This window comes from Furipterus horrens, unplaced genomic scaffold, assembly GCF_987537825.1.
Source record: "Furipterus horrens unplaced genomic scaffold, mFurHor1.1.pri manual_scaffold_13, whole genome shotgun sequence".
Lineage (NCBI taxonomy): Eukaryota > Metazoa > Chordata > Mammalia > Chiroptera > Furipteridae > Furipterus > Furipterus horrens.
This window is the reverse complement of record NW_028327183.1, coordinates 25,160,566-25,232,654: the sequence shown is the minus strand read 5'-3', so window position 1 is coordinate 25,232,654 and position 72,089 is coordinate 25,160,566. Positions and strand designations below refer to the sequence as shown.

At 41.2% G+C, this 72,089-nt stretch overlaps 1 protein-coding gene across 2 annotated transcripts; it reads right to left on the bottom strand.

The window, feature by feature from the left end:
• Positions 1-15,465: 15,465 nt before the first annotated feature.
• Positions 15,466-60,967, bottom strand: GAN (gigaxonin). 2 transcript variants are annotated; one of them, XM_090259337.1, is made up of 11 exons: positions 60,633-60,967; positions 37,499-37,613; positions 34,793-35,143; positions 32,654-32,871; positions 32,320-32,441; positions 29,204-29,316; positions 28,097-28,246; positions 27,050-27,186; positions 26,661-26,789; positions 17,738-17,847; positions 15,466-17,650 (listed from the first exon to the last, which is right to left on the bottom strand). In XM_090259337.1, the coding sequence occupies exons 1-11, from the start codon at positions 60,797-60,799 to the stop codon at positions 17,469-17,471; spliced, it is 1,794 nt and encodes a 597-aa protein (XP_090115463.1). In that variant the 5' UTR covers positions 60,800-60,967; the 3' UTR covers positions 15,466-17,468. The 2 variants fall into 2 exon arrangements, with proteins under 2 accessions (XP_090115463.1, XP_090115464.1); XM_090259338.1 differs by lacking the exons at positions 15,466-17,650; positions 17,738-17,847 and adding an exon at positions 25,004-25,616.
• Between the last annotated feature and the right edge of the window lie 11,122 nt (positions 60,968-72,089).

The following is a 72,089-nucleotide window of genomic DNA, read 5'->3' as shown; positions in this document are numbered from 1 at the left end:
CATCAGCCTGTTCCCATTTACCGACAGCTGTGGCCTGGAGCAGGTAAGGGCTCCAGAAGCCACGCCCAAACGCCCAGGTGTGAAGCCAGACCTCTTCTGCTCTGTTTGCAATGGGGTGTGGCTGGCATGCCGCCAGGGGTCTAAGGCACCTCCCTATCTATTTACAGTAACATGATTGAAGGTGAGCCACAGGTCTAGGAAGCAGAGTTCCCTTCAACACTCATTGACTCCTTTTTTCAAAAAATATTTACTGAGCACCCACTGGGTATTGCGCGAGGCACTGGGAACCCAACAGGGAACAAGACAGACTCGGTCTGTGGGCTCATGGAGCCGGCATTCCAGGGAGTGTGTGGGGAGTGAAGTGAGCAGGGAAGAGAGACAAAAAGTAAACAAACCAACAATGATGAGAAATGACAATAAGGGCTATGCATCAGTCGTCCACTGCTGCATAACAAACACCCCAAGCGTACAGCTTGAAAGGACCACCGTTTATTTCTTCACAGTTCTGCAAATTGGGCTGGGCTTAACGGGGTGGTTTTTCTGGTCTTGCCTGAGGTCATTTATAGCCTCAACTGTCACCAGGTGGCTTGACCAGGGCTGGAGGGTTTAAGAGGCCAAACAGCAAAGGCCATGCGAGGCCCGGCTTTGGTACTAGTACAATGTCACTTCTGTGCATTCTACTGGAAAAGGGCTCACAAGACCGACCTGGATGCAGGAGATGGGAAAACAAACTCCCCAATGGCCATGTTTTTGAAGCTACCCCAGGCTACGAAAGACATCCACAGGGCGATGATGGGGACAGAAGTCGGGAATCAGGCCCACATACACATTTGCTTGGCCTGAACAGTAATATTTTCCAAAAAATCAAATTAACGTAAATAAATGCAGGAAGCACAGCAGTTCATGTAAAACTCAAGATTTTTCAGCTTTTTGGGAAAAATCAGAGGGTCTGGCAACCCGATGCCCACATTTACACATGACAGCTGAGTATTTGCTGAGCGGTGCTGCTTCTGCTGGGCGGGTGTCCCTGCCCAGTCTGTCACCGTTCTCTTCTCTCCTTATTAATTCCTAACCCTGAGGCTGAGTTGGTCCACTGCTGTTTACCACTCTTCAGCTGTTGCTGTTCTGACAGCAGTTCCCAGAGGGAAGGGAGACATCTCTCCTATCTGAGCCCCCATGGGAAGTGGAAAAGTGAGACAACTGAGAAGAGCCCGTGTTTGGTTATTTCCACTGTTTGTATATGTTATTTGTATTTGTAGCAATTCAGCAGTCCCTTAGGGACTGCTTTTCAGCATTTCCAACCCTTCCGAGACAAAGTGGGGGGAGAGGAGCAGAGAAGTCCCCTATAGCGAGGTGCTCTGAAGCATGAGAAGCTGGTGGCCAGCATGAGTGTTAGGTGAAGAGGCACAGTACATGCCAATGTCCCGTGGTCACAGGGGGGCCCTGTGGCTGGAAGGTGAAGTGTCAAGTGGCACAAAAATGAAGGTGGAGCGGTGGGTAAAAAAACACTTTGCAAAGGCTCAGGGGTTGCAGCACAAAGGTTGGGCTTCACTTAAGGCAGTGGGACAGCAACAAAGGGCTTCTACACTGGGGAGGGACATGGTGGGATTTCCAAACACGGAGAAAGCAGACTGTGAAGGGAGGGGCCTAGGGTTGGGATGATGGGTTTTTAGAGAACTTGAGAGGAATTGGCAGAGATCACTGGTGAAGACAGGAGGTTCTGTCTGTCGAGATGCCTTGTCCTGGCCACTTTCTAAAGGAAGGCTGGGTGAAAAGAGGCCTCCTGGAACTCAGGTGGGCCCAGGGACTTGCAATGTAGCCTCTGTAGGGTAGAATGCTGGAGTGGCTCACATCTAGAGAAAAGCAGCCCCAGTGAATTCTGGCTTATGAAAGCCTTGGCAACGTCCTGCCAACCCTGGAAGCAAGATGTCTGACATACGGACGGGTCTCAGCTCTGGTGGCACATTAGTCACCTGGGTCCTATTCCTGGGCCGTTCCAGACAAATCAAATTCAAACTTCTGCAGGGTAGGGGTAAGTTTCCTATGGCTGCTGTAACAAATCACCATAAACTGAGTTGCTTAAAACAACACACATTTACTATCTGACAGTCTGGAGGTCAGAAGCGTGACATGGCTCACACTGGGCTAAACTCAAGGTGTTACTGGGGCTGCTTTCCTCCTGGAAGCTCTGGGGGAGAATCTGTTTCCTTGCCTTTACTAACTTCTGGAGGCGCCTGCATTCCTTGGCCTCTGGACCTGCCTCACTCCAGCCCCTGCCTCTTCTGTCACATCTTGTGATGACATGGGCCCACCTGGCTAACCCAGGATCATCTCCCCATTTCAAGGTCCTTAACTTAATTGCATCTGCTTATTCCCTTTTGCCAGATTCACTTGTTCTGGGATTAGGACACGGGTGTATTGTGGGTAGAGGGGGGCACCATTCCATCTACGAAGGGGTTAAAGCATCTCACGTTTTCTTCCTGAAGAGTGAATAGCTGAAAGGGAGTTCCCCTGCACAGCTGGATCTTCCGCCCATGTCTCCAGGGCCTGGTGCTGCGGAGACCCTCAAAACAGAGGAAACTTTGTTAGTCCTACCGTATTGTGCCTAATGACACAAAGAGACGGTATAAAGGTGAAAGGACAGTTGCAGAAACAACCCAGGCCCGGGCATCACTCAGACCTGAGTCCAGTTCCCAGCTCTGCCTTACAAGCCATGTGACTTGGAACAAGTGACTTAATGGCTTGAGTTTTTCTCATCTGTTAAGGGAGGGACATAATGATCTAGTAGGAATGTTGTGAGGATGATAATTAGCAGCAAAGGACCCACGACAGGGCCTAGGATGTTAAGTGTTAGGTTGGGAGGAAAGACAGCTGAGGAGAGCTGACACCCCAGGCAGATGATACCCCCCATTCCTCCTCCCTCCCTGCCTTACAGCTGCGTTGGGGAAACAGCAGCTACAGTGGCTGGAGAATCTGGCCAGCCTGGAATTGTTAGTCAGTTTCCCCTTTCCTGGCTGCAGCTGATAAGTGTATCTTGCTGGATAAAAATACATCCACCTTTACGGTAAGATTCCCAGGCTGGGAATTCTCTCGGCACCGCCTCCTGCTCAGGCTGTGGTTCCTGGGCAGCTTCAGCAGGCCAGGGACTGCGCCGCCCTGCCATGCTCCGGGACGGATAGGAGGCTGTGACTGCCACTGGGGAAGCAGCAGCCTGGGCTAGGCGGTGGGGATGGTGTGCAAAGCGTGGCTCCTGTCAGCCCTGTCTAGACCAGCAGCCCTGATGGAGCTAAGAAACAAAAGCCTAATAACCAGCCAAATCTTAATGTGTGCCGGCCATGGCTCTTGGTAGTATGGCAGCTCATTTATTTCTCACCATAACCCTGTGGCCTGAGGTCCCGGCAGGGGGGATAAAGACTAGCCAAAGACCAAGTTGGTGGTGGAGCCTGGATTTGAACTCAGCAGTCTGGCATTGAACCGGTGGGTTGAGTCCTCTTAAATCTAATTTAGAAAACTAATTCAAAAGGGTCCTTTCAATTTCCTGATGGTGTGAAGGACACCTGCAGGTCCCCCTAAACAATGACTGACACACACACAGGTGCTTGATGTTGAGAGCTATCTCCCAGCACACAACAGACCAGTGGCCCCACAGCCTGAATCTCGTCACCCCAGGGACGTCTACACGATACATCACGAGGGAAATGAAAGTGGATTTCCTATTTCCTCAGTTGTCCCAAACACACAGCATTCGGTGTTGATCTTTTAAAAAAAAAATTTGCTTCCTATGTTCTACCCCTCCTTTTATTACGCAGATAAATGTTACAAACCATTTCTAGGTGTACAATTCGGTGGCATTTGGCACATGCGCAATGTTGCGCAAACATCGTTTCCCTCTGTGCCCATCAGCAGCCACTACCCACTGCTTCCTGCCCTCGGGCCCATGCAACCGCTCACCTACCCAACTCTCCGGATTTGCTTGTTCTGGACACTTCATATAAACGGGCCCCTACACTACATGGCCCTTTGTGACCAGCTTCTTTCACTCAGCATCAATTTTTCAAAGCTCAAAGTGTGGCAGTGTCTCGTTCTTTTTAATGAATTGAACAGTCCATTGCATGGATGGACTACATTTTGTGTATCCATTCATCCACTGAAGGATTATTTATAAGGCAAATGTTTCTTCCTTTCAGCTACTGTGAATAGAGCTGCTATGAACGTTGGCATACTGGTATTGAGCCTGTTTTCATTTCTCTTGGGTTTATACACCTAGAATGGGGATTTCCGGGTCACATGGTAACTGTTTAACTTGTTGAGGACCCACCTATCGGTTTTCCACAGTGGCTGCATCATCTTACATTCCCACCAGCAACGTACAGGGCTCCAATTTCTCCACATCCTTGGCAACACTTATTTTCTGTTGCTGTTGTATTATTATTGTTCTGTTATCAGAGTCATCCTAGTGTGTGACATATTTATCCTTCACTTTGAAAGCACTGGTTTTATATAATGAGGAATCACTGCCTTCACCCTCCAGACAAGGAAATCTAGGGATTCAGCCTCATTTTAGAGACAAGAAAGGAGTGCAGAGGTGTCGTGGCGGGTGAGGGGGCACAGCCAGGGCTCCTCGGTGCTGCTGGGGGGGGGGGGGGGCTGGGCATCTTAGGGCAGAGCTTCAGGCTCGTCAGTAACTCCAACCACGCCCTTTCGCATCCAGCCATCTAGGGTGCTGATTTCTGGCTAAGGCTTTGCTTAAAAGAAAGTGTCCCACAGCAGCCCTCCCACTCCCCGATGACAGAAAGGTCTGCAGACCTTACAGCCTTGCTATGGAAGGTAGGAACGAAGTAAAACCAACTTCCAAAACAACACTATGCCCTGCTGTACAACTGGAGCTGAATATCCCATTTCTTCTTTTCATGTGACTTCAGGAGTGATTCCAGGGAACTTTACAGGTGTGCTCCTTGCCTTCAGTGGAGATGTGCTTCTGACACTTCTCTTTTTTGGTACCATTGGTCTTTGTAGGTTTACCGTCTCTGGCATGGTAGCAAGAAGAAATGATAGAGAATTCTATTTTCCACAGATGGAGTTTTCCAATATATAACTACACCCCTGACATCAAGGTTCTCTATTGCTCTGAAGTCTAATTTCTTTTTCTTCCGAGGAAAGGAAACGTGAAACTGCTCTGTGGGGTGCAGTGTGGAGACTCAACTCCGCTAGGGCTGGAGGACACCAAGGCAAGGACCGCAGAGCGCGGCTGCCGAGGATCCAGACGGCTGACATCCAACTATTTAAGCTGTGGCGTAAAAAAGGCAATATTCCAAATTCATAAACCACTGTAAAAATCAGAATCAATTACAGTGTCTTCCCCATCAAATTGTTTTATTAGGTTAATTAAACAGCTTAAAGATGATTCGTTTTGTTCGGTACCCTTCTAGAAAATATTTCAAGTTTTAAATGAACTTTCAATACATAAAACAAAACTACTTTACCATACACAAATTTCAGATCAAAATACAACACTCTGTATCTGTTTTCTTACAGTTATAAAATCCAGTCAATACAAACTACATAAAAAAAAGATAAAACACTTTCACTGATCCTTGGTACAGAGAACAGCACAGTGGCAGTATGTTCCCAAAGCACGAGGCCTGTGCTCGTGAGAAGGGACCGACCCCACAGCTACCCCACAGTAAACAGAAGCATGTGGACGAAGTACATGCTGCGCGATGGAAGAGAGTTAACATACCCTTTTTGCATCAGTTATGACTTGTAAACCATAAAGCAACTTTGTAAGAAAGTTTACTAATTCAAAGTTACTTCAACTTTGCTAAATTTCATACAAGCAAAGAAATAGAAAATTACTCCACAGAACAAATACATGTGAACCATAGGATGTCTGAGACATGACATTTCACTGCAATCACATGAGCACAACTTCTCTACTACTAAACTACTGAAGGCGGGGAGAAGAGTACAAGTTGCAACTTCCCAGTATCTTGAAGTCTCTGTATAGCACTTTCATTTAGCTTATTTATTTTTCATTGCAAATCCCTGTTTAGTAGTAGTTGTTTCTTTAAAGATCAGGATACTTTATCACACACAATACAACCTACCCTGAATACATTCCTTAGCAGACTTCTCAACTTGGAATCTTATTAGATAATATTAAATATTAATATTAAATTAAAAACTATTCTGTATGTACCATGTATGAAGAGACAGATATGTTCATTAAACAAAGATCTGTGTTTAACAGAGTGAATTTTGATTTGGTATTTTGGGAACTTGGTATTTATAAAAATTTCCTTATGGTATCGAATGCAACAAAATGACTAATCAAGAGATGCTAAAAACAAGTTCTTGACAAGTGTGACTGTCACATCTTTGGCACCTGGTACCACAGAGGCACCTGCCAATAGGAGCGACGCTGGCCATTTGCTGGAGCAGGGCCCACTATGGAGATCAGCCCCGAGTCTGGGAGTCAGGCTGAATTTACATCCTGATTTAAGGAATCCCCTTGACAGTTTTTTCTTTCATAGCAGAAGACTGACATCAGGGCTAGAAAACAAATGGATGTGCATGTTTGTGAGCTACGGACGGATGTCATTCACAGATATAACGCGATACAATGACGTCTGCCAGAGCCTGCTTGAGGTGCTTCTGCAATAGTTTCTGGTGAGGATGGGAGAAAATGGGGGGAGAAGGGAGGTGCTTTGTAAAGTCTGCTGATCACTCCCAGTACTATGAGTACAAACTGCAGAATGGCTGCAATGGTTGCTCAAAATCTCTGCTGAAGCTGTGATTATTTTTTGATGACTGTCACAGTTCCCAAATGGTACGATTCAAAACAAAATGAGTCTGACTATGTCACTGGTGACTTGAAAGGGGTACAGGGGTGAGGAACCACACAAAAGCTGCATTACAGATGAGTCAACAGGAAAAGATCCCGTTGGCAGAAAAAGCCACTGATGAGTTATTAAGCAAGTTTCCTAGCTAGCCTATGTTTTTCTCAACTAAAGGCCACCTGACACATTTCCCACCATAAAATTATCTTCCCCACGGATTTGGGGTGATCTGTTTTCATGCAGAACGTGAATTCTGAGGTGCCACATAGGAGGATGATGCTATAAACCCACACAAATTGAAGGCTTGTTTTTAAGCTGATGATACCCCTTTGCTCCATGTACTACAGCCTGCATAATTTTTCCACAGGCCTAAGAGTTGAATTCAATGAGCATATGCTAGATTAATAATAATAAATTTATATTCTGGAGTTTCTTCTGAAGCAAAAGTTCCTTTTGGAAAATAATAAGAAAGGTCTCTCTTCTTGTAAATAAGCAATTCTAATTTCTGGCTATACACAATTTGGAGTGCTGTGTGTTTTTCAGCCACAGCTAAAGAAGAGAAAAGAAAACAAGGGCCTCACTCTGCTCTCACGATACCGGCTAGATTGGTGCAGAACAGGGCCCACGTGAGACATCCCGCACGGGTCTGCGGACACCGTGGTCAAGCTTGTTTACGCCAGTTTCCGAGAGCTACCCAGCTCTGACCACAACTACCTGGACGACCTGGGCCCACACAGTGCCTCCCGGCTGGTGCTGAGGTAGTACGTGTGGCATCTGGAGCCCCTTCTCCTGGCTCAGAGAGGAGCCTTGAGGGCCTTCTAGGCAGACAAGGGAGGTGGGACTGACCTGGGCCCGGGGAGGCTGTCCTCGTCTACAGTTGCTCAGGGAGCCACAGACATGTGGTTGGTGATGCCTCAGGTGGGGAGGCTCTGGGCGCCCCGGGTCCTCAGCTGGCAGGCACAGAGCGCGGCAGACTCTGGGAAGCCGCTGGGGCCTGGGCCACAGGCCTGGCTCTCTTGCAACCAGGACATGCAGGCTGTGGCAAAAGCCAGTCACAAAGCCCAGGTCACGGACTCCCAGAAGAATGTCTTTTTAAGAAACATTATTAGGCTAAGAATCTGGGAAACTAGAAGAGCCCCCTTTGAATATGTAATTCAAGCAGCTAAAAAATTAAGCTAAGAGAGGCATGGGCTGAGGAAGAGGGCAAGGTGGGAATGCGATCACCAAGAAAAGTGTGTAAAATGAGTCCTCTTAGACATGACCAGTGTCCTCTTCCACCTTGACACCAGTCCCTAAACTGGCGCAGAAAGAAGTACCGACTATTGCAAGTCTCCTCAGAGATTCCCCCAGCAGTACCTGTGGATAGGACACAGGAAAAGCAACACTGGTTCAAACTGAAGGTTTTTATTAAGTGAAGACAACTTAGGAGACGGGGAGAAAACACACAAGAGAAACAGACGCTGCCCCCCAAGGCCTGGGGTCCATGTCTCAGTTCATGCCGGTTTCCTGTTTCAGGGCAGAGCTTTCCTAAGGCAGCGGGGTCAGGAAGAGGCACACGTGGGGTGCCCCCTCTCCCCCCTTAGCTGAGAGCAGATGGCACTGTGCCTTCACAGAAGAGGGGCAGACAAACTACAAAAGGAACCAGGTCCTGTGGAAATTGTTCTCAAAGGACAGATGACAATGTTTACTTATCAGCTTTCTGAAATCTGCAGAGGTACTAAGAGATTTAACACAAAAAAGTACAGAAGAAGCAAGAATCGCTATTCTTGTTGGACAACATGGTTTTAGGGAGATCTCTAGAAGAGTACTTGTGGAAGTTCTGCTGAAGACAGCAGTGGCTGTCGGCTAATGGCCTCAGTCCAAGCAGTGAGCTGATGGGTAGAGTGGAACAGAGGGAGGAAGGAACGGGGAGAGTGCAGGTTAAGAGCCAAGACTCTTCCTCAAAGACAATGTGAAAGTTAAAGTACAAACATTATTTTTTGTTTTTACTAAACTGTCTGCAGAACCTCTTGTTTGCAAGGAGCTTCAGAGACAGTAAGCAAATTCCTGCCACACACACAGGGGTTCTCTCACTGAGCTACTCATAGCTACGGGGAGGCACCCCTGGGGGTCCTTTCAGAGATGAGCGTCCAGGACCCCAGAAAACATCATTGTTATCATGAGGCGATTCTACTCAGAAGTTCTAAAACTGACAACAAAATTCTGTCTCTATGGTCTCTGCCTGCTGGCCTGAGCCAGGCACTCGGCAGCAAGCCCATGGGTCCTTCAGAAGGTTCCCTACAGGCCACAGCATCGGGCTTTCAAAGGTTCTTGTCATGGCTTCCGAGCACCCACCACCCCAGCTGTCATCCTTGGGGCGGCCTCCAGACTTGCTCAGGACCCCCAGACTGTGGTGCCTGGAACCGACTAAATGCCGTGATCTAGGGGCCTAGCAACACAGCCCACGGTGGATGAAAGCGGCAGAGTGGACCTCCTTTTCTAGTTACCAGCCCGACACAAACACATGCTGTTATTTTTTTTAAACAGTTGGCTTATGTTCAAAAAATTAATGATCAGCCCCCCCCCAATCCCACCATTCTTTTTTTCCATTTAGGAACTATCTTCTCTGAAGACAGAAGACTTTATATTTTGCTATTTTCTTAGACTGTAAAGAGCACTGTAGACCCTAACACCCAACACTTAATCCCTCCCAGCATTTTTTCTGCCTTTTCCTTTTTTTATGCAAGTAACTAATAAAAATGTTAAAATCGGACACTGTTAGGGGACCTCAGTCCATTGACAAAGATCTATTCTTATTAGCACCCTCTGGGTGTTAGCTTGTTTTTAAGTTTTGCATTGCATCCAAGTTAAGAGACCATAGTTTAGGTCTACTAATCTCAAATAGAGATCTGGAAAATATTCAGTTTATTTGACCAATATAGTCTACTACCTTTGATATATTAGTGAAAAAGAAAAATTCAACTTTGGTAAAGAGTTCTAAACATTATTACAGGGCTTCATTAGGCAAATTCTGAATAAAGTGTTATAACAACTCTAAATATTCTAATCACATATTTTGGGATGTTTCCACTATCCAGAATCATCTTACATTTAAATATTAGAGAAGCAGAAGGTGTCCAGAAAGTAAATAATCTTAGTGACACAGATACACATTCACCTGTGCAGCATGCAGCAGCAGACATGAGCATGAAGAACGCACCAAGGCCACGGGTGGATGTTCGGCAGGAGGCAGCCCCTGCCCTTCAGGAGCTGAGGTAATCAATGACCAGAGGCTGCGATGAGTGTCGACAGCAGCCACCATCATAACCACTGCGACCCTTTGTGTGCTAGGCACCAATTAGCCCAAGTTCTCACCGTCACCTCACCTACTCCTCACAGCAGCCCAAAGAGGTAAACACCCATGACCCGCACCGGCAGGTGGGAAACCGACCTTTAGGGTTTGAGGGCTTCCGAAGGTCACGAAGCCGCCGGTGGTGGAAATCTCTACACCCATGTGCACCTGGACCACAAGCCCACACCTGCCCGTAACCACTAGGTCCCTTCAGGAAAGTATATCAACTGTTTACAGATGTTCTCCTCACAAAAATAAGGACAATGAAGTTTGGGGTCTTAAAGGGGTAAGCCTTGGTTCTCTTGAAAACCGCCTACGGAAACGTCCCATGGCCTGCTGCCAGATCCACATGGTGCTGACCTGCTGCCATCTGAGAAGAAAGTGCATTCTGCTGTCAGGAGCAAGCCCTGTAAAAGCCTCTAAGAAGCACAAGCGTAAAAATGAAATCTTATTAATGCATAAGGTGAGTCAAGTTTTAAAATTTTACCTCCTACGTAAAGTTATTCCTAGTATGCTAGGTTTTCAGGAATGGGCATCACGCTTCTGGGCTCTAGGGACAGTGGTAATTCCCATAAGAATGCGCTCCTGAAAGGGAAGGTCTGTCTATAAGAACTGATGGGCCTCACAGCTTCCCTCACTCACCACCGAGGTGAACTGACAGGGCCTGACCTGTGCCACGTGGAGAAGGCACACACAGGAGGGACATTTCACCAACACACGGAACAAATCCCCTCACTCACAACTTTTAAGTGTAATGCAATTCTGTGTTGTTCAGTCAACCTCAACCCTGCACCTGGACAACACTTTCAGAGGTGTATTTTAAAACTCCAGGTTATCAAAACTAAGAGAAGAATCATTTAGTAATGGGACTATATTTTCATCAACATTAAAGATTCTTGGGAAACAAATTCATGAAAATACATTTAATAGGTCCTTAAACTGCTCATGATAGCACCTTACAGAAAATGAAAAGTAGGAGCCCCAGGCATCTAAATCCCAAACAATGGGTCAAATTACAGATAGACAAATTTCCTGTCTGATCCTAACAAGGATTGAAATTAAGCTCTCTATTTTACACAGCAGTGGTGTTTAAATATACTACTTTTCTACGTTATGAAAACATAGTCTTTTAAAGACTCTTTAAAGTTCAAGTTGAGTTTCAAGTAATCACTTTGCAGCAGCTCTAGGAGAATTACTGTTCCTCCTGATTAAAAGTGCCTATTAAAAAAAAAAAGCAGTAAAATGGAAAATACGCCTTAAGAGAATTGTATTCCTCAAGGCCGCTTACTGCTTGCTTCCAGGCTTTTGTCAAAGGACAGAATGTGTTGAATTCTTCTAAACTGGCAGGGGATCAAGCACAACACCACATAATGAGGTAGCCGAGAACAGTTTTTCCTATAAACACCAAGAACAAGGGAATAAATGCATGTAATTCTCATCTAACCAAACAGGAAACATGATAAAGCAAGCTTTGTACAGTCATATTTAACCCAAGTTCACTGGTTTAACTTTAAAAAGTATGACCCAAGGATCTTAGATACACCCCCTGTAAATTTTAATTGATGAATAAGAACAATAAAAATAAGGTACTTAAAACTTAAAATTTGTACTGAAATGCTAAAAGTAAAATTCTAATAAATATAATTCACCGACCAGAAAGTAAGATGAACCTCATCAGTGTGGGATCCGAATGACTTGAAGGGGCCTTTTATTCACCAGGGTCCTATCAGCCATTCGTCCCTTCCCCCTCCCCTAGCAATGCGTCCCCAGAGGCTGGGCCGTCATTTCTACCGTCTCTAGTTCACATCACAGCAAATGAAGAATTTACAACTTTGTTGGGCTATGAGGACATTAACATCGAAAATTGTAATGAGCCCAAATTTCAGTTGAGTAGCAATTAAAAAACATTACTTTTTATTTCAAAATAAAAGAGAAGGCAACAGATATTTTCCACTAGATAATTATGCAACACTGTTTTAGATATTTGATGATCTATAACTTTGTTATCAGGTATTTGAAAGAGATGAAATTTAAAAATCCAATCACTTAGAGAACTTCAATGATAGAATTAAGAAAAAACAAACTTTCCTAAACTGTAGGCATTAGACCACAGAATATAGTAATAACTGAGCTCCTCAGATGTCACATAAATGGAACTTTTGCAATGAGACAAAGTTGGTATTCTGTATGTTTAAAACTAAAATAACAGATTTCCTTCTGAAAAATAGAAAAAAAAAAAAAAATAAGAGTTATCAGCTGGCTTGCCAAAAAAACATCCATAGTTAAGTACTATTGAGACTTCACTGCCAGCAGGCAGAACAAGCTCTCAACCTGAGTTCATGTTCTTCTCAAACATGGACAAGTGGATTATTCCTCACCTTTATACCACACATTTCTATAATTTCTGAACTGGCTATAATGAATATTCAGGAATTACTAAACGGCTAGCAAAATAGTTACCTCAACATTCAAAGACACAATTTCCTTTCCCTTACTGATTATATGTGGCAAGAAAGGGAAGTATATATGAAGCTTCAGCTCTTTAAAGTAAAAGCAGCTTCTCTTTCAAACACACTTACTACTTTTGTTCTTATAAACTTAGTAAATTCTGAAATTTCCTATAGCTAACTGACAAAGAAAGCCAAAGATCTTTCATCTTATATCTGTGCAATTTCAAAAAAAAAAAAATACATATGAGTCTTTAATGATTATTAGATGATTATAAAAATCCTTGTATGCCTAGAAAATTAAGTGAGTCTTAACAGGTTGAACGAAGGCCTGGATTCTGCTTTTGGCGTCCGCTCACGTCCGCCCGGGAACAAGGCCGCTGCTGCCTGTCCAGTGGAGAGCACTGCGCCTCTGCACAGAGGCAAGCATCAAAGCAGCACGTTCCAGGAAAGATTCTGAGCCACATATAAAAAACAATAAATAAAATCCAACAGTAAATGTGAAAAACTGTTATCAGGCGTGCTGAGCAGAGGATCTCAAAAATCCTACAGAACATACGGAGACCACAGAGTGGTGTGTCACATGTCAGGCGCTTTGTGTTTTTTATTCTGTGCTAGGCTCCCACCTTATGAGGCCAGCCCATCTGTGCACAGACTTTCTCATTTAAAATCCAGAAAAATTCTAAGTCACCCTCGGAGGGCACTTTTCAGGCCCGTGAAGAACCTCACTTTGATCACAACATACCACTCACTGGTCACACATTCACGGACTGCCTGCCGTGTGCTGAGCACTAGGATTAGCAGATGACTGTGGTAGGGTCCCTGCCTGCAGGAGTTCACAATCCACAGGGAGGGCAGTGTCACATCTACCCCACTGTTAAGCTCCCCCAAAATCCAAGGAGAACCCTTAGTAGGCACTCAGTAAACATTTGATGATTAAACCCAGGGCAGGCTTTTCCGCATCAATCAGTCTCCACTCTCACTGGCTCCCCAAGGTTCACAGGCTCAAGGGACAGCCACCGAACAAGAGCAGCCTCGTCCTTCCCTTCCACCAGGTGCTTTCTAAGGGGGTCCCAGCACTTTTTAAATTGATGTAATGTGCAGTGTAAGTGCACCTTATTCTTTCCCCAGAGGATCAAATGTCTTCACCTGACCACAGGAGGCTCACCTTGAACCAAGAAAGCCAACATTCTGGAAGGTAATACTGCAGTGTTTTTAGTGGTCCCTGAAAAACATTCTGGGATCCTGGTTTGGTTCGCTGAAGTAGGAATATATCAAATGGAACCCCACTGGACCAAGGCAGCTAACATATGTCTCTAAAAGCCTAACTTACTGCCATGAGTAACTGAGGTGCCATGGCAAAGACAGCCCCATCTTGACCATGTCAACATAAAGAATGTGTTTCCTGTGCATTTCCTAGGGAACCCCACACTTACAAATGACTTAAAAAGGCACTTCTAAAGCACCACTGAAGAAAGTGCCATCATTAAAGTGGTAGTGCAATCGAATAGGACACTTTAGTACAGACAACATACCATCCAACACCCCCTAAAGTTTTTTTTGGTTGTTAACAGTTTGAAAAAAGCCCACTGTCAGCTAGTATCTCCTCACAGCAATGAGATAATAAATTAATGAAACGCACAATGAATTGAGAAATTTCTTAGGCCAAATCTTTATAGCATACCAAATACTAGTTGGCAAACATTGTTGTTAATCCCACTAAAGAAAAGAAATGCAAACACCAAGTAAAACTATAAACTACAAATATATCAATATTTACACTCAACATGAGTTTAACACAGTAGTATAAACTGAAGGGCCACAGGCTCAAGAATTTATCTGAAGCACCAGAAGACAGTAATATATGTAGTTTGGAACTACAATTCAAAAGTAAACATATACAAACAGACTTACCAAGTCACATCACTCTCTCTCTCTCTCTCTCTCTCTCTCTCTCTCTCTCTCTCTCTTCCTCTCACAGGATATAAGAACTATCACCCTCCCCCCTCCCAAAAAAAACTTCGTTTTAAATTAAACACTTAAAATCTTTGAAAAATCTACATTTGGATGTGTTAAACAAAGAAACAAACAAACCTAATTAAGACTACAGCACAGGAGAGATCCCTTAAATATATTCACTTAGACTAACCTGAGACAACTTTCCTTCTGTTGGTGGGATAATGAAAATAAATTGCACTTCCCCCAAAGATATTATATTTAAAAATTTAAGATCTAGCCTTAGCCGCCAATTCCAACATATACCTGGAAAAAGTGCCTTATGGAAAAAGAAGTATCAAAAATTTATCAATAAAAGATGTTTCAAGTCATAAGTGGAATGTTAAAACACAAACCTGCATGAAATGAGTTAAAATTTATTTCACAATACTGAAATAATTGTAATTTACAAAAAAGGCCATGATTAATTTTGGAACATAATAAAATTAAATATATCCCTACACTTCAACAAAATATTTTCATATTTATATATAGTAAAAATCAGTTTGGCACTTAGCAGCTTTTGTTGGTTGTTGCATCCCATATTATATGGCAAATTTATTTTATAAAACATTCCCTAATTTCTGCAGCTATCATATCGATAAACTGAATTTTTTAAAAAACATAACTTTACAAAATGAAGTGCAGGGCACTGACAATGCTGCAATAGGGGCCCACTCGCTCTTAAACAATGAATTCTCTCCTTGGAAAGGCCTGGCATAGACTGGGAAGAATTTTAAACTTCAGAAATTTAAAAAAAGAGAGAATTGCTGATTGTCATGGCTTTAATAAGATTATCAATTACTACTTTAATGTGTCTCCACTGCAGCTTCGGAATGCCAAAGTATCTATATGATACTTTACGAAAGAAAATTCACTTTTCAGCAATTGTTTTCTCTAAAACTAGTATCTAATTGTAAAAAGAAAGTTTTCTTTCTTTGCAATGGCCATGGAGCTTGCTTTGCTGAAAGATATCCAAAGTATCATCAAGAAAGTGCGCAGACAATAGCTGACCGATACACAACACAAAGAGAAGGCTGGCTTTGATTTAGATTGAATTTGACCGTGTTACATAAACGTGTGACAGACCTGGCCTTGTGCCTTTGACAGAGAAGATAAAAGCCTCATTCCTTCTCTTACCAAACTCTTCTGCCAGAACGAACAGTAAATGTGCCACACGTAACATTCTTCAGAGCCCCCACGGGCAAGGCTCCTCTCAGCAACTGTGAGAGCACTGTGTTGGCTTCTAGCGGGTATCAAAAAAAACAAAAACAAAAACAAAAAAAAACCTCTCACCCTTTTTTCTATTCATGGTGGGAAAACACAAGTGACATTTCACATGCATGTTAATAGCATACAAACATTCCACATAGGAAGCTTCCTAAAGAAAGTCCTGTTCTCAAATTTACAACCACAGGATACATTTACACATTAGTCTTTAAGACAAAATGCTGCTTCTTAGAGTCATATTCTAAGAAAGGGGAAAAACAGCTGTAGAAAACAATTACAAATGAAGAATCCTATAATATTAAATTGATTAAAAATCTGATATTGCATAAAATTCAAATGATGAAGTAATCAAGCACTTTCAAGTCCCTGATTTCACACTAACCTGGCATAATTTGAATGGAACACAAAATATCTTACAAGATAAATGCTATTAATGACAGACTTCCCCCCAGTGGGAAGTGGGGTAGAGTGGCATGGGAGTGAGAGATCAGAAAGGAGGAATTTGCTCTACTATGAACAGAATGAAAATAAGTTGAGGTAGTTTTTTCTACCAGCCAAACTTTATCGTAATTTGTCTAAAACCCTTACTGGTGAATGGCATTGAGAATATTCTACTACAAAGACTAGATTCTGAACACATGTTCGCATTCCAAGACAAGTTTTCAAATCCTAAACAGTAGTAAACAAGACTTTGTGTGCTTTCAGACAGATTGTTTTTAAAAGTTTTGATCCCATTATATTTTGTCTGGACAGCTTTTTTTTTTTTTTTTTTTTGTGGTCTTTCTGCTATAAAATCCTCTCCTCTCTAATCTACTCACATTCATAAACTGGTTTTGATGAACCAAAAGGAAGACTGGCACTGCCTGAGATCCTTCACAACTCCAAGAATACTACCCCAGAAACTATGGCGTGACGTACCTTAATCTAAATTAACACAGAAGTTAGCAACTTCCTTTAAATTCACACGAGGGCTGCAACCTGACTCATTACTTTATTGAGTCTTTATGTTACTAAGATAGAATGTCATCAAAGAGATATTTTATCTTAGTTCAGTTTATCATAATATAGTTTTAAAAAGATTCTTAGCACAGAATACTAGTAGTAAATGGAGACTAGCTGGCGTACCATCCAATCTAACATTTTAGGCACAATCCTTAATTTGTTGGGCAGGGTTAGGCATAATATTTCCTTCCAAGTGCAGTAGAAAAGCAGTCTTGGTATGTTTGGATATGTTGATTTGCATATACGGATTTTTGTTTGTTTGTTTACCGAAGCCAGGTACACAGCAGTGTACCTTCAGGAAAAATGCACCTTAGAAATTTTAACTTCAATATTTTACATAATACCAATTCCTACTTTCCTCTTCCTTTTGACACTGACTAGCCTCCATTTGTCTATAGACACACCTAACTGGAGGAACTGATTCCTCCCAGGTAGTTTTTCAATAGTTACACGTTCTCCCAAACAAGAGCTGAAGCTCAAGCGTCTAAGCATTACGAAACCACCAGAGTTACCATACAAAGCCTGGCACGCAGAGCAAGTTTAGGCTGCCGTCTCGGTCCCCTTCACGTAAAGCCATGGTACGGCGCACTTGGTCAGAGGCTCTGCTTCCGCTCTGCTTCCTCTTCAAGGTGAATGGACACGGATACGGAATAAGCCTTGCTGAAGCTGCAGGCGGAAAAGCTTGCAATTTGCAATACGTAAGGCTGCACATCCAGTGCGGCGGAGGTCAGATGGAAGGAGTGGTTTCGTGTGGTGCCAGGTTCCTGTGCTCCTTTTAAACTCACGCACGTAGTCGTAATTGGTACCTAAACCACAAAATCAGCAGTGGTGAAACAACATGCCTCAGAATCACCAGGACACAGTTCCGGCAAAAATCACCCAAATGTTCTTACCTGTGTCAAGATCTCCGATAACATAAATACTGGCTCCTATGGGTACAGCTCCATAAACAAAAGAGGAACTGGCAGGGATGCATAAATTCTGGTCATTAAGGTAGATCCACCTGAAAACATACAGAAGGACAGAATTAAGGAAGACTACCAGTGACAACAGAACTTGGTGAGCCTCCAACAGTACTAGGCACTATGCCAGTAAAACGCAACCCTGCACTTCACTTCTGGGTAATCACTGATTTGCTTCCTGTCACTATAGGTATTAGTTTTGCCTGTTCTAGAATGTCATATATATTGAATCATAAAGAATATGCACTTTTCAATCTGTTCCTTTTTTTCAGCATGTTTCTGAGATTCATCCATGTTGTTGCTTGAAGCATCAATAACTTGTTTCTTTTTATTTCCAAGTAATATTCCATTATATCAGCAGTTCTCAACCTGTGGGTCACGACCCCTTTGGGGTAGAATGACCCTTTCACAGGGGTCGCCTAAGACCATCGGGAAACACATATATAATTTCATATTGTTTTTGTGATTAATCACTATGCTTTAACTATGTTCAATTTGTAACAATGAAAATACATCCTGCATATCAGATATTTACATTACGGTTCATAACAGTAGCAAAATTACAGTTATGAAGTAGCAATGAAAATAATTTTATGGTTGGGGGTCACCACAACATGAGGAACTGTATTAAAGGGTCGCAGCATTAGGAAGGTTGAGAACCACTGCATTATATGGACGTACCAGAATGTGTTTACTCATTCACGTGCTCATGCTTATTTGGGTAGCGTCTGATTTTGGTTATTGTTATAGTTGTTTTGGACATCAGAGTGCAAATCTTTTTTTGTGAACTTATGTTATGGACTTGCTTGGTTATATAATTAAAGATATATTTCACTTGATAAAAATATGCTTCACTTTTTTAAAGTGTTGTGCCATTTTGCATTCTGATTAGCAATGCATGAGAATTTCAGCTGCTTGGTATTAGTGCCAGCTCTTGGTACTGTCGATCTTTTTCATTTTATCTATATTAATGGAATGCTCTGCTCAGAAGACTAATGATGTTTAACATTTCTGCATGTGCTTATTGGCCATTTTATTTATCTTCTTTTGTGAAATGTCTGTTCAAAGATTTTCTCATTTTTAAAATTGGGTATTCTGTCTCCTTATTGAACTGTAACATTCTTGGTATTTGTGGATCTTTTTCTCAGCACGTAGATTGCCTTTTCATTTTCTTAATGGATACTTTTGAAGAACAGAAGTTTTCCATTTTGTAAAATTCCAATTCAATTCATCTTTGTTTTTTCTTTTCTAGCTCATGTTTTCTGCGTCCTTCTAGGAAGTCATTGTTTACTCCAAGGTTGCAAAGATTTTCCTCCTATGCTCTTTTCTGGAAATTTCATGGTTTCAGCTTTTACATTTAGGTCTTATGATACATTTCAAGTCAATTTTTGTGTTAATTTTTGTGTATGGTAGGAGGTAAGAGTCAAAGTTCTTTCTTTTGGTACATATATCTAGTTGCTCCAGCATCACTTGCTGAAAACATGTTTCTTTCCCCACTAAATGGCCTTGGCACTTGTGTTGAAAATCAATTTAATTACCACTAAAAGGATCTGGGGTTCCATGAAGAAGTGGCTGATTCCACAGCTGAGACAGAAAACAAAAGATGAGCCTGGAGCATCTTGTGCTGCCAGAGAGGAAGTGCTAAAAAAGGATGGGGTGTGACAAACGGACACAGGAACTGGTATGAAATAGCTCCCAATGGCCAAAGCTGGGACAAATTGAGCAACAAAATAATGATAGTATTAGATTTATAACTCAGAATAAAAGAAACATCCATGAGTCCATTCCAATATAAATAATTGACTATATTATAAAATAGGGAGAAGGGATAGGTCTTGTTTACAGAATTCCAGTTAATAGAACGAAAGAAATAAAATCACTGTGAGGCAAACGCCACAGGAATAACTACTGCAGACTGGTCCACCAATGGGTGCTAAATTAGTAGTGAGAGCGTGAGGAAAAACAGTATGTGTGCATATTCTTAAATTCTCTCTTCCAAGATATTTATTTATTAATTACAAATGGAAAAATAGTAACTTTACAGTGGGGAAACCCAACAGACAGTACTTTAACCAGGTAATCAAGGTTAGCATCACCAGTAATGAGACAATATACTGACATCACGTTCTACCCGACATGGTGCACCGGAAGGCACAGCACCACTACTGTGGTGTTCCTGCCCCAAATGCGCACCCACAGCCAAATCACAAGAAATCATTAGACAAACCCAGATTAAGAGACACCCTATAAAAAAAACTGACCAGTAACCTTCAAGGGTATCATGAAAGACCAGGAAAACTAGGGAGCTATCAAACATGAAAGGAGACTTAAGAAACACAACCAAGTGTTATGTTGGACCCTGGACTGGATACTGGAGCAGAAGGGAAAAAGATAGCAGTAGACGAGCTGGTGAAATTCAAATAAAGTCTGGAGTTTACTTAATAATATTGTACCAACATTAATATCCTGGTTTTCATATCTGTACTATTGTTATGTAAGATGTTAACATTAGGAGAAGATGAGTGAGTGGCTCACGAGAACTCTACTCTTGCAAGTTTTCTGTAAGAATAAAAATACTTCAAAATGAGTTTTTTGTTTTTTTCCTTAATGGTGTTTATTTAAGGTAATCTGACCAATTTCCCTTAATAGCTAAAGGCACAATCAGGTCATAGTAGGCCTCAGCCAGACCTTGGGAATGTATCTAAACCACTGAGAACTACCCAAGCCCAGGTCAACACTCATTATTGGAGCATACAGGTGGAAGGGTGTTGATCTCCTACTCTATGCGATGAAGTGTCCAATAAGCCAGAGGTGTAGGTCCCAAGCATCTCGATGCTATATATAAATGCAAAATTATCTAAGAACAGCACTTTTATTTCAATGAATGCTCTTCTCAGATTGTTATAAAGGAGTAGCTTCCACATTTTGAATTTCAAGGCACATGGAAGCAAAATGATTTGTCCAAGATCCTCTAACAAGTCAGAAGCAAAGCTAATATAAGCTGTCATTTTTCTAAATACCTTCATCTACCATTGATTCATCCAACAGCTGAACGTTGACTGGTGTCCAGCAGTTAGCTGAGACTGAGAATACAGTTTGGCCTCTGCTGCCGAAATGCCTCAAACTAATAGGAAAAGTGAAAAATCTAAGAGTTTTCACTAAAAAAGTGAAAACAGAGACTTCAACAGGCCTTTGAAAGAAAAGGTTTGGAAATGTCAAACTACAATAACTAACTGGCTTATTCACATTTTATGTTCTCAGGGCTAAACATAAATATCTAAACCCCGACATTTAATTATTTCCTAGACTATGAATCAAACAAGCTGAAGAGAATCCCTATGCATTGTCTGCAGCTGAAACATACCCGCAGGCCAGCCCCAATGGAGACACACACACAACTCTTCTAAGCAAACCCATTAAAGGCCATGCGTGCACTTAGCTGGTTAACAGTCACTTCTAAATTAAAACATGTATGACTACACTATTTACTGAAAAAGCACATCAGGATACAAGGATATTTTGGAATGATTTGGTAGAGTTGAGAATTTAACAAAATCCCTCCCTGGAATCATTAAAGCTGGTCTATGTAAATGATATACCAAATTTGGTCCAAAACAGATCAATAATTCAGACTTCCTGGGTTTCAGAAAAATGATCCTAGTTGATTTATTTTATATAATGCTGAGGCTTCAAATTAAATAAACCATGAAAATTTAATTGGCGCATATATTTGCTGTTGCTTATAAAACAGGTATAAAAGACATACAGTTTTCCATTTCTTTTTTTACCACGTGTCACCTTGTTGACCTTGGGCAATGTTGCTAACCCAGTCTCTGTTTTGTCATCTGTAAAGTAGGGATACCAGACACCATCACCAACCTCAAGTGACTGTTGTGAGGATGAAATGAAATTGCCACCGTAAAGCCCTTTCCCTAGTGTCTGGTACACAGCAGTCATCATTATGTGGTAGTAGTTTTTGTAGTGGACAAGGAAATATTATGCCTTTGGTTACAAGATTTTTAAACACAGGCTTATCGGGACTTGGAGGCTATAACGATGACTCTGCTGTTAACTGGGAATTCAGAATGCTCCCTGAGAATGACACTTTAAAATACAGCAGGGCCCAACAGCAGCCAGCTGCAGAGGAAGGAAAGCAGGCCGGATAAGAGGTGAGGTGAGAGGGGGTGGTGGGAGAGGAGAGAGAAGACAAGAGGGTGCTTCAGTGAGGTTTCTGCTTTTAGGGAGGAAGGATCTCTTTACAAGCTGATCCTCCTGCAAGGAACAGCTACAGGCTCTGGACAAGACACAACAAACAACTGCCTGAGGGCTCAGGAGTGGAGCAAAAGCAGGCAGATTTGGGGACGAAGCTGAAAGCTGAACAAGCATCCCACACAGAGTGCTTCCATTCTTTGGTTGTTTTATCCGACGTGGCTCGGGGCAGCTGAAACCCCAAGAAAACACTACCATCTTTCTCGCCACTGGAATCAGGGGAGACAGAGCATCGTGGAGCAACCAAAATCACCGAAGTGTGGTGTGGGGGTCTCAGAAAGAGGAGAGGTAGGGAAGAGCCCCTAAATGAATTTGCATTCACTTATCTCAAGTCTGACTGACGCTGGGACCAAGAATGCTTGGAACCAAGGCTTGACCGACCGAACAGTGAGTTGCCACCCGCTGTGGAAGTGACAGCCTGCAGTCTGCATCTAAGCAGGCCCACTGCCTACAAAAGCCCTCGGAGCAGCCCTCTGAAGCAATACTACAGACCCCAGGGCCTCAACAATGTTCTGTTCACAACATCCAGGATGCAATCCAAAATTATTCAACAAAAGAAGAGCCAGAAAAATAAGAACTCATTCTCAAGGGAATAAACAATCAGCTGATGCCAACTCTGTAATGACTCAGATGCTGGGATTATCTACCTACCAGGCAGGGACTTGAACGCAGCTACCGTAATTAAGCCCAGTAAGGGAAAGGAGAATGTGCTTATGATGAAAACACAGGAGGCTTCAGCAGAGAAATTTTTAAAAAGAAAGAAAAGAAAAACTCTACCTGAAGAAGCTGGGAAAGGAGGAGCAAAATAAACCTTAAGTAAAAGGAAAGAAAGAACAGATCCAAGAGCAGACGCCAATGAAACAGAAAATACACAATGGAGAAAATGAAAGTCAACAGCTGGTTCCTTGGCAAGATAAACGCAGTGGTAGGCTTTGTCAACAGAGGGTGCTGGAGGGACCGCAGGGCCTGTCCTGCTAAATAGGATTAGCTTTATTTGGTAAGCAATGAGGAAATAGGAAGAATCTTCGGCAGGAGAATGAAAGGTCTAAGTGCTATTAATCTTTCAAAAGCACAAGTAGGTGAGATGTATCAGAGAAGACTAGTTAGAAGGCTAATGGCACTGCTCGGAGGAAGAATGCGTTGGGGCAGGAGCAGAGAAATAAAGGTGGTGAATATGGAAAATATTAGCGTTTCAAAAGGAAGGTAAGACTTGACAGCCGATGAGATGAGAGGCACAAGAAAGAATCAAAGGTGACCTTTTCTGAATATGGACAACTGGGAGGTCGTCGTCGTCGGCAGCCGTCCGTCTCGAGAGACGATGGTGTAGCTTCTTAAGAGTCTATCTGCACCGCCGAGAATGGCTGTGCAGTCCGACTCGGGAGTGACACGGTATCTGTCTCCTCCCGTATTGAATCGACATTTTGCGATGACGCTGGAGTGTCCTCTCCAGTGAAGCTGAAGCTACAGAGCCTGGGCAGGGTAATATGTAGGGTCTGCTGTTGCCCATGCAGCAGACCCCCCCTCTCTTCGCAGCTGAAGGGTCCAAGGGAAAGACGGAGTCAATACAGCTTGGCTTCAGGTGCGCCGCAGGAGTTGCCGGTGTTGACTACAACGTCAAACCGCCTTAGGGACTCCGGCTCCGGATTTTCTGTCGGGGTTTACTCCCTTAGCCTTTCCCCTGAAGAGGTATGCCGCAAGGCAGCGGAGGACAACTGGGAGGTATAGCATTAGTAAAAGAAGAGGAGCACAAGGAACAGAAATAGACACTGTCATTCTGATATAGTAACTTGTTCCTATGACTTGGTTTAACTTTTCTTTCCTTCAAGCAGTTTGTTTTTAGTCAGAAACACAGAAAATAATAAGATATGGCATTTTTCCAGGAAAGTTTTAACCTAAAAATAGGGAACAAAGGCAGGAAAGACAAGAGATTACTTAAAAACAATAAATGGTCTCCGATCTAATACAGATTGTTCATCTGGCAACAGTTTCCAAAGAATGCAAACATAACATACTTGGAAACATCTGATCTTTAAAGAAATAAAGATGTTATTTTCTTTCCACAGATATTTATGGGAAAGCCTATATTTTTAAGGCAATAGAGTATGGTAGCTGAGAAGGCTGACTCTGGGGCCAGAATGTCTGAGTTCAAATATAAGCTCTGCCACTGCCTTTGGATAAATACTTAACCTCTCTGTGTTTTGGTTTCCTCGTAAGTAAAACAGGAATAAAAAAGCATCTGTATTGCAGAGGGTGTTGTGAAGATTAAATGAGTTAATACACAGTACTCATGGTACAAATGTGTTTACTGTTATCTAAATAAGTAAGAATCCTACATAATTAAACCTTGAACTTTGGGGCACTGACCCCACCTCCACGCAGTTGAAAATCTGCATATAATTGTGACTCCCCCAAAACTTAACTAATAGGTTACTGTAGGCTGGAAGCCTTACTGATAACATAAACAGCCAATTAACACATATTTTGTATGTTATATGTACTATATGCTGTATTCTAACAATAAAGTAAACTAGAGAAAAGAAAATGTTATTAAGAAAATCATAAAGAAGAAAAAATACATTTACAGTATTCTCATGTATTTGTTGGAAAAAAAAATCTGTGTTTAAGTGGATCTGCACAGTTCAAACCTGCATTGTTCAAGGGTGAACTGCATACGATATTGACAAGAGAACTTAGCTTTCTTCATTCTATTTATGAACTAACACTGAAGAGCTTAGAAATAAGAAAACTAAAGATACATGAATTTTATTTGGAAGTGCTTTTAAATAGGAAGGAAGGAGCAATTCTTTTATGTTTAACAATTATGAACTGAAAGCAATACACTTGCATTCAAAACTTATCAAGTATAAATATGCAATAACCTGATAGAAATATAAAGGTTCTAACAATTTATAACATATCAAGGGCAGACTGAAAGATTTTACAGCCGGATTTAAGTCCTATACAATCAAAACAGGAACCGAAAAAGGTAAAACCATAAGCAGCCTTTAGTATTCCAGTGAGTTAGAGCTCTCTAGTTTGTACTGTCTACACAGTAATTCAGTCATTATGAAAAAGGCTTCTATCAATACTTTATCAGAAACCAAACACACTGACCACTGCTTGTTAATGAAGTTGGGCAGACTGTCTCAAGATTCATTCGGGCAGGAAATTAATATGCTACAGTCACACCTCAGTACTCCTCAGCTTCAGGACTCGACAAACCCTGTCCTCATCGCATTCTGACAAGAAAAAAAGTGTTTCATCGCTCGTCACTTGCTCGCCACTCTCTCACCACAGATCATGGCAGTCCGACACTCGTTGGTTTTGGCACTCATCCTGAGTCCCAGAACGAATTAACAACAAGTACCAAGGTACCGCTGTGCTTCATATCTTGGACCGTCAGCCCTCACAGGAATATGTTAAGGAAGAGAAACGTAGAAACGTGTTTGAAGTTTTGTGTTCCAGCTCCACCACAGCAAACATCCTCTAAATTGCTCTTATACTTCGTCTAATAAGTTTTCCTAAGAGTTTACCCTGGTAACTGAAAGGGAAAAAAGGCTATGAAAATATCCTAAATTAAAAATACATTAAAATTAGGTAACATTCATACATCTTCCTAAAAGCTTGGTAACTGTTCATTGTTTGTCCTAATCTAAAATAACATGAAATTAAACATTATATTCTGGCACCCCCTTCTGGTAATATGACTGAAACACTCTCACAAGATTAATTTTAGCATGGCAGTTTCCCTGTAGGATTGGAACATATTACTGCAATAAGAATACTGTTTAGTGGTCATAACAATAAACTGCGTGAGAGGAGGGAGGAGGGGCAGGTTGGGAAGAATGTTAGCTACTCCACAAGACATACATGGACATCTGGTAGCCTGTCAGACAGTCTCTGACACCACACCTCACCCATTTAATCAGCATTTTAGTGAGTGTCTACTACAGGCCAGTTACAATGCTGACGGCCGGATTTAAAATGGGCTGAGTTGGACCTTGCCCTGATGGAGCTTATGGTTGACGATTACACCAAGAGCGAGACCTGTACTGAGCGTTGTTATGGGATCACAGATTGAGGAACCCAAATCAGACCTCTAGGGAGTGATAATTAAGGAGAGTTGTGAAGAGGCCAAATTAACTGGATTAATGTGGGACAGGAAATCTTAGGCAAAAGGAACAGTATAAAAGCACAGGACATGTTTGGGGGGGAAATGACAGTGTGACTCAAGTGAAGCATCTGGGCTGAACAGTAGCAGAAAGAATGTATCACAAAAGGTCAAACATGCTAAGTGAAGGGGTTTAAACTTTTTCCTAAAAGCTACAGGGAGCCAACGAATGATTTTAAGTGATGTAGTGTCACAGTCTGATCTACATTTTTGAAGCACTTTTCTATGATTTTCCTTTAAGTCACCAATACCTCTGAAGTCACTGAATCCTAGTTATTATGCATTAGACATATTGCCTAAATAGACAAGACAGTTCAGTGAAGGAACTCGAAAACAAAACTAAACAAAGCTAAACATGGCTTTTCAAGGAAAAAGAAAAAGCTGTAGAAGCTACATGAAGCCATTCATCATTACCTTTTAAACTCATCATGGTAGAATTCAGACTTGCAAGTTACCATCTCACCACCCTGGATGTCCTCGCGGCCTCTGACTCCCCCAAACACATACAGTTCCATGGCAACTCCGCAGGCTACCGCTCCAAACCTGAAAAGCCACACAGAGCCTATTAGGCATTGGAATTTACAACTCACGACCCGAGTTCCTAATTCCTTTTCCACTGGTTTAACTCTGCAACATTCAGTGTTTGGTGACTATGTGGATCTTCCTTCTTCAGGAAATGGATTATTCATTTAATTTTATATTAACTAAATGTCGAACGAAGTAAAAGGTTTGTGTGAAAGAAAGGAAGAGCCAAAGCCAAGTGTTTAGGGGAATCTACCAAGTCTCTGTGCAGATTCTTTCACCTTCTCTCTTTCAGCGGACATATGGCGGTCCACTGCTGCGTCCTTGGGTCGTAACATTCCACAGATTCAAACAATTTTCCATACGACCCTCCACCCATGGCATAGATTTTCTTTTTCATAGCTGCATAGCAGCCAATCTGAAAGAAGAAAGCAACAGTGGGGGAGGCAACATTTACTATTAAAGTTAAATTGATATTCACTTATTTAAGAACATTATAAAATATTTGGAAAAGGATCTGATTTCTCATAGTAAAACTATGGTGCCTTCCAATACTACAACACAGGATTTTAAAAATGAGGGGAGCAAGACAATACACATACAGTTAATCCTCAGAAAATAATTCCATCTGATACTATTTCAGTAAGTATGATAAGTAAATAACCCTCATTTTTAAAAGGATCTTTCCAGTCTCTCCATCCTTTCACCACTATTTGCAGAGTCTAAGATTTAGATTCCATGGAGCAAGATGTCACTCAATTCTTGCCCCAAATAATTTGGTGAAAGGGAACAAGCAGTGAGAGAACATTATTAAGAGTATATCCCAGTATCTAAATGTGTACATACCTACAGCACTGGACAAAGCCTGGCTTGATGACAAACGCCCTGCCTACACCAGGGAATATAAATAAAGACAGATGCTCTATAGAGCGAACGTGACCATTTGTTTTTTGTACTCTACCTGGCAAGCAATGGTAGTTCTTTACCTGTAAATTAATGTTTCTCCCTAGTCCTGCATGATGACTGAGAAAACAGGTTTAAAGAGATGTGGTTGCTTCCCAGGTTACTGCACTCACAAAACACTTACCAAGTGCAGGCCTTTGACAGAGCAGCACCGCACAGAGCCCACCGTCTGGATAAACAAACGCACACACACTGTTTCCTACCTTGGTGTACGCTGATGGTAACAACGGTAAGCTACCAAGAGAGGCAGAATTCTATCACATTAATTCTTTTAACACTATCAATCATATTAAAAGGCATATGTAGGAAATAAAAAAACATCAAATTTTAAAATCCAGTTTGTAATCATAAGATACAGTTCTCACCTTTCTAACCATGGTCAAATCAGGTTGCTTTGTCCAGGTTTTAGAATAAATATCATAACACTCCATGGAAATTAGCTCTTTTTCACCATCCTCTCCTCCTAAAATGTAGAGCATTCCATCTATCTCCACAATTCCAAAGTTATGTCTTGCCTGAAAAGACATCAACTATCACATCAAAAGCTGATATTTTAATAAAAATTGCAGATATCATTATATTCCAGAGTTCCAGCACAGAAGTGCCATGCTCAAATCCCTCTTTGAAATATTTCTGCTTTGCCTAGCAGCTCACTCGTCTATCGCAACAGACAGAAAACCCAAGCCTAGGAATTTCTCAAAAAAGGGAATTACCTGCATGGTAAATTCACGGTCAGAATCAGTACTTTTTACCCACAATAGCTCACAACAACAAAAAAAGAACTACTAGTTTTTGGTTCAACAAGGTTATATGTTTGGCATGGGTCTATACTTGTTTCCAAGTTAATGTGTGAAAGACAGGAACCACAGCAGCAGGACTGCCTGTGCGGAGAGGCAGGGGGAGAACAGGTGCTGCTAAGGCTGTGGGCAATGACAGAATCTGAGGTATTTCATATTCACTTGGCAGTGTTCTCTTAGTGTCCCCCATGTGCCCAGCACTATTCTAGCACTGAAGATAGAGCACGGAACACAGGCAATATACCCTGCCATCAAAAGAGTTTGTGTTGAACAATTTAAAACTTCCTCCTATGTAAGAAGGTGCTACATGGTATGAAGCGAGAGAAAGTAGGGTGGAAGGTCTAGACAGGAGAGCTGAGGGTCTGGAGGGAAGGCTGCCCTGACAAGGTGCTATAGGGACAAACACTGAAGGAAGCAAGGAACATGCCACATGGGTATCTGGCAAAGGTCCTGAAGCAGGAGCATTTCTAGAAGGTCTGAGAGACTGTGAGGTCAGACTGAGCAACGGGAAGGCATAGCGAGAAGAGCCTGGAGGCCAGACATTAGTGTCTTAGGCAGAATGGCCTGGCAGGGTTGCTACCTTTTTTTTTCTTATACTCAAATGGAAAACAAACAATCTGAAGTGCCAAAGGGAAAGAAGAAACATGCCAAACAAATTAAAAAGCAATGTTTTACCTCATTCATTGGTGGCAACGCAGTCCATGAATTTGCATCTGGGTCATACTTTTCTCCAGAGGTCAGGGTCTGCTTATTTTCATCTTGGCCCCCAAATACAAACAAAAATCCTTCTGCAAAAATCAAAGGAGACACACAAGAAAGTGGAAACTTGAGTCCTCAGTACCCATCTCCTGTCAAATATAAATGTTATAGTTATAGAGACAGTATGTGGAGAAACCTTCTCTGATAACAACAATGGATTCGAGATCCTTATCGGATTTCATACCTTCCTTGGTGAGAGAGCCAAGATTATGAGTCACTTTGACCATTTTATTGCACTCGGTATGCTTAAGTGGATTCCCATTACCTTACAAAATAAAAGGAAAGACAGACATCACCCACTCAAGTCACCAAGCAGCTCTGGGTTATCTAAGTTCATCTACTCTGGGAACTATTCAACCTTTCTTTTCATGGCTTCGAGGGGATGTGAAAGACAGAAATCTAAACCCCAAGCCCATAGAAAATAGGTCTTCTGGCAGGAAAGCCTCTCCAAAGATCTAACCAGCAGAAGCAAACAATAGAGAGCAGTCTTATAAAGATTTCAAATTTTAAATATTACAATAATCAAAAGACTTAAACAACAATGTTTTCTATGTTTAAGAAATAAAACACAAATTTGAAGATAACTCTTGGAAACAAAGGGCTATAGAAGTGACTTGCAAATTTGAAAAAGATTTAAAGAGAATTTCTAGAAATAAAAAAAAAAAGATAAAATTAAAAATTGAATGGATGGATTTAATTGCAAATCCATCATAGTTAAAGAGAGAATTCATTAAAAGGAAGATAAATCAAAAGAAATCATAATGAAGGTAATATGGTATGGCAAAAAGATAGGACAAAAAGAGAGAAGGCAGGAGGCAGAGGATGGAGTAAAAATGTCTAGCCATGCTTAATCTGACTTTAAAAAGCAAAGAAAGTAAACAGAGGCAATATTTTGAAGACATAATAAGAATTTTCCAGATTTGATGAAAGGCCACACCACAGAGTCAAGATGCCCAATAATCCCTAAATATGGTGAAATTTCAAATAAAATGTGCACCTAAGCACAATGTCATGAAATGGCAGAAAAAAGACAAAAACAAAACAAACAAAAAAACACAAACAAATATAGTCCTAAGAAAAGGCATATTTGTAGACTGAAAACTGACTTAACAATAAAAGTGAGAAGTCACTAGAAAGACATCTTCAATGTGCTGAAAAATAATAAATACCAACCTAAAATTCTATACCCAGCAAAAATATCCTTTAAAAATGAAGGCAAAGTAATGACATTTTTCCAGACAAATAAATCCTAAGAGTTTGCTACCAAGAGAACCACATTAAAGGAAATTCAAAGGCATGAGCTTTAGAAGGAAGGAAAATGATCCTATATGGAAGATCTGAGGAGCAAGGAAGGAAAAACAAAGAAAGTGGTAAATATGTGGGTAAGTCTAAACAAACACATCTACCTATTGATACATATATAAAACATAGATTAATGAAACCTATACACAGGTAAACACTGTATTTATACATAATCATGTATTTTAACACTGTTAGACTTGAAAATATGAAAAATACAGTATAAAAGTACTGATTCTCTGGTTTCTAAGAAAATCTTCAAAGGAATACACATGAAGAATATAACTTCTAAACTGGTAAAAATGGAAAAGTTGAAGGACAAAAAAAGTCAATCAATTAAAAAATGCAAGAAAAGAAAAAATGCAGAACAGGCCGGGCAAACAGGAGCTACTCCGTCATTTCACAACTTCAGTCCATACAACTGGACACAACTCCTCTCCTCATGGTTTAGTTTCTGAAATGCCAACCCCTCTAGGAAATCTCTGGAAATTAATGATATAGGAACATTTGTGGTAGGTGTGCATTAAGAAAATTCTGAATATGTGTACATGTTAGGAGAGGAAAAGTTAAGGAAGCGATTTCTGAAACAGTAGAACAGGTAAATCAGCCCCACATCCTGCTGGCTACACCGCTCCATCCAGCTGTTTATTTATTATTAACAATAACTTCAATAATCCTGGCATGCAAAAAATGATTCCATTTCTATATTATAGTATAGATTTAGCCATTTCTATAATATGGTGTGATGTGGCATATCTTTAATTTTCTTGTTATTGAATTTATTGAGGTGACATTGGTTAATAAAATTACAGTTTCAAGCGTACAATCCTATACCACATCACCTGTATATTGTATTGTGTGTTCACCACGCCAAGTAAAGTCTCCTCCCATCACCATTTAATCCCCCGGTACCCTAGTCTACCTCCCCCTATACTCCTTTCCCTCTGATGATCACCATGCTGTTGTCTGTGACTATGAGTTTGTGTTTGTGGCTTTTGTTTGTTTGTGTGCTTAATCCCTTTACCTTTTAATGTTAGTGGGCAAGCAGAGACTGCAAGGATTCGAGGAGGACTGCTGCCAATAATTAGAATCAAGTGAAATGATGCTTATGGGGTGAACCCGAAAGGCAGATCCAAGGTGAAGAGAAGGGCAGCCAACAGTGGTAAAGCAGCAAGGATAACCTTTCTATCGTCTCCTTGAATGAGAACTTTGAATAACATGGAGCTACTTTCAAGCTTGTAACAGTCAACTAAAACATACTTTCTGTAGTAAAATAACTTGAAGCCATTGCTGAAGTAGTATTTTCTAAATTCTCACTGGAAATGCCTGCTTTTATGTCATACTTTTATTTTAGACAGAGTTACATACTGTAACTTTAAACTGAATTTCAAAGAAGATGGGACTCTCATGACTCAAAGAAATTCTGTATTCCAGGTATGGTCACATAGCTCCCTAGTGGTCAGTCACTGAATTCTGCTCTTCTATCAGTTAGGCCATCGAGTAAAATGGTCCTCTACTAATGCCTAAAAATAGCTATGCATTATGATTTGGGGACAATAAGGACTGACAGAAAAACTCTTCTTACCATACTCTTGAAAGCTAGAGCTACAATAAAAATGTCATCATAGAGAGATAATAAAATTATCTCTTTAAAAGGCTGAGTCATTCTGTACAACCATGAAATTACACATTACTTATCTTGTGTTTAAGTAAAATTTACCACAAAACAGTACCTGCTGAGAGCACTCCGTGGTTAATTCTTGGCATGCTTAAAGGGGCCAGTTCAATCCAAAGCTGCCTATTGGGGTCATAAAGAGGACACATACATCGCATTGCTGCTGTTGGTTTCCGTGAACTAAAGAGACAAATAGATTAGCAGTTAATGTGTTTTATGTAGTTCTGTTATAACAACTATGATTAGTTTTAGCACTCTAAAAAACGTTTAAACCATTTTAAAAAATCTATTGCTATTATTATTCTTTAGATAGTGAAAAGTTTTATGAATTCTTGTTTACATAGAAATCACTCTCCCCTTGCACCATTTTTCAAACACACACCAGTACTTACACTCGTTCTTCTCCACCAACAGTCACAATGCATTCAGAGTAGCCCCGGGGTTTGAAATTGGCTAGCATTGCCTCTCCTTGCTGTGGCTGGCTCAGTGGTATGTTGCTGCACTCTTTGACAATTTCTCGTACTAATGGTTCATTCAGCATCTGCTCCCGTAAGTAGCTGGAGTCTAACCCTGAAACCCACAGTGCTGACATAACATCCTTCATGTGGACCTGCAGACGAGGGTAGAAAGGATGGGGGAAGATGGAGAAGGCAACACATAGCTTTTAGAATATACATTTTCCAACTCATGGATAACGAAAATTAACAGATTATCAAGAGGCAAGTTAAAAGTGCCAGTTCTGCTTAAATATGCTTACTGGCCCCCTTCCTTTCTACTTCCCATAGCCTTGAATTAACAAAAAGTTTAATTTAAAAAATCATCAGTTCATATTTATATTTGATGTATCCCTGCAAAGTTTCAAGCACTTTTCTTTACACTCTACAGGGTTCCCAGAGCAATAAGAAAACTTATGAGAACTCTGCTATAATTTGCTTTATTTTACATACTTGAATGTGCTGTGAATTAAATCGCATTTATAGAAACATTATATACAGTAACAACTTGATACAATATGGTAAACTAGATAATGAAAATGTACCAACATCAATATTATATGAAAAATATAGAAAAGCCAATGTTCAAAAATAATCCTGAGTACTATATAATCATTGCTTAAGTAATTATTGTTAAAAAAATCCATGAAACATGTAAATATGAATTATATATTTTTCATCCTCTGTCATTAAATTTGAACTGACTATAGCACTCTACATACATAAGATGAAACTCTTTAATGATCAGTTTTCCTTGGTTTTAAAACAGGCATTTTAAAGTATACTCTTCTATACCCTGAGTATTAAAAGGTAATAACAGCATCACGTTCAGACTAATCAAAGTATGAAAAACTGCCTCGTTTCCTAGGCAGTCAGTTGACCTCAGCATCCTCATGACTTTAAGGCAAGAAGAGGGTCGGGGGAAGCTACTGATGGTGGTCTCAGGGAATGGCAGTGAGCTGGACGCTGTTCCATCTCCTTTCCTAATTTACCCAGCTAATGTGGAAAACAGAACATTCACGGTATAACCACACAGAGATTACAAGCATAGCTTCTACAGAATTTTTAAAATTACGAGATAATAGTTATCAAGAACAATTAACAATGCAACGGTACATTTCGAAGACTACTCTAAAACCTAATATATCCTTCATTTTGAATATAGTGATTTAAGCTAGTATCTAATTTATAAGTATTGGACTTAAAGCCCCATGATTTTGCTCCCTCCCCCAATGTATTAACGGTTCGGATCTAAAGCCTGATATTCTCTAAGACCTTTCCTTCCCAGGCTGTCACTCCCAGAATCTTCCTATCTGTAACTGCATTGTCATGAAAACTCCAGAGTGCTCTCCTGCTTCCTCCCAAGTGGTGCCATCACTCCAGGGAGAGCCCACACCCCCACCCCCTCACCCTGTGCCTCAATCAGAGTTGCTGTAGGGTTAGCTCAAGGATGTAGGCAGGATGGAGGATGAAAATGAGAACAGGGACACTACATTTCTATAATGTCCAGCTGAAGCTTGAAATGCATTTTCTCATGAAAAACAACATACAAAGGATATTATGCTCCTTACAAATATTCACATTTTCATTGCTATATTGAATTACATGGGCTTTTGTAGACTAGTCTGAAACATCAACTACTTAAGTGATCCTATGGGAAGATGTTTTACAGATACCTTTTATATATTTATTTTAAGATTTTATTCACTTATTTTTAAAGAAAAGGGAAGGGAGGGAAAAAGAGAGGGAGAGAAACATCGATCGGTTGCCTCTTGCATGTGCCCCAATGAGGGACTGGCCCACAACTCAGGCATGTGCCTTGATCAGGAATCAAATCAGTGACCTTTCACCTTGTGGGATGACATCCAACCAACTGAACCACACTGGGCAGAGCTACAGATATCTTTTAGATCATAACTTTGCAAGTCTTCCATGTTGAAGGAGAATGAGAAGACACTGATAAATTGGATTAAAAACAACAAAATCAATGAAATAAGTGAAAAGTCAAAGACAGATCATGTTATAAACTACATGTACCTTTCTTATTTCTGTATCATGAGCTATCCATCGAATTACTGCCTCAAATACATATCTTTCATTGCCAACGTTTAATTTCTCAAGAGAAATCACTTCTTTAAGCTTCTGAGGACTCAGTTCTAGGAATTCTTCTGTGCTGCTGACATCTCGGAAGTGAGTCTCCAGGTATTCCGTTGCAAGGTAATGAACATGGTGCAGGCAGTAATGAAGTGCAAAGTCACGGATCCCGATGCAATTCTCAGCAGCAATGCAGCCTTCTAGAAACTCACAGCACAGAGTTTTAAGATCTGTCAGCAGGAGCAGGTCTGCTGCCTGTACAACATCTTGGATGGTATCTTCGTTTAGCCGGATCTGTTAAGAATATCATCAATATTTTATACTTGAATGTATATATTTAAAACCCAAACCACAAATCTATGAGGCTGAACCACATGAAAGCTCCATTTTCTTAGGCCAAAGAAGATCATAGATTGGCAATTTCATACAGTTTAACATAGTCCTTTTTTTTCAAGTAGAGTTTGAGGGCCCCAAGGATCCTCTGAACAATATAAGCAGCGTGTGGCTGGTTAACTTTTCCTACTGCATCCCTTGCTTTACCAACGTTAACTACCAATAAGTCTTCAAGGTGAACTATCCAGTTGCTCACTGCTATACTTAATTTAGAGAAAAACCTTAAATAATTGAAATGCTCAGGAAATTGAAAGTTTTTTATTCTGTGGTAAACTGAGGGTGATTTCGTAAATACTAGCACCAGAACTGTGGAAAATCTTGCCTCCATTACATTAAGTTTACTCCTTTGCCAAATGGAATGCAAGCCCATTGCAAGAAGGGGGTCTACACTGCCTCAGAAACCTCATCTGAATACCAAACACCGTGCTTGGCGTGGTGCACAGATACAATTTGGTTCCAAAGCTAGTTTCTGGAAAGAATCCTGAATATAAGATTTTAAAAATCATTTTGAACATTTACTTTTCCTTAACTTTCTTCAGTCTTCTAACTGATACATCTTTCTCCATCCACTTGACAGTTTTTCTGTTCAAAAGTAAGGTGATATAAAGAAACAGGCCTCTAAAATATTGCCATGATCACAAGCGGTCCAGACTTTCCCAAGAACAGGTGTTCATCCTCCATTCAGAAATGTTCATCCTCCATTCGAAAATGTGACGGAGAGATTTCAGAGTCAAGTACAGCAAGAAACATTTTACTACATTTTACACATTGTGTACCACAAGTACAATAACCTTAGAAAATGAGCAACAAAAGTAGAGAGAGGTGTATGAAGTAAACTACAAGTATGGAGAAATTTCCCTTTCACATAACATATTAAATTTAGTCACAAGGCAGTAGATAGCTGTAGACTATTCACATGCAAGCATGTAAAAAAAACAAACAAAATAACCCCCTACTAAATTCCATCTCAATAAAACTAAACCACCAAATCACGAGGTTGTTATAACTTACTTTGCAACTATGATTTTAAAACCACAAGTAATTTAAATTGGGAACAAAATCTGTAAATAAGATTTGAAGTTTCAAACCTAAGCCTTATCATGAATCAGCTCTTATTTTCTTATAACTTGTTATCACTGCTGCTGACTCGATTTTACAAGTCAGGTAAGAGGTTGGTCCTAAGCCTGGTTTTGTGATGCTATAGAGTATCTCCAGCATTTTAAGGGCTATCCCAAAATTAATTTAAATTCTTTTCTTTTTTTCAACAATTATACAACACATAACCTTCCATCCATACACCTACCACCTAATATTTAGAGAAAAGGAGATAATATCATGAAATTAAACCAAAAAGTTTACAAGGATGATAATCAAGTTTGACTCTAGACAGAACGAATATGTTTAAAGAAAGTAAGCAGCTCACTCAGGAAGCTTAGAAACATGTAGGAGACACAGCCTTCATGAAAAGGAAAAGTAACGTAAGATGAAACAGGAATAAAGAAGAGTAAGAAACAAGCTCTCAAAAAGGGTAAAGGTAAAACGTATTCTCACTAACTTCTTCCTGTTCACACATAAGGTTTTTCTTACGAGTCCTCATGCTATACTTTAAATCCCATAATAACATTTGGGGAGGAAGGGGGAGGGCAAAGAAAAAGAAAGAAGTCCGATCACTGATCCCTTTCCTCCCCAGGTTTCATTAAATCCCCAGAGACATCACTGGGTAGAGGGAATAAAGGGGAATCAGAAAGAATGGGGGTGGCACAAGGACGTTGGTCCTGCTAAGTGACAGAACCAAAGCATCATAAATACAATGCAGGTGCCTGTCATTTGTGTGAGTCTAGGACTATTTTATTTCTGCAAAAGAACCCCCCTGCCCACGGAAGCTCCCATTTCCATGCTATGGAGACAGAATGAGGTCCTCAATAGAATGGGTAAAAAGCAAAATTGGAATTAAGATTGAAAAACAGAAAGACAGCAGTGAAGGGAGCATCCCACATTCTCTGTATCTCATGCTGGAAGGTGAAGCTCAGAACAGTAAAATCAAAAACTGGGATTGGGTAAGATCTTATTTAGTCTGCCTTTTGGTAAAGAGCAGGGCCCTGGAAGAACACATGTTCTTAGCAGCAGGAGATACTAGTCAAGCACACGGTGACAGAAGATGAAGTGTTATGTGGTCATAGAATGGATGAAAGGAGACCCTCACCCTGAGCTTGAGAAGCCTTTACTTAGTCTTCCTTCCTTTGTGTCTCATCATACCTGCCCACTGAAGATGTAATCCAGGATCTCTCTCATAACCATTACCGATATCCCTTCAAGTTCAATCTTATAGGTTGATCCATCATCTTTTGGAGGATTATAGTTTAACTTTGTCCTAAGAAAGGGAAAAAAAAATGTAAAATTTCTATGAAAGAACAAATAGGTATAAGTACTTATGCACTAAATATTCAATGATGTATTTAATTATCAGTATATGAACGCCACCTAGAAAATTCAGTTTGTTAACTGTAGATTAACGTGTTCTTTTATAACTTTCAGTTCCTAAACATTTGTTCCAGGTCTCAGAATGCTAATTCTTAAACAGACAAGACAATGAAGATCCATGTGAACAAGGATATCTATTTTGCCTTGAGGACCTAGGTCTTCAACTTATTTTTTCATGTATTTAATTATTCTATTATTTTCAATAATATAACAAGGACCCCACAAACCTACTAACCAAAACAAAAGCTATGACCCTGACAATAACCTGCTTCTAACCAGTGGTCCTCCTCATCAATCCATTCCCTTCCCCTGTCTAAAGTAACTATTACCCTAAACTTTACATTCAATTGTCCCTTGCTTTATTTTCCTTTTTAATTATTGTATCCATGAAATATATAAAACACCCATGAAAAATGTGTAAGTGAATAACTGTGTGTGTGTGTGTATATATGTTTAAGTTGTTTTTAGTTTCATAAAAGAGTTCATGCTGTCTGTAATCTTTTAGGGTTTTGTTTTCTTTAAATATTATATTGCTAAGTCATTTATATTGCTGCATATCACCTAGTTCTTTTTCTTTCTGCTGTATAATATTCCACTTCCTGTCAATGGGTCTCTGGGCCATTTCCAGGTTTTCAGTACTGTGAACAGTATTGCTATGACTATTCTCGTACCTGCCTCCTTTCGTATTAGGTAAAACGAATTTCCCTTGGTTGTACCCCTCGGAGTAGAATTATTCTCCAAAGTATGAGATGTTACTAAATTACTCTCCAAAGTAGTTAGAGCTGTTTATAGCCTCATCTGCTACACGTGGAAGAGAATCTGTGTATCCACAAACTATAAAATTTGAATTTCTCATACTTCCTAAATTCTGCCAATCTAGTGAGTGAAATATGGTCTCTCATCATGTTGTGATCTGCATTTCCTTCATGATTCAGGTGCTAAACATCTCTTCGTATGTCTGTGGTCACAAGCTTCCTCTTCCGTGTGGTCACAAGTTTCCTCTTCAGTGAAATACATATTCAGTTCAAGTTTCTTCTTCAGTTTTCTATTGAGTTCATTGCCTTTTTCATATGGAGGTGGAAATTATTTATTATGTTCTTGATATTAATCCTTTGGCAGACGACATTTTTCTTAAGGTGATGAACAATTTGAAGAATAATTTTTAATGGTCAATGCTCTTTGTGTCTTGTTTAAGAACTGGTACTTTACCCAAAGTCTAAAAGATATTCTAAATTTAGCAGAGGAAAGCTAAGACACAGCCTAAACTGCATTTAAGAATGTCCCCTATCCTACCCACTGCCAAAGAAACTGTGGAAAGAGGAATAAAAAATGAGCTAAAAAATAGAAAAATGGATTAACAAAGCTTAAGAAACAGTTGAATTCCCATATCCTTCTTTCACATATATACACAACTATCCTGCACATTTCAGTAAGGCTCTCTCCAGCTTCAGTAGAAGATAAGTGATTTATATTCTGAAGTATAAAACTGCAGGTGGGTCTCTGGGCAGGGTGATATCAGGCACATTTGAGGGTAGGTATACTGTACCAAAAACTGAATTAAGAGTATTTACATACTGAAGGCTGAGACTACTAGTCTTTTTTTCTCAACTCTGTTCCTATAATGCTGAAAGCCAGACCTATATCCTCCATACAAAAAACTGGAAGAATCTTTTGTAGGAGTTGATCGGCTTAAAAGGAAATACCTAAAAATATGGACACAGATCTGCCCCCAAGAAAATGACCCGGCTTGATCACGCAACAGTAAAACCCACAGTCAATAAGCCTAACTTACAGGCTCTGAGCTGCTAATACATTTTGGAGCAGCACTTCTAAAATTTCTTCATGTCACACCACTCATAAAAATTGTAAGTTCACTCTGGGATGGACAGATGAGGCTGTGCACTGGGCTCAGGATGGACAGAGGGCCCAGCCTCTCCAGATGCTGATAGTTTTTTTTCTAAAGTTAGCCCATATACAACAGGAGGTAAATCAATTGTTCATTTCTGTGTTTTCCATCTCTGTCCCAGGAAGCCCTAAGCTCATATGTAAATGTCACAATGTCTTTGTTTTTATTATTATATGATTGTCAATTTACAAACTCTCTCCTAGGAAATACAACAATCTTAAAATATCACTTTGGGATATCTTTTCACTCTTAGAAAAAACTAGAAATAACTGGGTGTATGATAAAATTGGGCCTCAGGTATTTACATATAAATATCTATGCCTATCACATTCTTCCCCAGTTTTGTTTCAAGGGCAAGACATTTCCCCTCTTTGACCCTGTTTTCTAATTTGTAAAAAGAAGAGGTTAAATAAGGTGGTTTGAGAGCTCTCCCTTCTCTTTAAATTTCTGACCTGACCTGCTGAAACAGGACACAGAGGCTTACTGCAGGGACTCTGCTCTGGAGACACATCCTGTTGGGTCCTAAAGGACAGAGTAAAGCCAACTCCACCAGTTATCTAGGGTTTATGCCTTCTATGGATCATGTGGTGTACGTTTATTTTTCCTCCAATCACTCATCTTCTGGACAAGTATTTATTGCTATTAAAGTTGAACAGAAGTGAAACAAAATCAATTTTTTTCCTTGACAACACTAAAAAGAGATTTTATAAGAAAAAAGTTGTAGGCTACTAGTTAATAAAGAAGGTAGTATTCAAAGTTTTACATCTATCAATGAGGTCTGCAACTTTTAAATAAGCATAATAGAGCCAAAGTACTCTGTTGATTGTATATACTGTACAGTCCTCTTATTACTGGCTTCTAATTACTGAAAAAGTTCAATGTGTCTGAATGCCAAACAAACAACCCAGATAATCAGGCTTGGTTCTCCCTCTTCCAAGAATCATTTTAGACACTACTGAATTGGATTTGACTTAACAGTGACAAAAAATAAGTCTAAGTGACCTTTCTTCCCCTCTGATGCAAAAGCTCGTCTCCAATAAAAGCAAGGAGGCATAATCAAATAGAATGCAAGAGAATGTAATGGTCAAGAAGTCACGATTTACAGAAATCCTGGGGTGATTCATGGCATTACTCATACTGTCAAATGATTCCTGTCACCTCAAACTGTGTAGCTTCCAAGAGCAGGCTCACTGATGTGTGCAGAGGGGCTAGGGACCACCACTCCATTTGCCCACTCAAGCCAAGCTAATGATTTCCATGTGGGGAGCCTGTTTTACAGATGCCCCTGCCCCACTTTGTCTTCATGAACTCCTCAAATCCACATCTAAAAGGATCTTCACGGAAGAGGATTTTTAGGGCAGTGAAACTACTATGTATAATATAATGGTGGATACATGTACAGCACCAAGAGTGAGCCCTAATGTTATCTGCAGACTCTGGGTGAGTGATGTGTCAGTGCATATTTATCAGTTGTTAACAAAGTTACTTCTTTGGTGGGGAATGTGGAAAATGGGGGAGGCTATGTACATGAGGGCCAGGGTATATGGGAAACCTCTGTGCCTTCCTTTCAATTTTGCTGTGAACCTTAGACTGCTCTAAAAAAAAGTCTATTTTTAAAAATGTTATTTCTTTAAGTCCCCATTCAACTCAATGAAACATAAATTTGTAGGTAATATTTCTATCAGACGGCAGCCTCTCGTGACAAGGCTTTTGATGGTCTGCTTTTCCATCTATCTCACGGTTCCTGCCACCCAAGAATTCCTTCTACATGGAAGAGTATTTGCATGGATGTCTGAGACATTATCAGGGGTCCCAGAAGGAGGCCCAAGAGAGCCCCTAGGCACGTGGTGGGATATGAACCAGGTGTCACAGACTGACTTCAGGGTAAGCATCCCTCCCACTGCACCTCGATCTACGCGGGCTAATTAATCATTGAGGCATCCCTCCTACATGGCCAATCAAAGTCAGGGGAGCAGCAAGAAGAGGAAACCACAAGAAAGCACAGGTATTATGCTACGCGACCCATCTGCGACTGCCACCAGCCTAGCATCCATATGCTCAGATCAGGAGGTGGTCAAAACAATTAACAACAACGACAAAAACTGGGCCACAATCCTATTACAACACTAAGAGCTGAACTTTACTACAAGAGTGAAATTCTAAAGGAAATTGAATGCTATTGCTCTTCCTTATTTCCTTTAATTTTCCTCTATTCATATATATATATTTTTTTGTCTCCAATTCTTTTTACCTAGAGAGATTACTGTTTTCACTACTTTACCATCAAAACTTTTTCATCAAATAGATCCTGGAATGACTCGTAAATTGAATGGGTTTTAAGAGTAGCTCTGAGACTGTGCATATTTAAACAGTTCCCCAGCTGATTCTGATACATTCGCTCCCCTTGGAATGTTCTCTCCACCTCCCTCTACCCGGATCACCCAGTTTAACCCTCACTGACTTTAGGGCTCCGCTACAATAACTCCTCTAAAGAGCAGCCCAGGCAATACACTATCTAACACCCACACTCCCTTCCCTGCTTTATTTTTCTTCAGTTTCTCACCATCTAAGAAACTGCATTTGCTTAATGTCAACATCCATGAAAACAGGGACTTGGTTTTGCTTACTGCTCCATCCCCATATCTCATAAACTGGTTCTGAAGAGGCACTTGATAAATACGTATGGACTTGATAACAGCACGTAGCCAGGTTGGGGGACCAGTGGGTTTTAATGCTGCAGTGTCAGTTACTGAAACAAAGTGGCCCTCAAACAAAATGAGCACAATTGTTTGGAAATGGCTTTAGCTAGCAGAACAGTTGTGAGTTCGTCCACACTGGGTAGGGTGCTGCTTTCCCACAGCACCCAGTCCAGGGCATGCTGGAGAGTCAGTAATTCAAGAACTAAATGTCAAATGCCCCACTACTGCAAAGCCACCTAAATGTCCATGATAAAGTAACCCACCTGTGGCTGAGGCCACACGCACCCTATAGCTGGCTGCTAAGGAGGGCTGTGGTTTGTGAATAAGCCCCATGTCCAGTGCGCCATTGCGCTACACCTTCTACTCTCCATCGCAGGCTACTGCATGGGGAGATTAGGAATGACTAAGTGATGGGAAATGCAAGACTAGGAAAGGTTTCTGGAAAATCAAGGATGAACTGTCTATCCAGGTGTCATTACCCTCGTAGTAATGAAGCTGAAGCAAAGCCACTTTGACAGAAGATGCAGAATCAACTCCAAAGAGGCCACAGCCCTATCCTTCCCTGACAATGCAACACAGAAGGATTCATAAAAAGGCTTCCATTTTCCTCTTGATAGCACATCATCATTCTGAAGTTGAAATATAGCGCTGTGCATTTTGATCTGCTCCGAGTAACCATGTCCAAATACATCAATCCCTGGAAGAAATATGAGAAGAGGAAGCATATCCTTCAAGTCATGTGATTTGAATAAAGAGAAAATCATCTGAGGGAAGATAGTGTTTTCTGAAGAGATAATATGGAAAGTGTGAACTACATCTTAAGCAGGGGAAGAGTTCAAGGAAACATCTGTAGGTTGTATGTTTGGGGACAGGGAGGGAGGAAGGCAGAACACACAGAATATCACCAGGACTGGATACGCACACCTACAAGTGACAGTAATTACACCTGGCAGCAGGGAAAGAGACCAAACCAACCCAAACCGCAGTGTCAGACAGGTGACTTGCTTTGTTTTGTATAGCGTGCCCCTTCACGGTGCCAGGCACAGTATTAAGTACTAGGGATGGACTCAGAAATTGGAGCTCAACTAGTGGTCCCTAGGAACTGACAGGCCATCACTTCTAACCATGGGTTGGTTTCCTATCGGTAAGGTGAAATGTTGCAGCTATTTCTAGTAGTATTATGTTCCATGACCTATGTTCCACAATAATTCTTCGTCCCAGCCTGTTGAAAGCCTACTCCTTCCTGTGTTGTCTCCATCTTAGGAAATGGCACTCTATTCTGCCCAGCTGCTTAAGCCTAAAATTTGAGTTCAGCTAACAAATAACAGAAGGAATGACTGAGTTCCAAAGTGTAAGCGGATGCTAAAACTACCGAGTGCAAGTTGATGAGGAGTGGAATACAGACATGCTTCACAGATATGTAGTTTTCTATAAATTTACGTTAAGACCCTCCACTAGCAAAATGATTATGACTTGCTGAAGGCTCAGATGATGGTTAGCAATTCTTATTAAAATTATTTTTAATCAAGGTATGTACATTATTTTAGATTTAATGCTATTGCACACTTACTAGACCAGAGTATACTGTAAACACAACTTTTAGATGCACTGGGAAACCAAAAAAATCTGTAACTCGCATTATTGCAATATTCACCAAACCTGCAATGTTTCTGAGGTATGTGTGCATTCACATAAATTCGAAGTGTCACCCATAATTTATTCATTAATTACGAAGAGAAAAACAGTGAATTAACTCGGTGAACACCATCTTTATCCTCGTGATCAAACTAACATTACCAATGTCGGGACAAAATAACATCATGGGTCCCTGGGGAGGACACAATATCACTTCTGTGGGATTCTTGCCAAAAATGCATACATAACCTCAATCTAATTGTAAGAGCCGGCACAGAAGGCATCACTGAGGTGGCACCTGACCTGGGTCTCAGCTGAGTGTTTTAGAGACGTATTTACATATTTTGCAGTACACCAAGAAGGGGGCACAGCAAAGGCATTGAAGTGAAAGGTAGAACATTCAAGGAACGACAGAACACAAGTAGCTTAGGAAAGCTGGAGAGGAGAGCAGAGATAATGTAGGTAGAGAAAGGGGGTAGGGGCCCCCTCTTGCAGGACGTACACACCATGCAAATGAGTCTGGACTTCACCTCAAGGGAAATGAGGAGTTTCTTTTTAATCTTCTTATTTTGAAATAATTTGACTTATACAAAAGATTTAAAGAATTATGGAGTTCCTGTATGCTCTGTTTAAATAATTTTAAGTAGTACAATTATCAAGACTAGGAAATAAAGATTGGTGCAATACTATTAAGTAAACTATGAACTTGATTTGAATTTCACCAGTTTTGCCCACAATGTCCTTTCTCTGCTCTGGGATCCAATCTATGGTTCCAAACTGCCTTTAGCTGTTCTGTCTCTAAGTTATGACAGTTTCTCAATCTTTCTCTATCTTTTAAGACCTTGACACTTTGGTGAGTACTGGTCAATTATTTTGTCCCTCAACTTGGGTTTGTTTAATTTCTTACGATTAGAGTAGGCTGATGCATTTTTGGCAGAAACAATTTGCATCACATCAGGGAGAACATGTCAACATGTAGAATTACTGGTGATGTTAACCTTGGCCACCGGTCTACAGTGATGTCTGCTGAGTTTCTCCACTACAAAGTTAAAGTTACTATCCACCCCTTTGTTAAAAATAAATATACTAGAGGAGATAATTTGAGAATATATAAATATCCTTTCTCTCTTCACACTCTGGCCCACTAATTTCAGTATCTACTGGTGGATTTTGCCTGCAACAATTATACACTATGGTGTTCAAAGAATAATTTTCTATTCTCTTATTAACTTATTAATTGAAATTCTTCTGTAAGAAAGAGCTGTCTCTTCAACCCCATCTACTTCTTTACTCATCTCTACCCACATGGATGTTTATTTTACTCTACAGATTATAATGCAATGTTATTGATACTCATTTTCTTGCTCAAATTATTATAAGTTTGGCCATTGAGAGGTCTTTCAGATTGGCTCCTATGTTCTTTCAAAAAGTCTCAATCTTCTTTAAAGCATCTCCTATTTTCTGGCATAAATACTCCAGGCTCGTGGTGTATTTTTCCTGCCCCAGTGCATAAGTCAACCACATCTTCAATGACATTAGAGTTTTAAACATGATCTAATTACATTCTCAAAACATCACTCTGGCAGCAGCAGTGTGAAACTGAGCATGGAGGCTGACAGACCAGTGAGAGCTTCTATCATAATCAGAATTAATAAAAGCTAGAACATGAGCAGTGGCGATGGTGAAGAGGAGACAGATTCCAGAGAGCTGAGAGGTTGAACGATAGGTCTCAGCATCAGTGAGATACTGAGTGGTTAAGGAGGAGGTGGCAACCCCGAGGACTCCCTTCTTTCCTCTGGGGATTCTGGTAGCATATTATACCCTGCATAGAACAAGGACAACCTACTTGGGGGCAGAGAGCTGGGTCTACCTGAGTTTAGGGTGGCCATGAAGTAGGCTTTCGGATACACAGGCCTGGGGCTCAGGAGAGAGGACGAGGCAAAGGCATTTCTGGAGTATATGAGATTGTCATGGAGAGAACAGAGGCGGAGGGCAGAATCTTGTGCCACATCAAGTATAGGGACAGAAAGGGAGGAGAGCCAGAAAACCAGACTGTAGGGGGAACAGCTCAAAAGGTGTCAGAGAAACACAGAGACTGAATGTCAAGAAAACGACCAAGAGTGTCAAATACAGCAGTCAGGCCCAGTAAGATAAAAACACTTAAGGAAAAAAAAAAAAACGTTAAAAAAAAAACACTGAAAAGTTTTCACTTGATTTGGTGATTGTATCTAGCAAAATGGTAAAGAACAGTTTTAATGGAGCGTTAAGACATAAGTCTAAATGCAGAGTGAAGGGAAGAACAGAAGGGGAGGCTGTGGGCAAGATAAAATGCTTCTTTCAAGACTCTTGATTGCAAAGTAAAGGAAATCATGCACTTGTTAAAGAAGACAGGGTTTGTTTGCTTTTAACAGATGAATTTCTTCAACATTTGCACATTTCCTGTATGTCAGACACTGGAGAAGACTTAAGCATATTTTTATGCTACAGAAAAAGGGGCCAGAAGAGAAGGGGGAAAAATATGGGAGAAGAACAAGGATATATGACAGAACAACATCCTAGAAGAAAAAGGAGAATGTGGGTGGGCGAGCTGGGGAGGGAGGGCCGGGGGATCCAGCGTGGACCGACTCTTCCTCCTCTACAGAAGGCTGGCATGCAAATCTTTACATGACATCTAAACAGCACTGAAGTTGATATTCAGAGTTAAAGTTTTATGTCCAAATTTTAAAAAATCTAATACTCTAGATCAGTGGTGGACAAACTACAACCCACAGCCTGTTTCTGTATGACCTTTGAGCTAAAAATGGTTTTCATATTTGTAAAAGGTTGTTAAAACAAAAACAAAAAAGAATGTGTGACGTAGACCACATGTGGCTTGGAAAGCCTAAGATATGTCTGACCCTTTACTGAACAAGTCTGTCAATTCCCGCTCTAAATGTTTTACAACAGCAAGCACACATTGTAAAATCCAGTCTAACAGATGTGCAAAATAATAACAACTTTGAGAAATCACGTGCAAAAGTGACAAGGCAATGGTGACAGACCTGAGAAAAAATGTCATATATACATTGTCAATTCCAGATTTTCTACTCAAGTATGGTTTTTCAGATGCCATTTATCTTTTTATAACCTTTATATGATAATGCATCTTCCTGGACAATAATCTGGTTTCATATAACAAGAACAAATCTGTTTCTATCTTCAGAAACAGAAATACCTGGGACATTGCTTCCAAAGTCAGTTTACTGGCACCCACAAAAATACAAAGAAAAAAAAAGCCCCGAAGTTTTTTCTCATTTGTTTCAGTAGAAAAGAGAACTGAAAATTAAAATGTCAAATCAGGGAATGATGAAGCAAATTATGTGGAACAGCAATATGATGTAATAACAAATAGCTACTAAAAATGATTATGGGCATTGAGATATAAGAGGGATATGAAATGACTTCAAGTGAAAAAATGAACCATAAATAATGTGTATATAGATCACAACTATAACAATACATTGAGTACACTGTTCAGACCAGAAATTAATTTAGAGTGACATAAATAATTAAGCTTGCCTGTGATTTTCCATAATTTTTTGTGTAAAAAAAACAAGATTCTTAAAATTTAAATCTAGTTCTTGTCATTTTTAAAATAAAGTACTCAATAAAATCTATGTCTTAAAAGACAAGGTCTGAAAGTGCATATTAAAAAGTTTAAGATGAATTCAAAGACAGAATCATGATGCAGCAACTTATGAAGCAAAAAATTCTTCTAGAATGAAACAAGGCTGGTTCCTTGTTCTGGTCACACCCTGACCTTTGGGATATACACACATAAAAGAAAGATATTCGTGCCTCAACCTGTCACACAGTTCCAGAAATTCTACTCAGGTATGATTTTTCAGATGCTATTTTAAAGAGGATCCTTCTATAACCTTAAGACCCATGCAAATGATGATCTCAAGAGTTAAGCCCCTTTGATTTGGGGGCACTCTTACAAGTCTTATCTAATTAAAAACTGCTCTATACAAATGGCACTAAATGCTGCACAAGTTCCATATTTCACAAGCAGGTCCGCATTTCTACTCAGTTCCCATTCTCTCTTTCCCAATGTAAAGGCACAGAAAGTAGAGCTCCTGAATAAATTCACAGAAAAAGAATTTGTATGAATTTATTGTTGTCTTTGAATTCATCCTTTCAAAGTAGCTCAGACCAAAGTATTAGGTAAAGGTTAAGAAACTGTCTCTTTTTTCTTTTTAAAACAGGAGATAGAGGCAGTAGGGAAAATATAACTCCAAAATGAAGACACACACACACACACACACACACATACACAAACAAAATCAACAAAAAACAACTACAGCTGAAACACACTGCTTTCTAGTTCCCTTAAGTAAATGAGAGCAGCTTCTGCCTAAGCTTCACTTCAGCATCAATTTTAAAACCACCTTTTTGCTGCTGGCACCTACTTAATTTATAATCTACTGTTATAAACTTCTCCAAACAACCTGGAGCTGAAAAATGCCTTTCAAAGTGTTGTCAAGGGAATGAATGCTTCTCAACGAATTCTTTAGTCATGCTGTAACAAAAGCTCTCTCACTGGAGCTACCCACTTCTGAATAAAGAATTTGGTCCCTTCTTCTCCCTGGTTTCTTGGCACCAGATATGGACTTTGCTGGAGCTGACTGTGCCACCTAAAACAGTCCAAGAGTGAAGATCCTCTTGTAGGCTAAACTGTGGTTAGATGGTTTATTTTGTCCCCCTTCCCCAGCCCTCAATATATATTCAGCTACAGAGCAAACCGTTACAGCAGAAAGACTGATTCTATTTGGAAGCTGTATGTATCCAGTGTCCTGAATCCTGATTCTGTACTTCATCAGCACTGGCAGACAGCGGTCAACTCAACTCTCTTCGGTACAGAATTTCCACTAATGGATTTAGTGCCTCTGGGCCTAGACATAAGACAGGACTTCAGAAGCACCCAGTCCATCTGTCTGCTCTGTTTCTCCTCCCTGAATAGAAGATTGATCCATGCAACACTGAAGACACAATGAAGGTACACAACATGCAAAAGGAGCCTGTGGGAGGGAGTGATTGTTTTGCAGAACTGGAAAACTGTGACAAAGGAACAAGGTCCGGAAAGATGAGTACAAATTGATCTGCAGAAAAGAGCAGGAGGTGGAGACAAGCAGAGAAAAGAAACACGTGCAAAAACACACACACACACATATTCACAAATACATGAAGTCGTCGTCGTCATCGTCGTCAGCCGTCCGCCTCGAGAGACGATGGTGTAGCTTCTTAAGAGTCTATCTGCACCTCCGAGAATGGCTGTGCAGTCCGACTCGGGAATGACACGGTATCTGTCTCCTCCCGTGTTGAATCGACATCTTGTGATGACGCTGGAGTGTCCTCTCCAGTGAAGCTGAAGCTACAGAGCCTGGGCAGGGTGATATGGAGGGCCTGCTGTTGCCCATGCAGCAGACCCCCCCTCTCTTCGCAGCTGAAGGGTCCAAGGGAAAGAAGGAGTCAATACAGCTTGGCTTCAGGTGCACCGCAGGAGTTGCCGGTGTTGACTACAACGTCAAACCGCCTTAGGGACTCCGGCTCCGGATTTTCTGTCGGGGTTTACTCCCCTAGCCTTTCCCCTGAAGAGGTATGCCGCAAGGCAGCGGAGGTTTTTTGGAGTCAGAGTTTTCCTTCTCTGATGTGCCCTGACTGGAAGATCGAACCAGCGACACTTAGCTCACAGGCCGACGCTCAATCCACTGAGCCAAACCAGCCAGGGTACAAATACATGAAGTACTGTGCAGAATTTTCAAGAACCAGAAGAGTATAATTAAGGTGTTTATACAGCAATTGTCACAGCAAATTTAATAAATCAAAGACAGATTATCTTCCCAACTTTTCTTAAGCAGCCAGGCTCAAAACCTCTTATCTCTTCCTTCTTCCTCATATTCAGGTAGCAGCCTGTTGCTTTCTTCCGTAATCCCTGATATCAGCCATGGATTTTGCCTCACGGTTCTAATCTGAATCAGTCAGCAACTCCAGTCTTGCCCACTCCGTCCTGAGAATAAACAACTGGACTTACCTTCTTAAAGTAGAGTTCCATTCACAATACTAGAGAAACTGTTTAATAATTGAATAAAAAAATTAACTAACTTGACACTCTAGAACAGCGGTTTTCAACCTTTTTTGTTTCATCGCACACATAAACTAATTACTAAAATTCTGTGGCATGCCAAAAAATAGATATAATTTTGATCCATTCACACTGAAAGGCTTATTGTTGTGTTGGCTGTTGTCATTCTTTTATTTGACAATCTAATTAGTCAGGTAGTGCATGCTTTAAAAATTCTTGCAGCATACGGGCTGAAAATCGCTGCTCTAGAATAATGTTCTGACCTGCCCATCCATCCACACTTCCCACCATCCCCATCCAAGCCTCTAGTCCAGTCCAGTGTACCTCCTACACTGAGCACATACCTTCTGTTCCTGCTCTTACACCTGTGTTCTGCCTGGTGGATCTTCCTTGCCCCTCTCTTTACCTACCTCCCCGACCAGGCACTCCTCCTTTCCAAGGTCTTGCTCAAATTCTGTTTCCTCCATGTAAGCTTATGCAATCACCCAAGTAGTCCTCCCTCCTCAGAACTCCCATAGCTCGAAGTATCTATACAATTAAAATAGCTTTTGTTCTATTCTTTGTTTTTTCACAATGAGGCTCTAAGCATTGAGAAAAGGTTCTGTACTTTACAGAACGTTTTACACTGTCCCTAATTTAAAGCTTCCAGTAAGTGATGATAAGCATTGTTTCCTGCTGATAATGAGGAAGTGGTCTCCCCTCAGTCTGCTCTTTCCTCCCTGACCAAGTCCTGCTACTACCATCTCTAATCCAGCCACTTCATTGCAACTCCACGACAAACCCTTGTCCAAGGCACCCTTACGTCCTGTCCAAATGACTGCAGTACCCTCCGAATAAGACTACATCTTCTCCTTCTTAAAACCCAGCAATGTCGATCCATAAACCTTAAAAGGAAACTGAAACTTTCACGTGGACTAAACGAAGTTGGAAGATTTTTCTGCCCCGGTTCCTACACCCCACCAGCTCCCTATACGCGTTCAGCAACTCAGAAACGTTACAGTGCAAGTGAAATCTCACTGGGGAGCAGTGTTAAGTCCAACCTGAACTCAGGACTCGGGGACCCTGCCCGCCTCTGTACTCCGCTCTACCCACTGCCCACCATTCTGTCCTGCTTCCTGGTGCCTCCCTCCGCCCCTCCCGCCTCAGTTCTGCTCCTCCTCCTTTAGATCTCAGCTGAAAAGTCACTTCCTGTGAGTGGTGCTCCCCTCACCCCGGCCACAGCAGCAGCCACAGCTGTCCCTTAGGTTCCTGCAATCAGACTTCTCTCCTGCCTGCCTCCACAGCAGGGCTGCATGCCTGGGTGCATGGCAGCGCCCCGCTTAACCACTCACGCCAAGTTCAGGGAATGAACGGGCACATTAGGGAATGTAAATCAGGAACCTATGTACTCTACTTAAAAAAGTTGTTTCTGTACATGTGACTAATTGGGGTTACTAATATAGTAGTAATGATCAGGTAAATCATTTAAATATCCTTTTAGAGCAGACTTTCAGAGAGTCTACTCCAAAAATAAAGCTAAACTATTCTTTCCCCATTCTTGAAATTCTGATACTACTATACAACACTGGGATATACAGTATTGAAAAATTAAGTGAACATCAAAAATAATTCTAAAACTGTTAGTTTTATGTTTATTTCCTTTCCTAGCCCCACAAAGACAGAAGAAGAAAAAAAAGCTGAGTGAGTTAGGTCTCCTGGCCTCAGTTCTGACAGTGTTTGTGGGAGACAACTGAATATACACTCCAAAGGCAGCCAGGACACGAGAAAGAACACAGAGCCTTGGAAGGCATCCTGCTTCATCAACTACTGAAACGTAAGCTCATCTGTCTCCTGTCGCCACTGTCTCCCCAGCACCTTACTGTTGCTGATACTGAGGATCTCTTGTGTATCTGTTGAATGAATGAAAACCTATAATGAAGCTCCTTAGTCAACACATGTTACATAAGGTACCTACTGCATCGGTGATGAATTAATACACAGTACACTTCAATACTTTTAGACAACGCTGATTCTTGAACTATAATTTAATAATGGTAAGCGCAATGCCACAAGCAGTGATGACATTTCTAAAGGCTGCAGTAGCAGCTGTGACAGTGGGGAATGTTTTCCTAAACCCCTTTCCTATCAATAGGAAAGAAGACGGTAAACAAAGGAAGCAGAACTACTCTGTTCCTGCAGGAGGTGATAAAAAAAATGAGAATTTCATCCTCTCCCTGCCAACTGGGATTATCATTTCCAGGCAGGGAACAAAGTTGGTAGCTCTGCTCACACAGGCAATATATTTAAGAGGCCAGGCAGGAAAATGAAATAGCAAGCAAACAAACAAATAAACCACACCCAGAGAGAAGTCCCTAATCGGCGAGGGTAGTCTACACTTCCAATGCTAGCTTTGGTGTAGGGGAAAGCTGGATACTGGTGGAAAACTTCTTTTCACCAACCAAATGGAAGGTTATGCAAGAAGCTGAGGGGTCCAGCTGGACTCCAATCCCACTCCTGCAGCAGAGGTGGGCGATGGCAGGGGGAGAAGGAAAACAATGATCAATGACCTTACTTTCTAAGGATTCTCACCACTCTTCACAATCCCACTTTCCTCGAACTTCAGGCTACTGGCAGTGAAGGGATGTGCTCTACATGTTAGAAGAGATGCGTACCAACCTCCTGTCACAACCTACATGTGAGATTCCCTCCTATTCAGTGCCGATTGATATAAAACTGTGTTTCACAATATTTCTACTAACCTTACCAAGTTAACATAAAAATCACAAGCATCAAGTTGACTTTAAAACTGTTCCTAAAAAGATACAGAAATACTTAATAGTTAACAGAATCACAAAATACCTATGACCAAAAATATGCATTTAAGGTTCAGTGATTCTCAACCTTCCTAACGCCACGACCCTTTAATACAGTTCTTCATGTTGTGGTGACTGCCAACCATAAAATTATTTTCATTGCTACTTCATAACTGTAATTTTGCTACTGTTATGAATCGTAATGTGAATATTTGATATGCAGGATGTATTTTCATTGTTACAAATTGAACATAACTAAAGCATAGTGATTAATCACAAAAACAATATGTAATTATATATGGTTTTCCGATTGTCTTAGGCAACCCCTGTGAAAGGGTTGTTAGACCCCCAAAGGGGTCGCAACCCCCAGGTTGAGAACCTCTGTTCTATAGCCATTAGCATATTAACTCTAAAAAGGAAAACACAAGACATTTAATTGTTTGCTATTCCATTATTCAACAGACTACTTTTTTAACCAGCCTTCCATTTTCCATTAATGATATACCCTGCTTCTCAAAGCTTTGTTGCTTGAAAGCTAATTCTTTTATCTAACAAAATATTTCACCAAGATCTTATTTTCCCTAAGTATTCTATTTTTCTAATATCTCTAAACAGAGGGAAAATATTATAATTTATTCCCACAGAGAAATGGAAAGAGCAAACATTAGATTATCATTTCATGGCTAAGTCACTCTTTGGCAATAAATACTTTTTTTAGAGGACTTCACTCTGCTTTTCTGAGCACAGGGATCAAGAGCTCTGGCTGAGCCTTGAAGGGCATTTAGCTGGACAGACATCCTTACTCTCCACAGAGCTATAGCTGTCACGTTTACATGAGCCTTTGATTTCCTTCCTTCTTTGGACTCATTGTGTCTTTGGAGGCAAAGAACTCATGGGAAGCACTCAAATTCATGGCTGCAGCCAGAGTCTGCCACATTCACACCCCACACCCCTGCATCTCCACCCTAACCTAGAATTCTAACTTACAAATTATTCATTTCTATTACAGTTTCAGTATATGAAATGATAGACCTGTATCCTTCAAAAGGTTGATATAGCTCCCTGAAGGACTTATGCAAAGTACTCTTAAGGCAAATGACTCCTTATTTGTCCTAATTATGTTTTCTTTATGGATGATATATAGGTTTTAAACCTCACTTTGACATCATGAGATGAACTGATTAACTCTTTAAACAATGGAATAAGGTGGTTTTGTAATCTGGATGCTTAACCTACATTATGGAAAACTAAATCCAAACAACCAGCATTTCTATGTGGAAAAGCACTTTGACTCTCTAAATTATGTAATAAAAATTTAGTCTAAGAACATTTTAAAGGACTTGCTGGGAAAAATACAGATTTAAGAAGTCTAAGGGCATAGGTAGAAGAGTGAGGACTTATCAATTAGTATTTATTAGAGCTAGGTATTATCTCTATCACATTACTATTACTCAAAATGATCCTTAGGAAAATACTACAATAAATCTAAACATTCATTACTTCACTTTATGTTAGACTCACTAGTCTAACAAGAATTTTATTGATTTGTTTCATCATCTGAAATCTTCCAGAAACCTATCCAGAATTAGAGCATTCACTGCCACTAACAGTGGCGCCACTGTTTTGTGTAAATAAATAAATAATTTTAAGCTGAAATGAGTAAGCTGTTAAACTTAGAGCTCCAATTTACAAGTGCGTTGTTTCCTTAGAAGCCCAGAGAAAATAATTTTTTGATTTTCTGAAACTGAACGCACTTAAATATCACTTTTGAAAAACTCGCGTAAGCACAGGGTTTACTCAAACACAATTGCAAATACTATAAAAGGGAAGGAAGGGTATGGGGAGAAGGTGCAAAAAATAATTTTCAACCATGAGATTGTAAACCCTTCAGGATAGATTTCATCTTTTTTAAGCAGTTGTTAAGAAGCCCTTACAATAGGCGGATAAAAAACTAACAAGGTGCCCTGGCTGCTGGTGTGGCTCAGTGGACTGAGTACTGGCCTGCATTCATTACCTAAGTGTTGCTGGTTCAATTCCCAGTCAGGGCACATGCCTGGGTTGCAGGCCAGGTCCCTTGTTGGGGGTGCGCAAGAGGCAACCACATATTGATGTTTCTCTCCTTCTCTTTCTCAGCTCCTTTCCCTCTCTCTAAAAATAAATAAATACAATCTTGAAACAGACAAACAAACAAAGCCTAGATCTGTTAAAAGATATTTCAGGCCCAACTTATCTCCCATCGTCTTAAGAATAGAACAAGAGACAGGATAGTCAACTTGATTCTAAGGATGCTCAGGATTCAGTAAGGGTCTGAAAACCTAGAGCTTCTACCTGAAGCCTGAGTACTAAGAAATTTAACAGATTACAATTGCTATTTAAAATCCTTTTGACAATCACCTTTTGGAACCACCAAAATGACCCACACAAAGGGAAACAGGAGGCACCTGCTATTGTGTTCCATAGGCCTTTCAGAGAACACGAAGTTGTTCCTTTGGCCACATGCATGTGAATCTACACGAAAGGTGGTACTGTGGACATCAAAGGAATGGGCACTGTTCAAAAAGGAATGCCACTCAAATGTTACCAGGGCAAAACTGGAAGAGTCTACAGTGTTACCCAACATGTGGTGGGATTGCAAATACACAAGTTAAGGGCAAGATTCTTGCCAAGAGAATCAATGAACATGCTGAGCATATGAAGCACTCTAAGGGCTGAGACAGCTTCCTGAGACATGTGAAGAATGTGATCAGGAAAAGAAGAGAGCCAACGGAAAGGTACCTGGGGTCACCTGAAGCTCCAGCCTGCTCCGCCCAGAGAAGCACACTAAGTGAGAACCGATGGTTCCAATGGAATGGAACCCATTCCCTACAAATTCATGGCAGGATAAGTGTAAAAAATAAATAAATAGAAGACCTCTTACTGGTAAAAAAAAAAAAATCTCCTTATGACAGTCATTCAGGAGCTTTTATGTACACAAAGTGACTATAAACTCAAAGCACAAGTGGAAGAAAGGGGACTTGGGGACAAATAGCATGCTCTGCACATAGCAGGTACTACTAATGAACTTTTGTGCCCATAAACTACAGGGCAAATTTCAGGTACCCAAAGAATGGATGATAATTTCTATGTTACTGTGAAACTTGGACTCCTACAGAGATCATATTAGTCTCCTTAAGTAGTTTCATCAGCATCATCTATGAGTCAAACTTTATATTTAAATGGCAAAACAGGCTCATCAATAATTAGGCCTTGGAACAGATCCAGGTTAACAGCATAAAATAAATGCTTGTTACAAAACAACTCTACAGGGCTGGGTTTATACAGCGGAGTACCCCTCTGGAAGGCCTGTGTGACAGGGCAAAGGAAGTACTTTAATGTCAATGTGTAACAAAGCTTAAATGATACAATAAAGCTGTAAGAGCAGAAACAGACTCCCTCTCTACAACACACACACAAAAAACTGAACAAAAATAGCATGAAGCCACATAATTTAGATTTACAGAGGGGCTTTGCTGTTCATGCAGTTCAAACAACCTCACTTTACACACTAAGGGAACTAAGTCCCAGAAAAGTTGTCCAATACCACTTAGGCTGGATTCCAGGCTCAATGTCTCCGCTCCAACCTCATTAAACCAGCTTTCTCTACAAAACAAGGGGAGAGAAGTGCAGCATTGCCATTCTTATTGTTGGCTGACTCTTAAAGGTTCCAAAGATCCTGGGAATCTTTTTCTTCTTTACTCTCCAGGACTAAAAGCTAAACAAAACTAATGTTCCAACAGATTCCGCAGAAAATCCAAAATCCTCAAAAAGTAAATACAGAATCAGAACCTGTACAGACCACTATAACATTACTACAGAATCAAAGCGATTCATTTTCAAATCCTTTTCACATACATTACTCCCCAAGAACCACAGCTCAGGAGAGAAAGGAGTCTGAAATACAGATCAGATCAATGGGACTGTGCCAAATCAGAAAAGCCTTAGACATGAAGCAAAGCAAACTTTACATTGGTTTGCAATATTCAGAAGGGAAATTTCCCGTAAGCCTCAGAGAACCTTTCCCAGAAGGTCTCAGGGTTGCTGAGAGGAGATACATCCATGAATTCAACTTCGTCATTCTTAAAGGTCATCAGCTACATTTGCATTTAGTTTTCCCATTAAACCAAAGGAAAAATGTCATTCAGGGATCAGAATGAGGAAAAGCTGGGAAGAGAGCATGCTGGGAAAGCAGCATCCAACTTGGCTGAATGATGGACTATGGAAGGTCCTGCCTGACTTTCTGTAGCATCTGTATCCTAAGGCCGCCCTGGCTGGTTTGGCTCAGTGGATTGAGCGTCGGCCTGCGAGCTAAGTGTCGCTGGTTCGATCTTCCAGTCAGGGCACATCAGAGAAGGAAAACTCTGACTCCAAAAAACCTCCGCTGCCTTGCGGCATACCTCTTCAGGGGAAAGGCTAAGGGAGTAAACCCCGACAGAAAATCCGGAGCCGGAGTCCCCAAGGCGGTTTGACGTTGTAGTCAACACCGGCAACTCCTGCGGCGCACCTGAAGCCAAGCTGTATTGACTCCGTCTTTCCCTTGGACCCTTCAGCTGCGAAGAGAGGGGGGGTCTGCTGCACGGGCAACAGCAGACCCTCCATATCACCCTGCCCAGGCTCTGTAGCTTCAGCTTCACTGGAGAGGACACTCCAGCGTCATCACAAGATGTCGATTCAACACGGGAGGAGACAGATACCGTGTCACTCCCGAGTTGGACTGCACAGCCATTCTCGGCGGTGCAGATAGACTCTTAAGAAGCTACACCATCGTCTCTGGAGAAGGACGGCTGCCGACGACGACGACGTGTATCCTAAGGCTGCAATGACATACTCTATATAACCTTTTTTCAGGACTGGTTCTTTTTATTGAGCATACAGAAGCAATATACAACATTGTTTCCAGTCCATACAACTTCAGAAGCATATGACAGCTACTAAAACTATGCTAACTATAGACTTTAATCAAAACTCAGATTTTTATAAAACTTCAGAGACTAGCAGACTTTTGAACAGCTAATTCATATATGAATGGCATCACAGACCTAAATGCTTAAGCTCCAAAAGGGGAAGAAATATCAAATTTTAGAACATACAAATTCATTTTGCTTCAAAATAAAAAACCAAATGTCATTAGTATCAAAAATTACTAAACATTTCGTTTCTAAGTGGTAATACAGATTAGTCAAATTACTTTAAGGTGACCTTGAGACTGATAATTTTAAAGACCCCCCGAGAACATTCTACCACTTCAATAGCCAAATAAACGTAAAGCAATTAGTCACTGAAATAAAACACATTTTGACTGATCCATGTTTATCTGTTAAAGTTCAAAAATATCTGCCCTACTTACAGCAAAGGATGGTTGAAAATGAAAATCAAAATAAGACAGTACAGTATGTGAAAGTACTTGATAAGCCCTTAAAATTGTAAAGTCAGTAAGTAGTAGAGTTGACACAAAGAATAGTTAAATATGAGTAATGCTGTAAGCTGGTATGGTAAATGAGTAGGAGAAAAGGTGTCATTAACTTGGCATCTAATTTTAGTTCAGCCATTAAGCACCAGCAGACTTATCATAAGACAAGTCACTAATGCCCATTGAACCCCATTTTCTTATTTGGAAAGTAACAGAATTGGATTAGAGATCGTAAGTCCTTTTTGGCTCTGCTACTTCAAGTAGTAATATTTCACATCTAAATTACTGCTATTATATAAATAAGTAGCATTTCACAAAACTAAACATTCTCATTGTGTGCCACCTTGTCACAAGTGGATACCACCCTTTCCCAATTCAGCAGATATAGCAGTGAACACTACCACCTTTCACAGACCTATGTGCAGATCTGTGACATGTTCAAAGCACTATTAAATATTCCTTCACAGGGTGGATCAAAGATTAAATGAGATGAAGACATATTGCCCCTCATTTATCGGACTACTGAGCTGAAGCCAAGATGAAGTCATCTACCAACAGCTCACAGCTGCAAGAGTAAAAATTGGAAGGAGAAAGCAGGTCCCATGCTCTTCTCAAAGAGGGATATAACTGAGCGTCTGAAATGGAAATATAACAGAGCCAACCTTCTAATGTCCAATCAGCTGTAGTAGAAAAAGCAGGCAGTCATTCATTTACATTTGCTAAACCACTAGGCACTGTTCTTTCTGGCTGCTGGGAATACAGTAATGAACAACAAAAATCCCTGGCCTCACTGAGCTTACGTTGTGGTTGGGAAAGATCAACAAGGTAAATGGGTAAAATATAGGGTGTATTATAGTGATAAGTGCTATGGAGAAAAATAAAACATGAAAAGGTAAGAGAGCATGTGTTTGGGGATTTGCAATGTTCTTTTAAGCCAGCTGGACGCCACTTAAAGAACTACAACAATAATGCACCTAAAGTAGGTTTCCTAAGCACTTCCCCAAACAGGGAACATTTTGGATACCAGGAAGACTCAGGCCTACGGATTCCAATTTGAGATTGATTGTTCAAACCTCTCAACAGCCAGCTATGAGCTGTCCTATCGGCAATCTAAATCCCCTACTAACAAAGACTCCCATCACCACCCCACCTTTAAATCCACAAAGAGCGCAAATTAATTTACAAGGAAAGAGCCAGGAGTTACAAGAGCACCTGAACCGCTTCTGAGTTAGTACTAATGTCTCCTAATGTAAAGGTCAAAATGTAGTTTGTGCGCTGAGCTCTGCTAGGACAAAGCACTAAGAATGCAGGGCACATTTTGCTTTTTCTGACCTGTCAATTCTAGTGACATCCTCTACTATTTGTCTGTATTTAACCAGCTTACTGGGTAGTTTCTCCACCTTTTAGAATTTTTTTTTTTTTCGTTTATTAAAAGAGCAACTCAGTTTGCAAGAAAGTTGCTATAAGAAAAGTTAACAGCCCCTGCAAGATCTTGGTTAAGCACTATTTTTCATCAACCTCTAACCTGGTTAGTTGAGATGGCTAATCAGGTTAAGCTTTGTTTCACTGAAGTTTTAAAATGCTCTCTGAGTTACTAAAATCTTCTGGTCCTCGAGTTGTAACTGCATCCTGAGAATTACAGTAAGTCTTTGAAAATTCGGGACAGCTTACTTTAACGTGTGTCTTTAATGCACAGCCCTTCTTTAAACGGAGTTCCCAACTAGGGAGTGGAAAAGACACATTTGACAAGAACTTCGGCCTTGGGGTCGGATCACCCATCCCAAGAACAACATAACGATATAATAGGATTTTCCCTCTGCCCACACCGGTGCGGAGTTTGTTTGTGTGGCCTCTCCGCGGGAGGGGCGCTACTGGCAGCGGCCCCGCCAACTGCGCGTCGATTTGGAGGCGAACAGCCCGCAAACTTCAGCCGAGGGGACGGCTCTTCTCAGGCGCGGCCCCGCCCTGCTCGCCGGTGCGGGTCCCGAGCCGGCCCTGGACTGCGTCTGGGGGCCTCAGGGGCTCGGAGGCCCGAGCGAGCGCCAGCCAGTGGGAATCGGAGGAGAGAGGGCCAAGGGATTGAGGCCCGGGTCTGGGGTCAACTCCAGGGCGAGGGGGGCAAGGGTCCTGTGGGGGCCCAGCCCGAGGGTGGGCGAAGCCACAGGATCTGTTCGGGGGGCTTCGCAGGAATGTCTGCGGGGAGGGACCCCAGAGGCTGGGGGGTGGGAACAGGAACTCTGGTGCCACGCCCGGCCCGCCGCGCCTCCGGGCTCGGGACAGTGCAGTCCCGCCCGGCCCCCTCCTCACCTGATGTATGGACTGGCCGCCGCCAGGATGTTCTTCTGCACTGGGATCTCCTCCCCATCGAGGACCAGGTGCGCGTCGCAGAAGCGAGACTCCTCGCGGAAAGAGCTGAGCGCTCGCAGCAGGCGCGCGGCGTGCTGAGGGTCTGACACGGCGCTACCCTCTGCCATCGCGGCGCCCGCTTGTCAGCCGGCCTGTCCCACTCACGACGCAGCCTCGCCGGGCCCCTGGAGCCGTCCGCGTCCGGCGCGCGCCCCGTCTGCCCAGCCCGCGCGCGCGCGCGCCCGTTCTGCCCGACTCTCAGCGATCCGTGAACAAGCGGGAGCCCTTGAAACGCGCCTGCGCCATCCGCTGCGAGAGGGGCCAGTATCTTTTAAGAAGCCGCGGTATTGCGTCATTTCTCCGCGACGCCTCCACGCCGGCCGTCGCCGGAAGCAGCCAATCAGAAGCCTCGTTCCTCTGTCAGACCCTCCGATCTCCGCCCCCGCGCAGCTGGAGGCGGTTCACCGCTGGAGTGCTCGCTGCGGAGACGGAGGTCTGCTGGCAGACTGTGGCATTGTGTGGTTAAGACGGTGGCCTCTGGAGCCCCGAGTCTACTCTTCCCAACTCTTGCTGTGTGACCATCGGTACAGTGCACACCCTTAATTTCTCCATCTGTAAAATGAAGATGATGACTTCTTAGTGTTGTGGACTCACGTGAGATAACGCATGTAAGCAAGGGCTCAGTAGGTGTAGCTTTCATTATGAGAGAAAAACCGCTTCCCCGGTAAGGGCAAAGACGCGAGCAAACAGGTTCTAGAAAGAGCGTTTTGGTTACGGCCTGGGGAGGAGACGAAACAGATGAAGCTGGAGAAGTAAGCGGCACGTCTTAAATTTTGCAGGGCCTCTTTGGCTGTGGTAAGGAGGTTGGTCTTGATTTCTGTAGGTGTTAGGAACCATGAAAGGACTATGAGCAGGGGTTTTAATAGACCTCACTCTGCCGCTGCATGGAGAATGGGGGTGGGGGGAGGGGAGGAACCATGAAAGGACTATGAGCAGGGGTTTTAATAGACCTCACTCTGCCGCTGCATGGAGAATGGGGGTGGGGGGAGGGGGCGGGTGCTAAAAGCCGGAATGATGCTTAAATATTGCAGCACTTGAGGGAAAACAATGATGGTCTGCACGGAGCGGCGATGTTGGAGGTGGACCATAGTGGATAGCTTGAAAAGAGTAGACACAATTGTGAGAGAGGGGGGAGTCCAGGATCATCTTCTGGGTTGAAGTAACTGCATGGATGTTGGTACCTTTCAGAGAGATAGGAAACGCTGAAGGGCTGGAAGGTAGAGAGGCCAGACGTTCAGTTGTGACAAGAAACAACTCTGGGTCAGCTTGGGGATGTGGAATGTAGCCACCATTTTGTACAAAAGTGCTCAGTAAGCGTCTAATTCAATAGCAGTTTTTTGTGGACCAGGACCCAGAAGAATGTGATCAGCATTCCAGATAAGGCAGGATGCTGTTTTCACTGGATTGGCTATGTCTTTTCCCTCAGCCAAAGTCTCCAGTAGAGTCTTGGGTCTCTACCCTGAACTAGCCCAGGCTTTGGAGTCACTGGCAGGAATCAGAGTATATAACTCGGGGAGAGTCGCTGGCAGAATAGATGGGAAGAAGGATGTTACCAGTGAAAGGTCCAGACATTTCCAGACCTTTCTTCAAACGCAGCTTAGTATTTATGGATGAAATTATGAAAATGTTTAGGTTTGGCTTCAAAACAAAAGGAAGGGGTGGAGGGAGGTGGGTGAGGATATAGGCGAGTCAAAAGTGGCTCTGAGTGACTAATTGTTAAAGCCGGGTTATGGGTCCATGGAGATTCGTTGTACTGTAGTCTCTGTATTTATGTGTATGTTGTAGAATGTCATGAGAAGTAAAAAAACAAGCAGTTCAAGTGTTTCTTCTCCATGATACCTGCCCAATGTCCCAGGGAGCAGTAGACTCTCCTTTCTTCGAGTTGTATTTTGAACATTCCTCTGGCAGTAAAGTTGTTATAATGAGCTTATTTGTTCATGTCATCTGCTAGCTTGTATATTTTAGTGTGTCTCGATTTCCAAGTGCCAAGCACAGCGCCTGGTAGTGCTCAGTGAATGGTGGATGGGTAGAGGAATTAAAGATTTGTGGGTGCTCTCTCTCTTCAGAGCACACCGGCGCCTACCCGCCCCCTGAGTTACCTTGGCCTTTCCCTCTCCTAAGCTGCAAGGGCCCTTCTTTTGCTTCTGTAACTTGTTTCCTGAGCCTGTGCAGACCAGCTCACTCACTTCTACGACCTCTGTAACTTTCTAAATAAAGTTGCTCTTATAATTTGAAAAATAAATTGTGAATACCAGGCACTTAATAAATGTTTTCAGAATTGCAGACTTTTTCTAGTTTATTTGTTTGTCTTCTTTCTCAGCTGGGTGGTTGTTGGGGTCAAAATGATACATATGACAGAGCGAGTTCTCTACACCTTGTAGGTATTTGATAAATACTTATTGATTCATTGCTTGGAATGCTGGTCTACTCTTCAAATGTCAGAGATTCCAAAACAAAACAAAGAGCTCAAATAACAGAATCACCATGAGGTAACCAGTTATCCCAAAATGGGAGTGTTGCCTTAGCTGAATTAATTGGAGGTGAGTGGGGATTAGTCAGGCAGGCTCTTCCTGGTAGGGGTGAACCTTCTCTGGTGTTTTGACGGAGGGAAGGAATGGGAGTACCTGGGCAGCGGTGGGTAGACAGACCAGCATCACTCGGGGGAAAGGCAGTTGCTGGCTTGGGAGGGTCGCCTGTGCACCAGGTAGCTAATCAGCAGAACTGGTATATATATGCCTTCAATACCACCTTACTGTTTGCAGCAGTCCCACCAACCTACCTGCCTGAATAACTCATTCATCCTTCAAAACTGAGCTCAAAATGACCTTCAGGGAACCTCCAACCAGCTTCTCATGGCAGAGTCTCCATGCTATGCCATGTTCGTGCTTTCTGTGCTGCATGGACTTCACTGCACTGTAATTAACTGGTTTATAAGTTGGTTTGTGAGCTCCTCCAGGGTGCTTAGTAGGTGCCCCCGGATGCTTTTACATAGTTAGAGGTAGCTAGTTGGGGAATTGAGCGGGAAAGGCAGGCTATAACACAAGATGGGTAGGTGGGAATTAACAGGGAGCTGAAGGAAACAGACCCTGTGTCAAGGAGGAGGTGGCTCCTCAGCTAGCTGATTGCACCAATGGATAAGGGCCCAGTGGTGCCAAATCCACTGATTTTTCAAGAGATCTGAAAATTCAGATTCACATGTTGAATGTCCCAGTTTTTCAACACGAGCCACTAATTCCAGTTAAGAAATAAAGATGCAGTATATGTCTGGCTTTAATTCATTTCCAGAAGTAGTCAGAAACCCATCTTGATTTGTCAAGAAGGGAGTTAACAATCTCAAGTATGCTAGGCTCTCAATAAAAATTGTTGAGTTGAACTCAGGTGACCCAAGAAGACCCATCCTGGTGCTGTAGTGAAGGAAAAAGGCTCAATTGTGGTAAGAAAGATTTGGGGGGCAGAATCTCCCCTTCCGTCTGCTGTAGGAACCACTCCTGGTTGGGCAATGGACTGTTTTGCAGCCTTTCTTTGTATTGCTCAAACTGAGCCGGCCTTGAAATTGTTTATGGCTATCAGAATGGTATATTTGGTGTTATTGTTTCTCTACATTCCATAGACGTAAGATACTAGCTATTGTGAAACATAAAATCTAAAGGATTCAATATCTTCCCAGCAGTTTCAGTCTCTGGTGACTATAACTGTTCCCTTCTAGTTTAGAGGATAAACAGCCCCTGAAAGAGGGCTTATTTTATTTGTTTGGTTTTTGTTTGTTTGTTTTTGGTCTGAAACAATTTTCACTTGCAAAAAGGAAAAAAAAAACAAACAGCTTTGCTTGAAAAGTGATGACTCAAAGAAGAGCAGAATCACCTTGGCGCTTGGGTTTTATTTTTTAACAAATGTTAGGAAGAGAAATGAGAGTCCAGTAAAAGAATTAATAGGAAGAAAAGAAATGAATAGTTTGAAAGCACTTTAGAAGTCATCTAATCCAATAGATTCCTTTTATTCAAGAGAAGACTGAAGTAAGATGAGCAAACAGATCAGTCAAGGTCATACATGGGACCTGTCAGACAGGCCTAGAATTTCTGCCTTCCAGCCCTGTAAGCTTTTCCATTACACCAAGTTGACTCTTCATAAACATTAATTTGGTTGAGACAGTCTCTTCTGATTCATTTTAAGGCGGTCTTCCCAAGTATTTTATTGCGTAAATCTGTCATTTATCCAAATCTATATATAGCTCCTTTCTGAAAATCTAAGCTCTTCCAAATTGCTGAGTCAAAGAACATCTCAGATTTTTAACTCTTGAGAGTTGCTTCTATATATTTATATAGTATTTAGAGAAGTGTCTCAGAAACCAGTGAACTAATTAAGTTGTAATGAAGATGGTGACTGTTTCTGTCTAAATCCATGGTGTACTCCCCAGCACCCAGCAGAGTGCCTGACACACAGTAAGTGCTCAATAAATACTTACCAAATGAATAAATGTTAATGAGTAGGAGAACAGATTTTCCTATCCATAAGGGATTACTTAAGATGTTTTCCATAAGTCTCCATTGAACTCCAAGCTGGTATGGTCAATAGCCTACCTGACATATTCAGTTGAATATCTAATAGACACCTGCAACTTAACATGTCAGAGATAAACTTTTGATTTTACCCCTTAAACTTAATCATTCCCCAAATAAATGGCAACACCAAAGAACAGAAACTTAGGGACATTCTTGACCTCTGTCTCTCAAGCCTTTCATCCAATTCACCAACAAACCCTGCAGCTCTTCCTACAGACTGTCTCCTGAATCCAGCTTTGTCTCTCCACCTGCAACAGTATCACCCTGGTCCAGATGCCAATTAACTCCACCTGGACTCTTGTACTAGCCTCCCAGCTGCTCTTCCTGCTTCTCCTCTTACCCACTTACGGGTTCTTGCTCCCCATAAGTTAATCAGATCAAGTGGTTTCCCAGTGCAAAACCCTCCAGTGGCTTCCTCTCAAACTTAGGGGGGAAAAGTCCAAAGTTTTCACCATGCCTTACAAAGTCCTGTGTGATCTGGCCTTGTACTTCCTCTGTGACTTCATTTCCTAGCACACTCCTCTGTTAGGGTGCACTAACCAAATTGACCTTTGTGCTCTTCCTTGAATAGGCCTTGCATATGCCCACCCCAGGGCCTTTGCACTGGCTGGCTTCTCAGCCTGGAAGTTTCTTTGCTCATTCTCATAGCTAGCTAGCTCTTTCCTTCTACTTAGATCAGAGTTCAAATGTCACCTCCTCAGAAAGGCCTTCTCATATTCTCCTGTATAATGCCTGCCTTTAACCTGCTTTATTTTTCTTCACTGCATTCAATCACTACCTAAAATTATACATGTTTATTTGTGTATTGTGTGTCTTCTTTGACTATAATAGAAGTTTCATTAGGTCTGGCAGGAACTGCCTATTTTACTTATCACTGTATCTTTAGCCTTTAAAACAATGCACAAGATGTAGTAATGTGCTCAATAAATATATGCTTAAAGGAAGGAAGGAGGGAAGAAAACAAATCTTACTAGCCATTTTCATCCCTTGCTGTCTAACCTGACATTGCCAACTTGGAGGAAGATGAATTATCAAGAGTGGTTCAAAGGACCTAAAATTAAACTTCCAAACCTTAGAAGGTTACAATATAACAGCTCTGGGCATAAGTTGCCCCGATATTTCTTTCAAACTAAGTCAAGTGCAAGAAACTTTATTTTCCTTTTTCAAGGTACACCTCTTTGCACTTGTACCCTGTAAATTTGGTTTGGGTATTGTATGCTGTTTGTATACCCCAAAGCATGGAAAAGATACTGAATTTTTGTCCTCCCCCTAGAATTCTAGCCAGTACACTTAGACCTGATTAAATGTCTGTGAAGTCATTTGAATTTCTTTAATTCATTGAACTTCCTCACCGCCTCCCCCCAGGTCTCTTTCCTCTATCCTTGGAGACTCCCGTTACCTTATTCCACTACTTCAGTTTCTCCCTCTGTAAAACTGGGGTAATCATAGTAAGTTCAGGAGAGTGGTTGTGAACGTTAAATGAGAGGGTACTAGTGAGGCTCTGACAACAGGGTCTGGCACGTTAGTAGGTGCTCAATAAATGCTAAGTGTTGTTATGGTTATTATCACTCATCACCACAATCATCATCCTGGTTTTTAATGGCATCCTTGCCCAGCTCAGGAATTAGTAGCTTCTAGTTGACTTTCAAGTCAAAAATCTAGGCTCCACCTCTGCAGTTGGAGCCCCACCAGCTACATCCTCTCCAGGTCTAGGTTGACAACCTCACTTCTTGGTTCATACTGACATTAATGCTGGGCTTCAGGTGAACTTTATTTTCTAACTCCATCCAACATCTAAATGTCCTACTCCAGCTCTTTAAACATCCCATTCTACTACTTTCCTTTCATGCTCCAGCCTTTAATTTCATTTTTTAAAATTTAAATTCATCTGATATTTTCTGAAATATGTTAGACCTCTTTGGTCAACAAGTTTTGAAACTAATTAACACTTCAATATATTTTTGTATCTTTAAAAACTCTTTATTGAGATATTCAGTAAAGTATGCAGCTCAATTAACTGTTCTATATGGATACACCCATGAAATCACCAGGTGATTCACAGAGCAGCATAAAAAACATTTCCTGTAACCGAGAAGGTTCCCTCGGGCCTGTTTCCACTGTTCTGACTTCTATTGCTATTGATCAGTTTTTTCTGTTCTTGAACATTTGCCTTTAGCTTTTCTCACTCAATATGATGTCTTTGAAATTCTTCCATTTTGTTGCTTGTAACAATAGTTGGTTCTTTATTACTGTGACCACACCATTGTCCAAATATGCCACAATGCATTTATCCATTTTTCTGTTGATGGATATTTGGACTGTTTCCAGTTCAGAGCTATTATAACAAAGCTCTTATGAACATTCTTAAACAAGTCTTCAGGTGGATATATGCATTTATTTCCCTTGTGTACATGCCTGAGTTCATTTGCTGGGTCATAGGGTGAGCACATGTTCAGCTTTAGCAGATACTGCCGAAGAGTTTTCCACAGGGGTTATACCCCCACCCGTCATGTATAAGAGCTCCAGTTGTTCCACATCCTTAGGTAATAGGTGGTGTCAGTCTTCTAATTAGCCATTCTGGTGGGTGTGTACTTATACCTTGTTTTCATTTGAATTTCCCTAATGAGTAATGATGTTGAGCACCTTTTCATATGCTTTTTGACCACTTGGACAACTTTTTAAAAAGTGCTTGTTCAAGTTTTGCATCATTTTTTAAAAATTGGATTTCAAATTGATTTTAATAGGAGTTCTCTATTATGCATATGGAAACACAAATTTCTTCTCCTTATCTGTGGCCTGCCTTTGAAATCTCTAAATGGTGTCTTTCATGAACAGATATTCTTAATTTTTATGAAGTTTGATTTATCAACCTTCTCTTTTATGGTGAGTGCTTTCACGTTCTGTTTGGAAATCTTCACAATCATGATGATATTCTCCTAGAAACTAAACTGAACATTTAGGTCTATGACTCACCTCAAATACATGCATTAAAAAAAAAATCCAGCTCAAAATTCATTTAACAGGATTTTTAAATACCTATCATATGTCAGGCACTATGGTAGAACAAAAGCAATTAGAGTCAACATTTAAAGAATTTATTGGGCAGTAGGGGAAAGGGTGAGACTTAACACATAAACAATATCTAGAAAGTGGTAATTTAGCTGGAAATATGATATGGCCTAATTATTCAAATATACTGCCCAGAGTCATTTCCTCCTTGAACACAGGCAGATAGATTACATTTACTACATGCCAGTGATCCTGTCTTTCTTATCCTTGATTGGTCCCCTATTCCCTCCAGGTAAAATGCCAACTCCCTGTGCCTGGCATCTGAGGTTCCCCTCCATCTGGCCCCCTCCTCCCCCCTCACCCTCATCTTCTAAACCCCCTCGGTTCTCCATCCAACACCCTCTGCACACACACACCTGAATTCCTGTACAGAACGAGCTGTTCATCCTGCCAGCTCTTGGTATCTGCTTTTCCCTCTGCCTGGACTCCTCCCATGACTTTGACGCCTAAAAATCTGCTCACTGCGATACCCCTGCGAAGCCTCTCTCAGTTGCTTTCTGTCTCATTGTTTGTGCCTTGAAATCTACTTCTGGAGCCAGATTACTGGGTTTGAACCCTGCTTCTGTCATTTTCCAGCTCTGTGACCCTGGACATGTTACTTAAACTGCCTAAGTCTCAGGTTCCTCATTGGCAATAACTGTGGTTCCTGCTATCTATGGTTTTGTGCAGAATAAATGAGATTGTCCAGGTACAATTGTTTAGCACAGTGTCTGGCACATAGTAAGGGATCAGTAATTGTTTGCTTAAAAAATAGTCAAAAAATAGTTATAACCATCATACCAGTGACATTTATCACCTAACATATTGGTCATTTCACTAGACTGGGTGTTTTTCTTTAAATCAAAGAGCACTTCTTTAAGTTTTCTATAGTTGCCACTGCTACTGGTACCCACTTGTGGAGTTCTTAGTGCAGTTCCCTGCCCAGGAATCTTTATGTCCATCGCTGTAATGAATCTTTACAGCGACCTATAAGGAAAGTACTAGGATTTCCATGCTATGGTTTTAAAAACTGAGGTTCAGAAAGGTGAAACTCTGTCCCATGTCCCTCAGCTGATTCATGGTGGAGCCAGGATTTTGACTCCCTACTTCATTGCAAAGTTTGTGGGCCATTCACTCCATAGCCTTTCTTGGCACCTACATGGTTAGTTCAGTAAATATTTGATGAATATAATTGAATCTAATAAACTCAGAACCTCCCTAAGTTTGGTAAAAGAACATGGGCTTATCCGCACTGCTAAATTCTGAATGTGGCTCTCAAAGGCCTAGCAATCAGAGAAGAGACCCTTCTGGCAAACAAACAGCATCTAGAGCAGGTGCTTTCAACTTTTCCCTCTTGGGAAAGGGTGGTTTCAACATCAATAATTTATACTTTGCAACTTCAAGGTGTGCGCTTTAATTGACACAGTGCTACCTTTCCAGAGGAACAGGTTGTCGCTTTTCACAAAATTTGTCCTATTTAATGAAACTTTATTTGTTGTCTAATTACCTACCATTTCCTCTATTGCTATATTATAGTCTCAAGCTTTTAAAATGCTGTGCCAAAAGTCTTGGGAAGATCATTTTCAAACAAGTGCTGGAACCCTGACCTCTCCAGCCCAACTGTAAATGTCTTGAGAGCTGGAATCACATCGTATCCATCTGTATTTCCCATGGCACCTGACTGGGTTAGACAGGAATTCAGTAAGTATATGCCAAATTACTTATCTGTGTACTTGTTTCATGCTAGGTACTGGGCTAGGCCATGGAAAGGAGAAAGGAGAAATCAGATTCAGACCTTGCTCTCCAGAAGCTTCTAGCCCAACCCAGAAGATAAGACTCAAACATAAACAACAAGCATCTGATATGGAAAATGGGTTGTGTGGTGGGGACTGTAACAGAGAGTTACACTGGGGTACACCCCTTCCCAAAGCATGACTTACATTTAAAGATTGCTGCAAAATTCTTTGATACTAAAGCGAGCATGGGCATAATATGGAGTACACTGTAAACATGCACGCATGGTTAGGTGAAACACAGATTTCCAGGTGCTATATTTGGTAGACTCTTTCCGCCACCTTCCTCCTAGGCCAGGTGGCCCCCCTCCTCTGTCTTTAGGAGTGTTTTGGTGGGTGATAATAATAAGCATAACTGTTGGCATCAGACACAATTAGGTTTTTGATCAGGCTCTGCTCCATCACTTTCCAGCTATGTGGTTTTGAGCAAGTGGTCTGAGCCCTCTGAACCTCAATTTATTCATGATTTTATGAGGATTAGTGTTTTATATAAAGCTTTTGTCATATACAAAGTAGCTTTTATGTACGTTGTGAGGAAATGAATGTTCGTGGGATGGATGGATGGATGGATGAATAGATGGAGTAGGGAATCAACAAGTCTGTTGCCACATAGCAAAAAAAAGAGAAAAAAAGGCACATAGTTCCTTTGTCATTAATACTTCGCGTTCTATAGTATGTTGTACGCCTGAAGCACTTTCATATTCATGCAAAAATCAAAGCGAATATAGCCATCTCAATTCTATCTATGAGAAAAATTGAGGCCTCAAGACATGCCCAGAGTCTTAAAAACACTGAAATTTGTCATCCTGCAACAGCATCTGGTTCAGCATCTTGGACACAATAACTTGGGGACTTGTTACGGGGGTAGGGATGAGGAGAAGGGGGGCATGCCTTTCAAATTATTGCCTTTCCTTCCTGAGCTCTGTACAGCCTATTAATTTGAGCCAAGGGTCATAGTTATAAAACCATAGAATCCACACAGCTAAGGCAAGGCAGAAGTTCTTCATTTTCTCTGTTGAGAAGCTGATATAAGCTATGGACTCTAATCTCCTTAAGAACATGCATACACACAAAACTTCACATGCAATTTCAGGAAGCCCATGGGCACACTGAAGACCATCCAGGTGCTCAAGACCCCTCTACAGTGAACATCCTGAGCCTAACCAACTGCAGAAACCAACTCATTACCTCCAGGCAGAGTAGTAGAAACAGTACAACCTAACATAGCAAACCCCAGCAACTTCAGCCCAGGACAGTCTACCTTCCCAACTCTGCAATCATCTGAATTCTGAAAAGTTTATCTTTCAATAAATATCCAAAGTCAAGTCATCCATTTCCATCCCAGCTTTTCAGAAGTTTTGGTGGAGATGAAAATTGAGGTCATCTGTGTTTTAGAGATGAAAATTGCCAGTGTGTTAATGGAACGGGGCGGAGACTTGTGAACAAGGTAATACATAGTTACCTAGAATCGACTGGCTTCACTATAGGCAATGCCTTTGTTGTCATGAAAGCCAAGATCGGCCAGGAAAGATAAAGAACTGAACTCTCTGCTGAAAGGAAACTTGGTGAGGCCATTCATACCTTCATTCAACACTTGTATATTGAGCAGCTACTGTGTGCCAGGCACTGTTCCAGACCCCTAGGATACATCTGAGACCAAAACAAAGGAAAATCCTTGTCCCACATGTAATCCTTGAGCTTATATTCTAATGAGGAAGATGAACAAATACCACTAAATGTGATAAATAAATTTTATAGTATGCCAGAAAGCAAAAAGTGCTGGGGTAGGGGTAGGGAAGAGACAGGATGTTAATCAGTATAAAGAGATTAGGGGTGTGTGTGATGGAGGAAGCAAGTTGCAATGTTAAAATAGGGTCAGGAAATCTGCACTGAAGGTAAGATTTGAGTGAGGTTTGCCCAAGACTTGAAGACATGCTGCTGTGGTAATTTCTGAAAGG

Bases quoted from the DNA above. Each gene is read 5' to 3' on its own strand.
- GAN (XM_090259337.1), bottom strand. From the start codon at position 60,799: ATGGCAGAGGGTAGCGCCGTGTCAGACCCTCAGCACGCCGCGCGCCTG. The intron at 32,872-34,792 runs GTACATGTAGTT...CCTCGTCTGCAG, and splicing joins ATGATACAGAAATAAGAAAG to GTCCACATGAAGGATGTTAT. The intron at 28,247-29,203 runs GTAAAACATTGC...ATGTCTTTTCAG, and splicing joins CGTTGCCACCAATGAATGAG to GCAAGACATAACTTTGGAAT.